The following is a 72,089-nucleotide window of genomic DNA, read 5'->3' on the forward strand; positions in this document are numbered from 1 at the left end:
AAACCTTAGAGAATCAATTGATATTTAGCAATCCATTCGTAAATTAAATCTAATTTTAGGGACAGTTTGCAACAAAGATTAAAATTAAAAATGATTTTGCTGCTTGTAAAATTCTCGAGATCAAGCAAGAATATTAAGCAATGTCCATCTCATTTGAAAAATGAATATATCAACTTTTACAACCAAAATTACTTGATTCCCATATCAGGGCAGTACAATTTTTAAGAAAATTATATAATATAATATAATTGATTTTTTAAAATTTAAAAACAAACCGAAATAATTTTATTACAAAAATTAGTATAAATATACTGAACTGACCGTTTTCAGTTCCCTAATTCAAACTTTTGAAACACTGCAAAAGTATGAACATTTTATTTGAAGAATGCAATGCATTTTGCATGGTTACAGAGTATGATGATAATTAATACAACCTATAACTCATTACATAAAAGTGTCCTTACCATAACTGTTGCCAATACTGAAATACAAATCTTTGCCATCATGCTTAAAATACTTGATGCAGCAGCTGTAGCATGAAATATCAGCAACAGACGTCCGTGGGTCCAGAAGCAGCATTGATATAGAGAGGATCCGATTTCTTTCCCTCGGTACCACAGTGCACACCTCCATGACTATCGAACTGGGTCGCACTATATCCTGAAACTGCCGCTGCAATTGCTGTCTGTGCTGCTACCTTATTTCTATCAGCTACTGCTTTCAGGCGGTGCCTCTCAGCCCTAGAACCAATCATCTGACCCAGGATGGAAGCTCCAATAGTCAGCGCCATAGCAGTTTTCGGCATCAAAACCGATTTCCGAAGCATAGCTATGAAGGGCACAGCTGCATGGACTGCTGCAAACCATGATACAGAAAATTTCTTAGTATGTTCCCTCCAGACACCCAACGGTACATTTACTGCCATGCCCAGGAGAGCAATCGCAAGCATCTTTTCTGGCAGTGGCTGAGGTCGCAAGTTTTTAACCAGGGCAGTCCGGGCAAGAGCCGCCCTTGCAGCAACTATAGCAGGTGGACATCTAAACTTCATACCAGATGGTGGCTGAAGAGCTGATGCCACAAGTGGCAGCACGCCACTCACAGCTCTATAAGACTTTGCAATCGGGCAATTGCCAGTTTCTAACCACTCATTTCCCAGAGCCTCGTGCTTCGAAGTGTTTCCTTTCTGGATGATCATAGAGAAAGTAATACTTAATTAATTATTCAATTGCGGAACAATCTTTTGAAGAAAAAAATGTGAGCAGTACGAATTTATAGTCTCTATGAGCAGTTAATCTTTCAGTTATGGACTTATAGCTAATGGAGCATAATACTGAACATGACATCCTCTCAATAATTGGGATCTTCTACCGAATCAAACAATTCATAATAATATAAAAGCAAAATTTCCACTCAGTTACAGACTACGTGGCACAGAAACATCTCGAATTCTACGTTTTGGAGTTCCATTTTTCTTTCCAAATACTCTTTTAAAACGGGAAAACTCTATATATATAACCTTTTCTTGTAAAAAATGTTGTTTCAATGTTTTCTCTTTCGGCATTTCCCATTTCAACAATTTCATTTCTGTGCTACATGGGTTACAAATGCAAACTTATGCAGCAGTAAGGTAACATAAATGCAAAAGGTTGTTACATGTACCTGAGATGATTGTTCACCCTTGTTGGTTGATTCAGATTTCTTCTTCTGATTCTTCCACTTATCATTGAAGGAACCAAAACTAAATGGTCCACCTGGACCAAACGCAGACAGGCTAATAGTGGCAGCTCTTCCTGCTAATGGGTTGAATTGGGGAGTAAAGTCAGGTTCAGAAACATCACTGTGAAAATTAGAGCTGTTCGATAAAGGAACAACCCCGTCTTTCCCGTGAAACAGCTTAAATGCCATATCGAAATTCGAACCATCTTCAAATATTGGACCTTTGGCAGCTCCCCTCACCTGGAGAAAACAATAGAGCACATCAATCAACTCAAATGGCATAAGCCAAAAGTTCCGTTAATAACAAGAATTTTCTATTGCGCAAGAATTAGGAAACTACAACATAATGTAACTGCAACAAGGCAACAATTGGCTACACTCAGAATTTATATGCAAGACTTATTTCAAAGACTACGAAATCTGAACAATCAAGCAAGCTATCCAAATGGTAATGATAAAGAAGGAAGGAACAACTTACGGCACTGGAGAAATTAAGCAAAGAGAATGACAGGTTTGTTGGCTTGTTGATGTTCCTCAAAAAAGGGCATTTCTGAATGGTCTTCTCATCAAATTGGCAATCAGATGTGTCCTCATTTATTCCTCTAAAGAAAAAATCCATTGCCCGTCTTCTATAACATACAAAAAGAAGAAAAATTAACCATATTGAGAAATTTATTAAATAAAACCTTGCGCCTCAGGCTTTTTGACCCTTGTCGCCTCGGGTCGCCTTTCGCATTTAATAACTATGATTTTAGCTAATTGTTGCAGCAAAATGCAAATTGAAATCACAGGAGGTTAGCAATAACATGATCACCAACAACTAAGCTACATAATATCATCGAAAAAACAACGAAAACGTCATGCAAGCTGCATAAACAGAACCGACCAACTTACGAATTAATCCATCCAACTCTCCATTTTCAATCACAGAACAATGCAAAATGCAATTTGAAATCACAGGAGGTTAGCAAAAACATTATCACCAACAATTAAGCTACACAATAACATCGAAAACAATGAAAATCGTCATGTAAGCTACATAAACAGAACCGACCAACTTACGAATTAATCCATCCAACTCTCCATTTTCAATCACAGAATTAATACATTTGCATAATAAATAATAACCCAAATCAAATAATTCCATGTAAATCAGAAATTTATTATCAAACGGAGGGAATAGAACAGATAAAAAAAACATACAAAGCTAAAAATCATCCAGAAATAGAATTGAAAATGAAGATCAAATTATTTCCAAAGTGAGTGAAAATCAAAATGAAAGAACAGCAATAAATATATATGGAGAAGAGGGAAAATTACCACCAAAAAAAATTCAGATGCTGCTGAACAAGTGGAAAAAAAGGAGACGTGTGGTGAACACAGACAAACTTTTTGGAGATTTTTGGAATTAGAAGGAAAAAAGATAACCAGTTTCTTTTAAGCTATGGTTCACTGTTAATGGTCCCACTTGAATCGGCCTCAAAATTGCTGCTCTGTCTACACTTTACATATGCTGCAATTTCATCCGTAATTTATATTGACAAAAAGGAGAAATTCTCAGGTAGATTGTAGGGGTGAGCAAAGTTTTGAAAAAACCGACCAAACCGACCGAACCGGTGAATTTCGGTTGGTTTGGTTCGGTGATAAATTTTCATTCGGTCGGTTCGGTTAAAAAAATATAAATTTTCGGTTATCGGTTAACGGTTAACGGTTCGGTTAACAATTTAAAATTTACACTTTAACCGAACCGACCGAAAACTTAAAATTTAAAATGCTTATTATGAAAAGTAGATTGATATTTTTTTTAATTTAATTCTTGCAATGGTATATTGTTTGGGTTTGTGAGAAAATGCTTGATTTCTTTCTAATTTTCATAAGATTCAATTATTTGAATTTGTGAAAAAAATTAATTGATTTTTAAAGCATATGTAATCGAAAAAGCCCATAAAAGCCCATAAATAGCCCATTTAACCGAACTGACCGAACCGACCGAAAAATATTCGGTCGAAACAGATTCGGTTAATGTTCTTTGTTCGGTCGGTTCGGTCAAAAATATTACAACATTCGGTTTGGTCGGTTTGGCCATTTTTGGATCGGTTTTGACCGAACCGACCGAATGCTCACCCCTAGTAGACTCAGTCCACCACGTACTAAACCTATTATATTATGACACGTCATTAAAATAATGGCATTATCATAATATTGCTATTTAAAAGTGTAAATAAGTAATAAACAAAATTACAATAGTGCCACTGTTTTAATGAAGTGTCATAATGTGATACATTAGTTCACGGATGACGTGGTAGATTTAGTCTACCTAATAATCTCTCAGACAAAAGGCCTCGTTACTTAAAAACCGATCATCTTATAACTTTTTTATTTATACCAGAAAAATTTTCAATCGTATCATATTTTTAATCTTTATGTCTCATTTCTATTCTAATGAATTGAATTGACCTATTTTCTTTTAAAAAAATAATTTAAATTAGTCTTTCATTTATATTTTTCCGAGTAGAAATAATTCTTTTATTTAATTGTTTTTAATATTTTCATCGTTAAAATAATTAAATTGTCAAAAAATTTAATTTTAAGTACAGATGAAACATAAAAATTGAAAATTTTCTTAGATTATGGTATAAATGAAAACAAGTTACAAGATGGGTGGTTTTTAAGTAAAACAAAAGGATTATATTGCGCTAATAATCATCTATGGACCTTGACTTTTAGTCTTCGATTACTAAACCCTTTGATGTTTAAAAACGATCATTAAACCCTCTGATTTTTATGGCGATGCTCGCTAAACTCCCTGAATACGAAAATACTCTTGATGCCGTCTTAAAAAGATAGTGACGCCACCTCATTAAAATACCCTAAAAAATTAAAACACCCAAAATACCACTAAATTTTATTTAAAATTAAAAATTAACCCAACCCAACCCAACTCAATCTAATCCAAACTATCCGGTCAACCCATCCACCACCGATCTAACCACCGTCGGAAATTTCTCCGCCAATTTTATTTTTTTTATGAGTATCAGTTGACAAAAAAAGATGGCGCCAGGGGTATTTTCCTCCTCAGGGGGTTTAGCGAGCGTCTCCATAAAGATCAGGGGGTTTAGTGATCGTTTTTAAACATCAAAGGGTTTAGTGATCGAAGACCCAAAAGTCAGAGTCTGTGAGTAGTATTAGCCGTTATATTGCCCTAACATTTGCGTTCAGGATCATTGATGCCCTTATGGTTTGAAAAAGCGCATATATACCCTAATATTTTTAAATGGATTTATTTAGGCAGCTAACATATTTCGGTAAATGATCATATATGCCTGTGAGCGGAGCGGGTTTCGGGGGCACTCACCTAGCATTATGGCGTAACTTGGTCTAGTTGGTTTTGAAATAATAGAGTCGCCACCTAACTCAGATAGGAAATATCTTTTATATCAACTGGATAACTGCATCCGCTTATAGATAAAATTATCGTGCATCAAACCGAAAGATCGGGTTCGTGGACACTATCAAAATTCTCGTACTTGGCTTATTGACTTTATTGATTTAAAAGACATATTCCAAATAAACATCTCATCAAAGTAAGAATTCCAAATAATCAGCATACTAGCAAATAAAGGACTGGAAATGTAAATAACTGAAAAATAAAGGACTGGAATAAAAGACAAAAATGTAAATATCCATTACATTAAGACACGCATATGACTCGATCTGAACTGAAATGTGGACAAGTAACAAATACTGCTAAACAAACATCTAATCCCGAGGTTTCTAGCATATAATAGACAGAAGTGGATTTTATTTTAATTACATGCATAAAGATTAAACCGGATGTATAAATGAGATTGATTTTAGATTTGGCATCTCGAATTCCTATACAACCACTAATTAAAGTTTCATGAAAATCCTAAGAATTCTATGTGATTTGTTAGTTTTGAACTAAGTAAACGTGATTACCTTAACTAATCCTGTTAATAATGGTGGATATGGACATGCATGGAAAGCAATAAACAATATAAACATCATCCAATTGCAGGTGATATACATATAAGGTTAGAAATAATTTAAAATCTCTTTATAGAGTGTCTAACGGTTATCTGTCGTTTGTCTATCGATACAGCCGGATTCAGGATCCAATCAGAACAAGGAAGTTGTTCCTCTGATGGATACAAATCCACTGGTTCAAGCCGAAGTCAATTCCAGGTCTGAACAAAGCGGGAAAAGGTTCTGGAGGTTGCTTGTCAAGCGATTTGCGGCCTCGAAGTCCATGATGACATGGAAGATCCACTATTACTGACGTATCAGGAGGATTCTAACTAGGATAGGTCCGGGAAATTAAAGAAATAAACCCTACAACTAATTCCAAATCTGTGGGCTCACACGGGGCCTGATTCCGAGCTCAAACGAGCCTGGAAACACAAAAATAATAACTCAATTCTCATCAAAAGATTTGGAAGGGTTTGGAGACGAAGAACGACGGCGCCCGAAGGACTAGCAGCGCCACCAGATGGACTGGCGGCAGCACTATAACAGAGTGGTGGCGGCGCCACAACATAGGTCGTACTGGGTTCGGGATTCGTCCGAAAAACATACAAAAATAGTGAAAATGCAATTAAAGGTCTGTAAGTAGAAAATAATTGAACTAAATGCATGAAAACAGTTAAAATTATGGTATCATGGAAATTTACACATTCATGGCAATTTAACAGCAAGAACAATAAATAACCGCTAAACATGCGTCCTAATTATCAAAATTAAAATAACGTTTATGAATGATAGTAAATATGACATACAAGTGATATGAATGATTTTTGGTCCTCAAAAGTACCGTTATGAGTCCTAGGGTCGTTTTTTGGCGATCCAGATGCAGAATCCAACTTTGGATCGAAGTGCAGTAGTGTTCTTGATTGATTGAAGCGTTTAAGCTTGATTCAGTGGACTAAAATTGATTAGAGATTGATGTTTTACGGCATGTATAGTTCTTCCTAGTTGTGCTTTTTAAATATTTTTGTTCTTTGATTGTATGTATTTTTTGTAGTCAATTTTTCTCCCCTTTTCCTGGGTTTCATAATGTGGTTTATATAGTAGTTTAGGGTTAGGGTTTAGGGTTAGGTATTATGAGTTATAATTAGCTTATAACTCTATTTTTGGTTATTTATTTATTAAATTCGGAATAATTAATGTATGTCCTGAAAAGGGTGGCAATAATACTGTTTCGGTCCCTGAAAGTATCAAAAAGGCCATTAAGGTTTGGTTTTGGTCAATTTAACCCATCAAATCTACAAATTGGACCATAAACTTCTAAGGCATTGTAATTAGTCCAATTTCTTAGACTTCAACCACAATCCATTTAGATTTTATAGGCTATTTGCGGCAAATTATGTTTTAATCCTTCAAGTTTTCTGTTGCGAATCGATCTAGTCCGCTTGGATTCTAACATGCGGATCGCTAGCTCGTCACTCGTACGAGTCTCTCTGGAAATCATCACTGGACGCTTCAGTCCCTTATCACCATTCTACTTGTTCAGAAAACAAGTGTCTACAGTTTGCCCCCTCTTTGATAGGAATTGATTAAATATGTCAATTCTTGTCAAAGTACGAGACTCGTTGTTCGACAAGCGATAATGATATTGTCCACCTTTAAAGGTACTCGCTTGTCGGTCGTTTGGTAATGCCTTAGCATGAGAATTACTGGCGGAGGTGCATGATTCTGATTCCATGCCCCATGTTTCTAGTCTATTCTGCGTCTGTTCGAGAGTAATACTTATCAGTGGCCCTGAAGGTCGTCGGTTGGATCCAAACTGCATGTTGTTTGCCTTATGGAATGAAGTTATACCCTTCAGTTATCTAGAGGATGGTTCAATATCTTGAACCCCTGGCAATACCTGCTGGTATCTCTTAGGTTTGTGGAGGGGACATCATCCCCTCGGCCGTCCAAAGGGCCATCCTATTGCATGGATGCCTGGTAATTATCTTGTCTGGTGTCTCCTAGGTTTGTAGAGAGGACAACATCCCTTGGCCGTCCCAAGGGTCATCTTGTTGCTTGGATTCCTGGATTCCATAATTATTCCACAATTATTAAAAGGACAAATGACTAAAAAAGGCCAAACCTTTCAATTTTATCCAATTTGTCCTGAAACACATAATTTCGTTTTAATTATGTCCAACTATACAATTTTTCTTATGTGGCGCTGATATGTGACATTGCCACATCATCGCCACTTAGGCGCCACATGAGCAAAATTACAAAGTTGGACATTATTGAAACAGAATCATGTGTTTCAGGACAAATTGGGTAAAATTGAAAGGTTTGGACTTTTGTGAAATTTTTATGAAAGGTTTGGCCTTTTTTGGTTATATGGCCTTATTAAAAATGTTAGAAGTTTATTTGAACTGTTACAGACAAGATCAGTGACATCATCTTGACAATAAAATTACACTCTGTCCGAAGTCTTGCATGTAGGGTTAGATCGTTGTTATGCTATTTTCTGTCCCGCATTCTGCAAATACTGGATATCATGGTGTCTTTATACCATTGGCTGTTTGAAGTTGATTTTTTCCTCTAGGAATAACTGTCTGGTCTTTTGAATGGCTGTCTGGATATAAGAGGATCTGATTTGGAGATCTGATAATTTGTCTGGTGTCTGATAATATGAAGTTTGTCTGCTGTATGAGAATATGAAATCTATCTAGTGTTTTGAGAATTTGAAGTCTGTCTAGTGATCTGAGAATCTGAAATCTATCTGGTGTTTGAGAATCTGATATCTGGAGTTTTATCTCTTTCAGGCAAAAATTATATCTCCAGAAAATTTTGTCTTTTGAAGGCTTGGTGTCACAAATACCTTGAAAAGGTGAATTCCTTATTCACTTTCTACTTTTACTTTCTGTTTCTTACTTGTATTCTCTTCCTTGTTTGCTTTGTTTTCTCGCTATTTTGAAAGCATTTTCCATTAATCTTCATCATGCCGCGACAATTGATGTTTAGAGAGCCGTGTTCGGATCTTGACAGACATGTTGTGTAGGATACTTTGTCTCTCGAGATGGGCCAGGATGTCCTTTTTCTCCATTTGGACCGTCATATTTGCACCGGATTTTGGTCCGAGGTAAATTTTTCCCAATTTTCCTCTTGTGTAAATGTTTTAATTGCTTGAACGTTCGAAATACCGCTTGAAATTGTTCGAAAATAAGTCTGGGGTTTGACAAACGGTAGTCCGAGGGGACAACCTGAACTGGCACTGGCTCTAGTTTGATGTGGCGCTGCTGCCATAAAGAACTGGTGATGTCGCCAGCTGGATCAGCGCCATGAACATGGTGCCGATCCTTTTGGACGGTGCGATTTTTCATCGAAAAAATGAACTCAGGACCTACTTTTGGGCTGTTCCTCTACTGGTATTAACGAACTTGGCGTTCTTATAATTTCAGGACAGAGACACATTCCATACGTTAGGTAACTTTCACCAGGCTCGGCTGTGATTCGATTCTTTTCCTCTTCCGATTCAGAGGCAAATAGACGATGCTGGTTTTAGTCGCTTTGCCCATGCCTTGTTTCCTAGAGCTAGAAAGTGCGAGGATCCCTCATTGCATGCTTTGATGGAGAGATAGATGGACACCACCCACACATTTCACTTACCGGTTAGAGAGATGACAATCACTCCTCTAGATTTCTCACTTATCACCGGACTGGAGTTTTGTGGGCAGCATATGCCCTTTGATATCGGTGTTATGAACTTCCTTTGTCGGGATGACTACATCTTTGAGATGTTGGGAGTGTTGTCGGATGCCAAGGGTCGTACCCTACAGTATATTGATTTGTACTCTCACTATTATGGGCTTATCACAAGGAGCGATTATGACGGTTATCAAATTACCCAGGCCTTTCTGGTTTATCTTCTGGGACCACCTTATTTGGCAATTCAGGGTCTACTATGCCCTTTAATGTTCTGCCGGCACTAGAGGACTTGGACGAGGTCCCGACTTATGACTGGGGATTTTATTCCCTTGCCTATCTGTATACTAGTATGGACCAGTTCGTCCGAGGAGGGTCCTTATTTTCAGTACATTCTGTATTTGATGATTTTCTAATTCGATTATGTATTCCCTTTTTAGATTTGTTCCATTCATATTGGCATCTTTTTCAGATACAGCTGTATTCCTCTACCGACTATTCCCTTATTGAGGAATTGGGGTCGTTCTCTTATATTATCTTGAGGTTAGGGATCTGCTTGTAGGAGTCAGCTAGGTGACATAGCCTGGATTGATGTAAACAAGATACGCGAAAGTTTTGTTAGTGTATCAACTATATTTGACACACATATTGACTTGGAGTAATTTTGAAGGTGAAATCGTCATTGAATACCCCTCGGGAGAGGCATCAGCCCGGCTGGCTTCAGGGAGCTATTGACGATCCGGTATGTGCTACTTGATGCATGGCCCCAATTGTAGGGCTTGGTTCTTAGGTGAGCAAGTGCTCCGCTAGTGGATCTGGCCTCATGAGCGTTTAATTCCTAAAGTGTCGCCCTCTTCTATGTTGTGTGGCCAAAATGTACAACCTTTTGGTGTTCTTCGTGATCTGCGGAGCTATAAGGACGATCTAGTGAGATCCCACCTTCTAGGGAGATTTCCTCTGTTACCTTCTAACTTCTCCTTTCTGTTAGGTGCCTACTCCGGGTTGGATTAGGAGAGGACTCATGCTATCCGCGTTCAAATGGCGGTTCATGGATACCCAGGGCGTGCTCCGGTTGATGAGCCCATAGCTGCTAGTTCCTTAGGGCTTGTGCCGGGTTCCGTGTGTCAAATTTTGAAGGGCCATTCCCGTTACTGTAACGCTTATGGGAGTGTACAGAGTTATGACCTTATTGGATATGTAGAGCTTTGTTTCTCGCCTCTGGGTTGTATTCATGTGAGTCTGCTTTATATGCTTACATTTTTGTCTCTTTTGGCAACTATTTGCCCCCTTGCCGAATTGCTTAATTTTGGTTCGTAGGTAGCTATATCCAAGGCTGCTCAGATGGCTGATATGACCTAATTCTGGCGGGAATAATCGTGCGAAGTATCAGCATAGATGAGGGTAAATATGCAACATGCTTATGCTTTAGTCTAATATGTATGCATGTATGCGTGTATGTAACTATAATTTTGACTGCTCTTTAGGCTTTTATAGCTTTATATTGAAGGTCTGGAGGGCCAATTGCGGCGAGCTGGTCTTGAACCCTCTGGTGGCGGAGCTGGTCCTGAGCCATCCAGTGGCGGAGCTGGTCTTGGGTCATCTAGTGGCGGAGCTGGTGACCTTTCAGTGGACAGGCGAGGATTTAGCATTCTGACTGGTCGTGGAGTCCTTGGATATGCCTCTAGTATCATGCAGGCTGAGTACATTGATGTTGTGGATGTAGATCTAGATGAGGACATGCTCTTAGAGAGCGATGGTGGAGATACAGAGTTATTGGTTCAAGATTGGGACTCAGAACGTATAGTTAGGACTCCTTTTGTGCTTGTATGCCTCTTGTATTGTATTCTGGATACTCTATTCTTATTGTTGAAATATGTATGTCTAGATGTAGTGATTACTGCATTCTATAATTGTTTTGCATTTTGGATGCCTTGTCTGTGTTTCTGATTTTGTAAAAATTGGCCAGACTTTCCCTTTTTCGGTGTAATCAGCCTTGTTGCCTCTAGATTCTGATCTGCAGTGGCCTAACACCTGGTTCTTATAGTGGAGGCTTAACGCTTCTGCAACACCCTACATTTTTTAATGTTAATATAGGCCACGTGTAGTGATATTTAGAATCAGGAGTACGTAAATTAAATTCAAGTGTAAATTTATTATCTTGGGGCACTTATAAATTAAATTTACACTTCAATTTAATTTACGTACTCCCGATTAGAAAAATCTTGACACGTGACCTATATTAACACTTAAAAAATGTGGGGGGTTACAGTCCGCAACGATGGACTTTGGACTTTGATCCTTTTAAGAAAAAAACCGCATCAATAAATTTGGATTCAGCTTTATAGGTTGTCGTGGGGGGTTTGGGATGCTCAGGAACTAGCTGAGATTGCTTACAATATTAGAGTTCCATCGTTCTACTTCGGACGACGATTTTGGACATTTTGCAAGAATTCTAGTACATATGTATTTTGGCAAATACTTAATAATACCAAGTTATGCTAGGTTGTGAAGGTAGTGTTTTTGGATATTGATGTTGTTTATGATAATTTTATTTTATTTTAAAACACTTATTGAACTATTGGTCATAATTTTACAGGTTGGCGAATGCTCAAGCCTGAATTATGAAATTCTATTCCCCCCTCATAAAGACTCCCTCGGGAACACTTTTAAAACTAGAAAAAAATGAGAGCTTAAGAAGTCAATAAAAAATAATTCAAAAGATAAAGTGCATTCCCTTTTTTTAGTGTCATTTGTCCAGTTAAGGATTTGGTTGACTTCCTTAAAGAAAAGAAAGCAAAAGTGATTCTCGTAGTAGGTTGAGCCAAAATAACCCGATTCAAGATAAATTCATGAAACTGTAAAATCAGATTTTGATCAAATCACACATCGCAATATATTAGACCTTTTAATTCTTTAAGAGTAGTTGTTGAATTCTTTTTTGATTGATCAATGTGTGATATTCTAATCTAATTGGTTACTTCAAATTACGTAAATCAATAGTTCAAACCACAACAAAAGACTATCTAAATGGATTCTTTTCAGCAGATAAGCGAGGTAGACATTTTCTATGGGATGTAGGCCTTCCAAAACATAACGCATGCGTGCAAAAGTTTTCTCAGGCCGGACGGAGATTGTTATATTTTATTCTTCTTTTTGTATTTTAAAAGATCTTTTCTTATAAGAAATATAAAATTAAATTTTAAAAATGCTAGAATAATGACACTAGAATTTTAAATCTATGCAGAACTTCGAATAATTTTTCTCAAGCCGTTCTCATTCAGAATTTGATGATGTTAGTGAGTATAATAATTACCATTTACAGCAAAATAGTTTCAATGCATCTCATAATTTGACAAATATGAAAGGAGATATTGATATATATTAGAAACCTGTTAAGAAGAAATCGACAAAAAAAAGGGTCAAGACGGTCATTTTTCTATGGTTCGAGTTTAATTGCAGGTTTTTCTTTTGCATCTCCTTGAGTCGTTTTTTCGATTTTGAAGGATCCTTGATTTTCTCGAGTAGCTCAAGTTGCTTGTCGAGACATTTATTTCATCTAGATAGTTTATTGTTTTTGTGCAAAAAAAATTATTATAGCAATATCTTTGATTTTCAGGATATTTGCAATTGATTTTTTTTTTATTTTAATAAAATTTGACTTCAAGAAATTCCAATTTTTCAAATCCAGCTTATACTTGAAAATATATAGCATGGAAATTTTAAAATATAAAATTTCAACATATATCATTCAAGGATTTATAAAGCTACATGTATTTTTTGTTTTGTTTTTTGCTTAATAAAAAGAAGTTTGTAAAGTAGGGAGTTCTCCATAACTATCCAGGAAAAAAATTGTATAAGAAATTATAATTTTCCAGACTAAACAAATTACAATAATACTGGATTAAAAAAGGTTTAAATGCACGAAAAATCACTAACTTTTGCATGTTTTTAGTACTTAATATGAACTTTTAATTTTGACATACAAATACATGAACTTTCAAAATTTTGCAATAATGACACCAACACCGTTTCGGGTGTAAAACGGCACCGTTTTGAATAAAAAAACGCAAACGTGATATATAATTGAAAATTGAAAAATTCATGTTAACTATACTAAAATTAAAAATTCATGTTAAATACAAAAAAAACACGAAAATTGGTGATTTTTGATGCATCAAAGCCATTAACAAATACACCAAAACCCCACAAAAAAACATCCAATAAACACCAAAACAAAAAATAATATATAAAATGTGAACTACTATTTACCGCCCCAAATTACTACCCATCGCCCAACTTTTTACCAAAATACCCCTAAGCCATTTTCAGTTTTTTTTTTTAAAATATTCAATTCTCTCAATTCAATTAAAAACCCAACGAATATCCGAGTGAATTTTCAATAAAAATGTCAAAATCGACTAAAAATAAAAGACGGAACTTCCGGTAAATAATCGGTTTTTATTTATTTAATTTTTTAATTTTTTTAATTTTTTTTTATTTTTTTAAAGATCATCGTCCGGCGATGGCGATGGACCTGTGCACCATCGTCTGGCGATGGCGATGGTGCACTGGGACAATCGTCACTCGGGGACGATTGTCCCAGTTGACCATTGTCCTCGGGGGACGATTGTCCTCGGGGGACAATCGTCCCAGGAAGACGATGGTCCCAGTGGACCATCGCCAGATGATGACGATGGTCCACTGGGACCATCGTCCCTCATGGACAATGGTCCACTGGGACAATCGTCCCTCGGGGACGATTGTCCCTGTGCACCATCGCCATCGCCAGACGATCGTGCACAGGGTCATCGCTATCGCCGGGCGATGGCCCTTTAAAAAAAAATTCTTTTTTATTAAAACAGTTAAAAGCGAAAAAAATTAATTACTGGAGGTTCCCGTCTTTTATTTTCCGTTGATTGCGACATAAATCGGCTCCGGTTATCGTCGGGATTTTAGGTTGACTTTGAGAGATTTTTGAGTTGAGAGGATTTTTGTTTTTTTGTTTTTGAATTGAAATTATGTTAGGGGCATTTCAGTCAAAACTTGGGCGGTGGGTAGTAATTTGGGGCGGCGAATAGTAAACCCCTATAAAATTCCTAATTGCTTGAGAAGTCATGGCTAGGTAACGTGTACATTGCAAACAGTAATGGTAAAAGCACAGAACTTGAATGTAGACAAAAAATAGAAAAGAAAAAGAAGCCAAAGATCTGAATGAAAGCATTATAATTTATAAGACAAAGCAACTTCTTCTAATTCAGGCGAAGTATCTGAGACAGAACTTACCATTGACACCGAAATTAATTAGTTTGTGATTATCAAGAAAACCCAATTTTCGACCTCGTTTAGATCATCTAATGAAGCAGATCCAGAACCAGAGATCCGGAACTAGAGATGGATCCAAGACTTCATCTTCGCATGCCGGCTGTGGCAGCGTGGAGCCCCATGGAGCCACGACTTCAGATGGTTCCGTAATGAGAGGCAGCTCTGTAGGTGGAGGATAAGCCATTGGAAGCGGGACGGAGAGATGATGATTAGTGGGAGCAAGATGGATAGTGTTTTTTCTTTGAACCCGTATTTTTGTAAAATAAAAACTAAAAGTTAAAAATGTTAAATCGGTCAAGTAGTAAGAGTTTACGATACTTTTGTATATAATTCTTGAATGATGTACCTTCCTCTATAAACTAATAACAAAATAGAAAGTAATAAGAGCAACCTTGCAAACACAGGAGGGGAAAAATGCTAGTTAATATGAAAGTTGAACATAAACAGCACAAACATGAAGTCCTTGGAATGGGAGACGATGCAATTAGAGAGTTTTATACTTGTAGTAATTACGAGATTCCTCTAACCTCGTACTCATGGGAAATTCTGAGAGGCGAATCCCTTGAAACAGGCCGGTCTTCCGACCACAGCTCGAGGTTCAATGTTCCAGTTCCCCAATGAATGTAACATTTGTACACTTCTTCAGTGTTAAATCTATTAACTAATACAACGCCCGCAGATTTATCAACAAGCATCCATTCTCCTGAAATTGTGAAACCATAATTAGCTTAAAAATAGAAAACCAACTGCAACGAAATAAACTCTTTGGATTATCAAGATACTGTAAACAGGATGTGTACTGTTCAATTTAGTAAAAACTAAAACTAAACGACTCTATAAAAGCTAAAATTAAAAATCAAACCACACCAAATATATATAAATTTTCAGTTCCGTAAATTTAATAGAATGATGTCGTTTGATTAATCAGTGGCAGAAACCAAATCAAAACTGAAAATCAAACTTCCTGCACATTCATATCCAAATCAATAATTTTAGACAATTTTAACCGTATGAAAATGAATTTCAGGCTGGTGTGGTTTGAAAATACAGTCGTTCGTTTTTACTAAATACTAACTGGAAACACTTTGGTGCAATGGTAAGATGCTTTTTGAACAAACAACATGCGACTGTTAAAGAAATCATTAAATTATAAAAGCAAACAGACAGAAAATTGAAGAAGCAAAAGTACCATTAGGCAGAAGATTTCCTTCATAAAACATATCCCCAGACTCGGGCCAAATTTCATGCTTTAAACCGTCGATAGAAGTGAATGAGATGAAACTTTCTGTTGGGTGCAAAAGAGTAAAAGTTGGATGTATTCTAAGGCAGACCAGCCTACACATCACAGTAACATACAGGCAGGCACCATTAGTATCTTCTTCACATAAAAAAGACTGTTCAAATGAGCAAAAATGTTGGAAGAGGATTTTCAATTATATTTCTTTTCCAAGAGCTATGGGCTTCTTATAAAGACAACTTAATAACTACACTTCAAATAATTTGGAATGCAATTGCACTATTCTTCCCAATTAAGCATACTTTAGTCTGAAGGATGCTTCCACATATGTCAAATTAGCCAGATTTATTACAAAATGCTAAGTTTATGATAACGAGAATAACATTAAGAACATTGTATAAATGTGAAAAGAAAAGAAAAATTTTGGTTCTTCAATTATCTTGAATACAATGCTAAATTTTATTATCCATCTATTTTTGTACACAAATGATCATGAAAACAAAAGAAAAAAAGATCTAACCGAAAGATAGTAGCAACCAGTGTCTTAAAAGTCCGGTTCGGTCGAACCGGTTAAACTGGAACCGGCCAATGGTCCGGTCTAAAGCTGTAAAAAACTGGAATTTACAGTTGGACCAGGTTGGACCGAATCAAACTAGATTAAACTAGTTAGAAACCGGGGGTTGAACCGGTAAACCAGAATCCTTTTAATTTTTTCCAAATTTATTAAACCAGTTGAACCGGTTAAACTGGGAACCGGTGGCCTCACCGGTTTGGCCACCGGTTCGGTTTTAAAACACTGGTTGCAACAGAAAGTTAGTAATTTATAAATTAATTAAATAATTACATGTAATAATTCCAAATTTCATATCAAATCAGGATGTTAGTTGATAACTCAAGACTGGCGTAATTCACTAGCAATGATCTTAGATTGATAACATAATGACATGTTGCCTTCTGGGAAAAAAAGTAGAAAAACAAAACAGGAGGAGCAAAACCAAATGGAGTTCAATAATTTGTGGACTGATGCCAAATATGAAGTGCTATCGGAAATCTTTGACAGCAGCAGAAGTGAAATAAATATCTTTTAATCTAACCTGGAAAATCCACCAGAACCAGCTCCAACATTTTGGGCTACAATGGTAGAGTCAATTCGGAGTATCTTTGGATTATCATTTGGAATGACTATATTTCTCCGAAGAACCAATCCTCCACCAATATCACCTTCTAAAGCAAGCAATTCCTCCTCTCCTGCATGCTCAAGATCCCGCCTACAAGAAAATATGTCTATGTGTAAGTTTGACTATACAAGTGTAAAAATAAAACAATTATGGCTCTAACTTTATTTGCTTATACCAACTATTAATATATCCCCAAAATTTTGAACATTTGTGACTAAGGCTGTGTTAGTTTAATTAATCACTAACCATTTGGGTATAATTCCTTTGATAAGTGCAATGAATCTTTAATTTCAGCCTCAAAGTGTTGCAAACAGAGAATGATGGATTGCATATAGCAATTACAGGACTCATGCTACAAAACTTGATGGAATCAGAAAAATGGTCTTATTCTTTCACGTGTGGAGTAAATAAAATTTAAAGGGGTACCAGTCCTAATAGATAGGCTATATTTCTCTGTTGTGGGCCATTTTTATGGTGGGGCTCGTATTCAATATGATCATTGGTCAGCTTAACCATATATGTAAGTAGCCAAATTGGAGTTGTCAAGACTCAAACTCTAGAACTTTCAATCATTGCAAGTCTAATACCATAGTATAAGAGAACATAAAGATCTAGAGTTTGATGATTGACAACTCCAATTTGGTTATTAAATATTTGAGCACAAGGGAAGGTAGGGGTGCGGTCGATTGGTTATTTAGCATCTGTTGACATTACAGATATACACATCTAACCCATATTGCCATACAAGTATAAGCGATAGCTTGGTTTCTATAAGTTGGCTGCTCTAAAATCCCTCCTCCACTAACTGCATTCCACAAGTTGCACGACTTGATATTGTAAATCATTTTTGTACCATGAAAAATATATGGTTAGAAGCAAATCAGGATCCTTACTCAAGAACATTGTATTCCTCTGTGCATCCTGCAGACCGATACTCCGTACCACTGTATTCTTCATATCCATCGATATCAATTCTGCTATGAAGCCATTGGGTTCCTGCAATCATCAGCAACAAAATAATTCATGAAGCCAGTATAAATCTCTAGATCATGTAGTTTAGTCATTCTCAAAATTCATGAGACCCTTCAAATATAGCTATAGTTGAATGCTATACATTGTAGTTTCGCAATGAAGACATGAGGGAAGGGTGTGTATTTCTGCAAATTTTACTTCCCAAGGCTCTTCAGTTTGGTTAAAAGTGACAGTTGCATAAAAAAATTGTGTAACTAGAGAATTTTCCAAGGTATCTGATATGCAAAACTTATCTTATCTTCTCTGCATGCAGGGAAGAACTGATTACTATCGAACCGAACCGAAACTGTTTGCACACTGCTACTCCTAAGTACTACTACATAACAGAATGTCCCCATGAACCACATTATCATTACCTGAAGGAAGGTGCTCCATGGAAATAATTCTACCGCCGATCCAGGGGACTATTTTAACAGCCCAATCACCACTTTTTAAATCAACAGGGGTTCTTGAAAGTTCGGCTCCCTTAGTTCCAGAAGCCACTTCAACATCAGGAATTTTCTTAGAACCTTCTGCATCCAGAAATTTTACCAAATGAATAAACAACATGACGTTTGCCTTCAAAAGTTCACCATATGCAAATGCAATTTACAGCTCATCAGAAAATTTAAACGAAAAGGAAATAAAATTTGACGAAGAGAGAAAAAAGATCAAGGAAAAATTTAAGAGGAACAGAAGAAGCTCTAAACTATAAATTCAAATCAATCATGCTCATTGTAATATAGTACAATTGGAATAAAAAAAGATAGACTAATTCAGGAAAAAACATGAAAGTAAGTAACTTCTGGGCTTTGACCAAATTATTTTTAATGTAAGCATGCAACAAAAAGAATGAAAACTTCATACCACATATTTAATGCACAGCCATCAACCTAATAGATTAAAGCAGTTTCCATGAAGAAATTCATATTTAAACCAATGCAGATATTGATGAGCGAGCAAATGGTTCTTATTGAAAAATATCTACCTATACGACTCTTATATTGCTTCTCGCTAGTGGATACCAACATAGAAACATCATGATCTGAAGGTACCGCGATTGTCACATCATCTCCATCCATGCACCATGCATCAACCTGCTTATGAACAAATTAGAAAGCTTTGCACAAAAATAGTTTTCAGCGGTAGATAGAAAACATTGTTATTTCTGAGCCATTTTCTACCAAGTGTTAAGTTAAAGATTTTACCATTGCACCCCCGCCGAGCAATAATTGCACATGCAGACGTCTTTTGGGCCTCTTCCAAGACCCTTCTATTTCTGAAACTCTAACAGTAACAACAGAAGATTGAAGTTCAGCAACATAGTGTGTCAACAAATATCCACCTTTGGTAAACTCATACCCATCACCATCATCTTCGAAAAGTACACCTTTAGCTTTCCCTGTAGACGGGAAGAGTAAATCAAACAGTCTTTGTAGATTTATCAACAAACTGTTGGACAATTGTGAAAGGGACCAAAAGTAGAAAGGTTATGTTGCTTGTTAAGATAATAGAACTACTGTCAAATCCTCACCCAAGAATTTGAACTATTTGGCGAATGGGTTATTTAAATTGCATTAGAGTTTCTATGATCGAAAGATCTAGAGTTTGATCATTGTCTTGGTTACAAGGTGAGGTGGGTCTTTGTGCTTGTTTGTTCACGCATCAGAGGTGTGCTAACTGCTAAAGATAATAAAACTATTGTTGAAGCCTCACGAAACACCCACAGCTTGAGCTATTGGATGATTGGTTATCTAACATTGCTGAAGCTTTTGCTTTAATTATCAGCAACAGTAGGCAGCCCCAAGAAATATAATTTGCATCTAGATAACTTGAAGGCATAGTAAAATCACATCATCATTCATCACCAGTTCTAGCACATAGCTCAATTGCGCATTTATTGCAACTGTTTTTTGTCAAACCCTTAGCCTGTTCCTTGTTCGTTGTTTTATCATTACCTTACATGAAGCATGCACATTGAAGGTATGATAAAGCACACCCTCTAGCAATAAATCATCTGATAAAGCACACCCTATGGATCAAATTACCATATTCATCTAACGCTATTAGGAGAGTTAAATCATCTGACAAGCTAGCTTCACCAATGTGCTGATGGGGCGGACCCAAAGGAATTATTGATCCACCTTGCAAGTATAAAGTTGGCAAATCCTGTAATCCATAGAAAACATTTAGGAAAAATGACACAACTTTACAAGGAAAGCACCATAAGGGGTTCTATGCATACCGGATGAGAGTCATCAAAATCAAATCTTAACCAAATTCCTTTAGGCAGGGCATGCTGCAACTTGTCGGTTCCCTGATCAGCATTTGTACTACAACAGAAGAAAAGAGTGTCAGTACAATTTGTTAGGCCCGTCACAAGATGTAGATCCCAAACAAACAGTAAAACATCCGCAGAGGATATGTATATTAAACGTGTTTGCTCAACAATACATGCAATTTATATTTTCTCTATGAAATAAACTTATTCAAGAAATCAGATCATGAAAATTAAATAGGAGTGCTTAGAACAAGCCTAACAGGACGGAGTAAAATTCTAGTGAAACAGTCGCTAAAAGCGAGTCTATTTTATCAACAAACAAAAATCGTGAGCCTAGAAATGCACTATCTACAAAGAAGAGGTTATTAAGATGGTCATTTTTACATCAAGCTCCATAAAATGAAGCATGGATTAATAACCATCTCTTGAAAAACGCATCCCTATTACTTGCTCTAGTAGAGCAGTTGAGGTGGGTTTCAATCTAGGTGCAATCTTTGTCAAGTCTTTCCACAATATTGAGCTTTCCAGAAAAGGGCTTCTAGTGTCTACATACACTTGGTTCTGTTTAAATACTTACCTTCGCGGCTAACTATATGTCCAACAGCGACAATATTGTAGCTTGGGTAAATTTCTTTCAATACACATCCTAAACCATATGCATGTGACAAACTAATCATCTTCGAATTTTGAACAAGGATGAAGTCCAATAGCTACACGCAGAAAAAGCTGCTGGTGTACTAAATACTGTCTTCTCTTAGAATGAACAAGTGGCTTACGAATATGATGCGTGTAAAATTATAAGTAGAAGAATAACAGAGATAGAAGAAGATTCATAGAGAGGAAGTGAGCATAGAAGAAGAAACTTAGATTCATAGAGAGGAAGTGAGCATAGAACAAGAAACTTAGAGAGGAAAATTCATATTCATTCTTATTCTGCATATTGTTTACAGTAGAAAGTTGCTCTATTTATAGTTGCAGCACATATTCAACCTAAATGACAGCTAATGTAACAGAATCCTAAAATAACGGCAGCATGCCTTTTGCTCATTTTTACACATAACAGAATATCCATTACTTTTAGGAAGGTCGTCGGAAATAACCAGATGTTTTTTTAGTCAGAAATGGCATGGGAATTTCAAATAAGTAGCAAACTTGAACCCATCAGACAGTTCTATAGTAAGCACACTGTTTTAAATTAAGTTGCTACTCCTGGTTCTCCACTTCATTAATTGAAAAGTTAAACTCTAATTATTGGACAACATAAGAATTTCTATGTATTATAAATATAAACAATAATACGAAAAAATAGTTAATACACTGCAGTCAGTTCACAATATATATAAGTTTATAGAGGAACCTAGTCAATCATCTAAGTGTAATGAAGAGAACCTTGCGTATACTAGAAGTGGACCCAGCAAGAAGGAAGTCTCAATCTTCCTCAAACTTGGATCTTTTAAATCTGCACAAGCAATTTTAAAACTTCTCAACATACACTAAAAGACAGCTTCCTTACACATACAAACTAGCATAAAGAATGTAAGTCTTTCTGAAATGGCATTAGACTAATCAAGATCAGAAACTTTACCAGCAAAAAAAGTAGGAGTTGCCACTGGTGTGCCCACTGTGTGAGCGACATAAAACAGAGTATATATGTGTGGTATGAGCCGATAGCGTCTCTTCAATGCCAAACGGCAAACTTCTTCGCACTAAAAAAAACAGAAATCATAAAAAATCCCAGCAGTAAGGGAAAAATTTCCAGCAGGCAACGAAGCACATGCAAAATTAAAAGAAAGATAATTTATAGATAAGGAAGCTATGGTATTAATAATGTTATGTAAGCATGTGGTATTAATAATGTTATGTAATCTACAGGTTAGACGTAGCAGTTGCAGGTTCCGGTCTAAACAAAAATGCTATTTCATTCGATTACCTCTGTGCTTTACTCAGTATAGAAAGTTATCACATTGACATCATTAGGAAGTAACAATGCCAGATTGCAAGCGCATACATGTGAGGGGACAAACCTCTTCCCCAAAAGACCATGGCTCGTGATCAGAAGTACCCATTTCAGAATGTCCACGGCAGAACGGAAACATTGCCCCTACACCCATCCACCGTCCAAAGAGCTTGGGTGTTGCATTACCAGCAAATCCACCAATATCAGGTCCAGAAAGAGGCTGACCACTGAGTCCCTGATCATAAAGTAAATTGAAAATTGAGCATATAAACTTTGTAGGAACGCACTCAAAATGTATTTTTATTAGTGATTTTCTGAAAGTTTTCTCTATAGAAGAAAGAAAACATGACGCAGAAGTAAAAGGACCAACATAAAAAGAGATGAAGAAAGTAGGTTAAGGTTGCTAAATGGATAACAAAAGTAGATGCAACATCAAAGTTGATCGATGTTGTAGAATCAGTCTGCAGAAACTCCATTCGATAAATTCTGTTTATTATAATTCACGTTGTCTAGAGAATTTTGCTGCCAGGAACTTTTAGAGTTTCTATGAGTTTGGCTCTTACTTTCCAAACTTCACTTTGAAATCAAATTCTGTTAAAAGGTAATGCTGCTCTTATGGGAAACATCAACAAACATTGCAGATTGCCCAACTCTGATTTCAATACAAATTTAAAGCTTCAGTACAATCAATTTTATATTACATAACTACAAAATCCTATCAGAAGACATGGAACTCAAGACCTTTGAAAAATGTAAAAAATGTAGTTGGATACACCAAAGAAAAAGTGGGTCATTTTCTTACTCACTAGCTCATGTAACTTTTGTTAACTAATGATGTCCTTACAATTCATACCACTAGAGTACTTGGTTATCAACTTTCACCATGCAAGCAACAAACTTCAAAATTACTTACCAATTGAAGTACCATAGAAATGGACATGTGCATATGCTCCCAATTTGAAAGGTTATCTCCTGTCCATGTTGCAGCATACCTTTGACTACCAATAAATCCAGCTCTAGTAAGAACAAAGGGACGCTTATTTTCATCAGCTGATTTCATGCCCTCAAATGTTGATCTTGCCATCAGCATGCCATAAACCTAAAATAAGGACTCCAGTTACATAAATTGGTTGGTCATAAACAGTATAATACAAATAAGATAATCACAATGGCCCTCTTTTTTGTTTCCATTCAAATAATTCATTTTCTTGTTAATCAAAGCAAGAGAAAGGCTGAAGAAGAATACATTGTGATAGTATGAATGATCCTGACAACCTCCAAGTTCTCCATCTCCTCTATGAATATTGCTCTGAGGCATTGTCTTTGTTACGCTCTGAAAAGTAAATAATAAGTGACTGTGCCTTTGCACAAGTTGTAAATAATAAGAATTTTTTTAGCAATACCTTGAAAACAGCTGGCTCATTCATGTCATTCCATATGCCATCAACACCATTAGAAATGAAATCTTTAACCAGGCTAGCCCACCAAGAACGAACTTTCAATTGTGTGAAGTCAGGGAAAACACAAGGCCCAGGCCACACCTCCCCTGTAAATCAGTATCAAAACTATCAAAAGACAATTATTTCTTTTAATCATTTTCCCTTTGAACTTTTTAATTCATGCAAAGAATGAGATACAGAAGAAGATAACTTTTTTTATTACAACGGGGGAGGAAAAGGTTCGAACAATACGTCCCTGCCACTAGGCTATGCCTATAGGGACGAGGAGAGAAGATGACCTAGTAGTTACTAATACAAACAGAAAACACACCAATAAATGGTCTTCCATCTGCTCCTTGAATCCAAACATCACTCTTGGAACCACTATCATAGACATGATAACCCTCTTCAAATTTAATCCCAGGGTCGAGCATCCAAATTGCTTTAAAACCAATATCATGGAGATCTTTCACCAAAGATTGTGGATCAGGAAAGCGTTCCTGAAAGAGTTCATTCAAATGTACTCCTATTAACTTCAATAATTTCAAGTTTATCATAAAGAAATACATGCTACTTCCATATGCAGCACCTTTCACTCAAAAGGTCATTCTTCAAGCTCAGTGAATTTGGCTAGGGACAAAGACTAAAAATTTAGCAGAAGAACTTAAGTCATGTTGTTTTAAAAGAATGAATAATGACCAAGCATGACTTGCATCTAATTGTTGCATTTATGTTAGAAGAAGTGAAAATGCAGTAAGGAGCAAAAAATGGGAGGTTAGAATAAGCTTATTGAGCTGATTCAGGGAGAAATGTAAGATGCGAAAATTCCCCACAAAAATTACAAAAACAGCAATGAATTTCTCATCGAAAGTTTGTAGAGAAATGTACCTTGTCAAATGTAAAACAGCGAAAACCATCCATGTAATCAATATCCATCCATATGACATCACACGGTATGCCCTTCTCCCTAAATGTTTTGGCCACCTACAGATACAAGATGTTTAACACAACCTGAGAAAGACATATATATTGAATTTGGATCATAAAAGGGCCAGCAGTGAAAGTGAAGACAAACCCTGCATATGAAGGATAATATTATCGTTCAAGATTAAATAAAACAATCTAGCTTGAAATCCTATAGCTGTCAAGATATTGGCTGCATAAATGCATCAGAAACCTACCTCAGAAACCCTCTTAGCAGAATCATAGCTCCAACGGCATTGTTGATATCCTAAGGCCCACTTTGGAGGCATAAAAACAGTTCCTGATGGAAGGTATAGAACTTAAGTCACTATCAACAAAAAAGGAGAGATGAAAATGTTCTAAAAAAATATAGATGTTTGCTACAATCGAAGTTGTTTCAAATTATTTAATCCACATATATTTAGCATCCAAACACCTGTTCGGTGTCTCCTACAACTGCAAGCTAAGTAGCACGGAAACGGAAACGGGAAACGGAAACGATACGAAACGGACACGGGGAAACGAAAGTTTTTCAAAATGAAGGACACGAAACGTGGGGGAAACGTGTAAATAACAAAAATTTAGGGATATATTTATAAAAATATTATTTAAATATTTATGATAATTAACAAAATAATTCAATTTAATGTACTAAATATTTAAAATTTTATAAATATATAAAAAATATAATACAATTCAACACAAATAAGTATATTTGTTATATTGTGGGCAATGCGAATGTAAAATTTATGGGTAACTAGTTATATTTTTTTATTTGTGGGTAATAATTTTAAATTTTTTACAAATTTTAATTTTTATTATTTACAGAAACGGCCCGAAACGTTTCGTACGGGTGTCCAAGAGTTTCCGGTTTCCGAAACGGGAAACGCAACTTTATCGAAGTTTCCGTGCTTCTTAGACTGCAAGCAAATACTGCAAGAAATGTTTAAATTCAGGACTTCCAGAAGTGGAGATGAGAGCTTCGTGACATCACGAAGAAGGCTTGGGCCAATTACATAGCTTAATCTATATAAGGATGAGGTACTTTAACTTTCTTTTGTCCCCCTAATTTCCCATTTTTGTGTAGTGGGTTTTATAGCTCGTGTTGTCTGATGCATTGAACATACTGATTTCTGATGCAAAGATGACACGAACTGGTATATATACCTAGTGAAAAGGAGATTTTTTATGTATATTTCCTACACTATTACTCCAGATTACTACCATTCTTGTCTACCTAAAGTCCTAACACATGCTTTGACACCATATAAGACATCCCAATATCTCTTACTTTGTACTCTAGTTCCACAAATGATAAATGTTAACAAATTTTTTAAAACTAAATTCTGATAAATGATAAATTTTTGAGGTACTTTAGTTCACTAAAACATTGAGGAAAATGGAAATGAATATAATTTACATGGGAATGGGATTCCACCACCAATTAGAATCATCCATTCCCACTCCCCCATGAAAATCAATTTATTCCTAGTTTTCTTTGATTTCCATTCTTATTCCTTACTCAACCAAATAACGTATAAAAATTAAAATCAATTGTTCCTATTCCGGGTGTTGCAACAAATGGACCCTGAACCATTATAGAAGAAGTATGAAAACATGACCAAAGAAGACATAATAAAAAGAATGCAATAAACTGCCAAGTAAATTACCTACTGCACGAGATAAAAACTTTAGAACAACTGCAGGTGAAGCAAAAGGACCAAATGTAATGACAGGATATGAAGCTGGAGCAATGAATTTAATTCTTGATTCAGTCCTCAGATCAATCTGCATATGATTGATATGGCTAGCAGTAAATCAGGTGAAGGGCTTAGGTAAAGATTTTTGAAACATTTCGCTCACACAAAATATAACATCACCTCACAACGCTGTGTAGTATCCGCAAGAATCCCGAGTGCCTCTCCATTTGGAAGAACAACTAACACCCAAGGATGTGACTGGTACAAGGATGTAGTTCCAGGACCATAACCCCACGCATCTGTGTTCCATGTGAAAACCTACACTTTCACGACATATTATATATTGATGTCACTGTTAGAGATAATACTATTATTGCAGCTTCACTTAAAAACTTAAACTTTTAGAGGGATTGGTCATTTGACATGATATCAAAGCTGTGATCAAAAGGTCTAGAATTTGATCCTTATAAATCTCCTATTCGATTAATTTAATGCATAAGATAAAGTGGGAATATGCTTGTTCACGCTTCAAACCCAACGGACATTCACGTGCACGTGTGTTAAGAGATAAGACTATTGTTAAATAAAATACTAAAAGCATGAACTTCTTGATGGAATGGTCATTTGCCAGTCACGGACATAGACACCAGGTGACCCTAAAATATAATTAGGACCTAAAGAAGCTGATTTCACCGATGAGTCGAGGTTTAAAGACTTCTTTTTATAGTTCAAAATAGCAAGTAAACATAAAATAAACTTACCCTTTATTATCATGACAAATTCTACACAGCTTAAAAAATAGAGTTACTAGTGAATTTCTCAATGAACCAAACACAATTACATTCATTTTACAAATGGATTCCATCAAATTTTACATAATTCATTCGAACTAAACGCACCATAAGCCAACATAAATAGGGATATGGAATAAAATGACTTACTCTCTTTCCAGTGCGCTCAAGTGGTCCACTGACTTCACCAGTTCCATAGAAGGAGGTCCCATTTGGAAACTAAACCAAACACAAACACAAACACATAATGAATAACAAACTTAGAAACAAACATTGGTTAATGAATAACAAAGTAACCTCAAGTTTGACAATCTGCTGATCCAAATGAGATTCAAAAGTAGGAATATATGAAGGAACAGAATTATTCATGATAGGGGTGTCTCTATCCTTAGTATGAGTGAATGAAAGGCTGGGTTTTGCAGCAACTCTATCATTTGCTGAACAATCAAATCTGAAAATCCCATCCTCCTCCAGTATAGCCTCATAAATCATATGATCGCTCATTTTAGATGCCAAACTACACTTGTTATTGCTGCTTCGTTTCCTGCAAGCAATAATTGATCATCACTACCATAAATTAGAGAATCAATAAATTAAACAAATACCCAGAACAAAAAGTAAGTTAGTATGGTACCTGGGGAATACAAGTGAAGAAAATGGTGGAGTAGTGAAGAAGAAAGAGTGAGGCTTAAAATAATGGTTGCGTCTTGAGATTCTAAGCGTCTGTGTGCTGCTATTGCTGATACTAAATAGTGGGCGTTCCACTACCATTGCCATTGGCGTCATCAATACTTGTCATTCCACTTCCATTACCATTTAATAAATTACATTTTAATAGTTTTCATTTCATTGTGGATCATAAATGTCCGTATACAATTTGATAAGTACAATTTAACTGAATTTGCTCTGGCAAAAAAAAAATTAACTGAATTTAAAATTAAATTACAATTGTTTTATAGAATTAATATAGTACAGAATATGGGCAAGTGTATATTAAAATTAAAAAAATGATTTTTAAAAAATATTTATTTTTATCTCAAATTATGTTAAATGAAGTTGCATCAATTGTAACTCAACACTTGTTTGGTTGGACGGTTGTCCTATTTACGTGGCACAATGAACTTTAAACTTTTTAAGAATAATAATAATAATAATAATAACACCAAAACCCCAAATTTGTATGATGTTCATGGTTTACTTTAGGCCACCCACATATTTAGATCCATACACTATAACTTTTTCTAGAATTAATCCCTAAATTAAAAAAGTGTAAAATTTTCCCCTACACTATCAAGAACCTTTAAAGTAAGTCTCTATGTCACGGCGAGTTAACGGAATACAAACAGACATTAAATATGAACCCGATTATCGAAATAGAGAATTTAGGAAGAATTGTTACACGTCATTGAAATTGAAAAATATGTCATTTAATTGCTTATGTGTCATTGACACCTAATTAATCTTAAAAAAAAAACATTCTCTTTCTTCTCCACCTTCACCGTCACCTCCCATTCACGACCACCCAGTACCCAGAACCACCACTCTTTTTATTCTCATTTTGATTTACTTCAGCAACAGAGACAACAAAATAATATAACAAATAAAATGTAATAATTAAAAAAAAAAAAACTTCACCACTTCGTCTCCTCTTCCGCCTTCTCCATTTCCTCATTAATAAAGAATCATCGATCCCCATTTCCAAATATATAACGAAATGATAAATAATAAATAATTCAGTTCACATTGTTCTATTATGATCAAAACCCATATCTCAATTTTTCAATTTCACATATAAACACCATAAGAAAATATAACAAACCAAATTTAATAGTAGATGATAACATAAAAAATTAAAAATAAATAATTGAATTACTTTAACTCTCTGCTTGAATTTGCTTCTTAAGCTTATTCATCTTATCTATACCTATAAGGTTTTCAATTTTCTCAGTTGACTGTTCATCATCATAATACTGTCAATCATGTAACAGATTAAAATTAAGATCAATCGTAATAACCTATACAATTGATCAAGAACAAAAAGAAATGTCAGAAAAACATAATTGATCATGAATCAATTTAAATTTTTAATTTTGTATACACCAAAATTGTCAATAAAAACACAAACTGTTAAATAATTCAGCAAATATACGTTAATTTTGATAGGTAAAATAGTTAAATAGTGATAATTCAGGTAAACGACTCCATTTTTTTTTACTGAGAAAACTGTTCAGGTACAAAGAGATATGAAACTAACTACTCCCTCCGTCCCAAATTGATAGGCACTATTTGCATTTTCTTTATCCCAAATTATAGGCAGTAATTTATTGCTTGAATGTTTAATTGTCATATATACTCTCATTAATTATAGTTGAATGCTGAAAGTAACACAAAAGATGTTAAAAGACAAAATTACTACTATAATAAATAAGGGTAAATGTGGTATTTGTTTATAAATTTACTCATTTTATCTTGATAAGTACAATTTCTTAACACTTGTGTTTATCCTAAACTGTCTATTAATTTGGGACGGAGGGAGTATGAGATTGGAGGGAGAGTTGGTTGATTTCGACTCCATAGCTTGCACTAAAATTAAAGAGAAAATCACATTTTTACCACATTAATTAATCAGTATTTCACAAATTACCACCTAACTCTCCTATTTTACAGTACTACCAAAAACAATCAAAACTTTTCACCACCACCATCCCTATCATATGATGCCACGTGTAATAGATAGCTCATTACTGTTAGTGAGAATCTACCACGGGATCCGCGCCTTATTTGTTGTTGCATTCTCTTAAAACACGGATTTCTTTCCTAGCTGATTCAAATAACACTTGATTTTTTCCTTTTTAAAAGATATCAAATCAAAAACACATCACAAATACACAAAATATACCATCGTCTTCTTCCTCAAAAATAGCATCGTCTTCTTCCTCAAATCTTTTATCTCAAATATTGTATCATCATGGAATCTATTCCAGTGATGATACAACACAAAGGCAATTGGATTGAAGCAAATCAATATGCAGATTTTGAAGTTATTGGTGTCATGATTCCTCAAAATTCTACATATTTGGATCTTCTACATATAATAGCACAAGAAATACAAGTAAATTTGGAAAAACAGAATATTGAGATAAAATATCAAGTAAAGATTCAGTATCCAGCACTCAAAATCAGTGATGATTCAAGCTTCAGATTTTACTTAGAAATCAAGAAAAAGGAAATCGACTTCACTATGTATCCTCTCTGCATAGTAGTTATCAGTGATACTAGCCAGATACAGACAATTCTTCCAGATGCATCAGCAAGTATTTCAACAGCTATTTCAGAATCAAACAGAGACCAAGATACCATATCGATACACGATAGATACATGTCTGATACATTCGACGAAATAGGTCAGTATACAAAACTACTTGCAATTGATACAATAGACTGTAACGATGATCAAAATCAAGAATCAGTATCAGATCCACTACAAGATATAGATCTGGCATTTGGAAAAACTTTCAAAGATAAAGCTACTCTTCAAGCATGCTTACGACTTCATGCAATCAATAATCACTACCAACAAAAGACAGTTAAATCATGCCAAAAGAACATTTTTGTAAAATGTATCGATGATACATGTCAATGGTATCTGAAAGCGTCAATTAATGTTCACACAAAACAGTTCATCATTCGTAAACAAGACATGAACCACACATGCCCGATAGAGACCAGATTCAGCAATCAAAAACAAGCATCAGTATCACACATAGCGGCATCCATCAAAATGAAGTATCTCAATGTCAAAGCAACATACACACCAGTAGATATAAGGAATGATATGCAGACTTTACATGGAGTCAAGATCAGTTATATGATGGCTTGGAGATCAAGAGAATTGGCATTTGAAATGTTAAGAGGAAAGCCTTGTGAATCTTACAAATCGCTGCCTACTTTTTTATATATGCTTGGAACTAGAAACCCGGGATCTAGCATAGACATACAATTGAGAGATGACAGCACATTTTTGTATGTATTTACAGCATTAAAAGCTTCAATTACAGGATGGCAGTATTGCAAACCAGTAATTGTAGTTGATGCTACATTCTTGAAGGAAACATTTGGTGGCACACTTCTTGTTGCAACAGCTCAAGATGCAGCTGGAAAGCTGTTTCCTCTAGCATTTTCTGCTGTGGATTCAGAAAATGATGACTCATGGCATTATTTCTTCACTAAAATAAAACAGGCCTTTGGAACAAGAGAAGGTATATGCATTGTATCAGATAGACATCTCAGCATAGAGTCAGCTATTAAAAGGATTTATCCTGAAGCTACTCATGGCGTATGCATGTTTCACCTTCTCAATAACCTCAAGACAAATTTCAAGAGAAATGTCAAGAAACTTAAAGAACCTTTCTTTGCAGCAGCAAGATCATACACTGAGGTTGAATTTGACTACCACATGAAAGTGTTGGATAGCTTAGATGCTCGAGTAAGACCATTTCTTCAGCAAATCAAATATGAAAGGTGGTCAAGGGTACATTCTCTCAAAAACAGGTATAAAACTATGACATCTAATTTAGCTGAATCATTAAACGCAGCAATATTACATGCAAGAGAACTGCCGTCACAGCCTTATTTATGCACCTACATGACCTCCAACAAGAGTACTCATACAAACACAGAAAAATTGCTATCGATACAGTCACAACACTTTCAACCATCCATGAAGATATACTTCTGTAAAATTACATTAATTCACTGAAACTACAGGTATGTAAAACTCATATTAGATAGTACAGCACTATTTTATGTTGTATATATTATATATCTGCTTTTCTGTGAAGTTCATAAATTTCTGTCTTTTTCAATGTATCAAATATGTATATAAACGGTATCTTGCTATTGTTTTTATTATACTAGGTGAAACCATCTTCAGATGATATCATAACAGTTCTCGAGAATGGTAAAAAGTACACAGTCAACATGGTCGAGAGAACATGTACATGCAAAAAGTTTGATATCGATGAAATTCCTTGTAAACATGCCATAGCATTTCTAGCCGACAAGAAGATTGAACCTTATGCGTACTGCTCAAGATACTATACAAATGCAGCTATGTTAGCGACATATTCTGATACTGTATATCCATTTGAGAAGGAAGAAGAATGGATTATTCCAGAACATATCAAGAACATGATTGTCAAACCACCCCAACATAGAACACGAACTGGAAGGCCTAAAAAGGGTATGTACCAGTCAAAGTGGGGAAATCCGAAAAACGATCCGAATCAAGGGCAATGTGGAAAATGCGGACACGCTGGACATAATAGGAAGACATGCCGAAACAAGCCAAAAGATACCTAGATTATTCATTTCTTTCAGTGTTTTTTATTATATTTTAAACTTCCAAGTATTATATACAATTCTGATACATTAAAGAGTGATGTATGTCAATTTCTAATTGCGTAGAACATACATATCTGATATTATATTAAATGTCAGATACATATATTATACAGGTTTGATACATACATGATACACAAAATAATACATACAGCATCATAAAAACAATTACATATGTATATCTGGTAACATGTTAAATTCAGATACATATATTATACCTGTAAGATACATAAATGATACATTCAACTTAAAGAAAAGTGCAAGTGTGAATAAAAAGGAATATTAAAGTAAAAGATTACTTCATTAATTCAAACAAAAAACATTGTTTACTTCATTAATTCAAACAAAAAACAGTGTTCAAACAAACCTAAAAAATAAAACACACAAAAAGCATAAAAAAACATTTTTCATTCAAAATAACAACTACAGTTTCAGTTTTCCAGCTCGAATCTTGTATCCTTTTGCTTTCACATTCCCATCCTTCTGGTCCTTGTCCTGATAACTCTCTGATTCACTGACAACATTAAACATATTCTTCCATTTTCCATACTTATAAAGACCAAAAGCCAAACGCTTTCGATGGGAATTCACATCAAATTCTTTTGTAAGCTCATGCTCTCTCCCATGCACAATATATTCAGCAAAAGAGAATGCAAAAACTCCACAATCACTGCATAAAAAAAACACAAAATACATGTCAGATACAATATATATGTAAGATAAATAAAATTACAAAAACTATACTTACTTGAACTGTTGTTCTGGCAGGTCATATTTAACAATCAACTGAAAAGAATCTTCTAATCCTTGACTTGTATAGAACGGTGAACGCAAATCAGAAAAGGGATTATCTTTGAACACATCTAACTTGGAAAGAAATAAAGAAAGATAAGAGGCATAATTATTCCCAATCAGTCTAGTTGACGAAGCACTCAAAGTTGAACGCATGGAATTATAGATTGTGATCGTCCTGAGCTTAAAATCCAGTACTGCAAGGGCCCAATGATTATTTGAAGACACATGGAAAGGGATCAGCACAAATTCACACTCAGCCCATGGAGTATTCGCAATCATTCGTTTGCCACGTATATACTGAGAAATTGGATGATCTTCATAAATCAGGTCTCGGTCTCCGGTATCCTTGAAAAGCCTCACAAAAGATTGAAAAGTTTGATCGAAATAATTGTCAGTTGTTGTGAACTTCATTTGTATGCTACTGTTATATTTTCCTTTCTTCCTCAGATAGTAAAATAAGATATCCATGTGCTGCATTTACAAAATGTATTATAAGTGTACTAAAATTATCTTTAAGTAAAATACATGTATCAAATGTGTATCAAATGTGTATCATATGTGTATCACAACTAAATAATAAACAACAATTACCCGTGTATTCAATGACTGTCCACCATACTCCAGAACGAAAAAGAAATCTTTCGCATCAATGACATCAACACCAAAATTGAAAGGAGGATTGATAGAATTTTCTGTTTCCTTAATAAATCTTCCTTTGCAAACAAAAGATATCAAAAACTATAAAATATCAATAAAAAAAGCTTAAATCTAAACAAAAAAGAGCTTACTCTTTGGCTTTGGGATATCTCAAATGTCCTTTACCAATCCAGTCATGATACTCCGGATAATCATCGCACATTAAAACATCTTCTAAATTATTGTCCAATGGACACAATTTAGGAACAACAAAAGTAGCATTCTCTATGCGGTATTCGTTGTTTCCAGAACTGAATTCAGCCAAGTATGGAGATTTCAATAATATACTCGGTTCGATATTCCGTTTGTTATCCATAGGAGTAGTAAAATTCTTCTTCTCAGAAAATAGAACCTCATCAGCAACCATTTTCACATCAGCTTCACTTACTCTCCCCATAGAAAACTAAAATTTAGAAAAAAACAATTATAATATAAATATACGTAACTGATACATATTTGATACCATATTGATACACAACATACCTCGCCAGCAGCCATTTTCACATCAGCCATTTCCAAACCAACCTGACTTACATTCTCAACAGCGGCCTAAAAATTAAAATACAAATAAAAAATAAAAAATTAAGCATGAAAAAATTAATTTCAGAAAAATAACAATTATAACATAAATATACTTAAATGATACATATTCAATACAGTATTGATACACAACATACCTCGCCAGCAGCCGTTTCTAAACCAACCTGATTTACATCCTCAACAGGGACCTAAAATTAAAATAAAATAAAATATAGATATAAAATGAAATTAAGCATGAAGAAATTAAATTATACCTCAACATGCATCGATCTACCATCACCGCCATCATCATCTTTCTTATTACCACCACCAACACCACCATCATCATCTTTCTTATTACCACCACCAACACCACCACCAACACCACCATCATCATTTCTATCATTATCCTTCTCATCTTTTACATTTTTTTGCTCATCCTCTTTGTCCTCCTCAGCCTCATCTTCTTTCTCCTCAGACTCATCTTTTTTATTCTCAGCCTCATCTTTGTCCTTCTCAGCCTCATCTTTGTCCTCTTCTTCATTTTTCTCATCCTCATCTTTGTTCTCTTCTTCATTTTTCTCATACTCATCATCACCGTCCTCGCCATTATCAGCATCATCTTTATATCCAGTTTGAAAAATGTAATCAGAAACCTGAAATACAGTTTAAATACACAAAATGATATACAGTTTGTATGATACATAAAATATACAGTTTTGATACACACCATGATACATTAAAATATAAAAATAAAAACCTCTTACCCCCATATTATCATCATTATTGGGAACTTCATTTACAGCAACAGACTTAGAAAACTATAAAAAATAGATAAATTAGCTTAAACAAAAACATTAAAGATATTCAAAAAACTATAATTAAAAATAAACGATACCTTAGGCATGCTTAAGCCAAAATGATCGTCAATCACCGTCATACAGTCATAAATGACTCTCACCTCCGTCTTCAAAGAAGAAAATTCAGATTGTATTTTCAGTTGACTTGATTCGATACCATTAAGTCGACTCTTCAACAGATTAAATGTTTTTCTTCGTCTCGAAGACTCAACTTGTTTACATTTGAGGTAATCAGCAAGAATAGCGTCATCATCAGTTGAAAAATCCAAATCTTCAACTATTTTCTTCTTTCCAGTTTGGAAAAAACCAGATATATCAAGAGACATTTTTTCTTGAGCTGTAGGAACAATATTCTTCAGCATCAACTGACAAAAAGAAAACAAAAATACAGTTAAGATACATGAATTATACATAAATGATTCATAAAAGTAACAGAAATTAAATTTCTGTTAAAAAAACAGCATACCTGCTCACGCGTCTGATCAAAAAATGCCTCATTCAGATATTTGATTGTTAGTTTGTCCTGACTCTTGAGCCATTTTAGCATTCGAGGAACTAACATTGGTTTAGTAACAGGAAAACATATCTTATTAGTAGCAAAAGGACAGACTTCATAGAACCAGATTTGCAAAGCCAAAGGGAAACTGTTAAGCCTGTAAAACTTGAGTCGTCTTCTTGTAGCAAACCTCTTCTTCATATCAGCAATGGTAGATCGAAAAACCATTATCCCCCAAGGATATGAGTTGTAGTCCCCACTATCAACCATATCCATAAAAAAGCGACTTACATTTTGAAATTTAATCTCATTTGAGCACAAATAGCACTCAAACAAGTAAATTACGGCCAATTTAACCGCATCTTCATCCGACTTGAAAACCTTGTTCAGAAATATGACACCCAATCCATCTCGAGTAACTTCACTATTTGGGAAATAGGTATCAATCAACTGATTCTGTAATGGAGCATAAGAAACAGGATTGAAATCACTAACACAATTTAACCCCGTAATCACAGCAAATTCATCAATACTAAACCGCAGTTTATGTCCAGAAACTTTAAACCACAATTCCCTATTATTTGGATGCTTCACTTCTCGCAGCAACAAAGAATGTATAAGCTGAGGCTGATTACACAACGGCGACAAGTCTAAAAAATGACCAAGAAATGTCTTCTTGAAAAGTTCCAGCTGAGTATCAGAAAGAGTTTTCTTGATGTCCTCAATATATTTGAAATTTAAAGGCATAGTCACTCTACAAGTGTAACGATCTTCCGCATCTAACAAGTAGTCCCAGTTCTACAAATATACACAAATGATACACAAAAAATACATAATTAGTAAATCTAAAATACAATATTTATATACAAAATAATTTTACATGAAAAAAAAACATATAAGATGCATATATAACATTTACAAAAACAAAGATCTTAGAGCCTACTAATGTAAACTTAAAATGAAAAACACAAATCTTAGAGCCTAAAAAAACACAGATCTAAGATACATATAATATACATAAATGATACAAGGATTAATAAACTTATTTTATAAACTAATCTTAAAATGGAACATGACATTACATATCAAAATACATCTCTTATACATGAAAAATACAGATATAAAAAAAATTACCTGAACCAAACGAGTTGGTTCTTCAATATGCAAGGATTTCTGAACTTTCTGATGATCAGGTACAGCATCAAAAGCCAAACGCCTTTTTTTCAAACCAGTTTCATCCACCTTTTTTCCCTTTGCTTTGACATTCTGAGAGTCAGAAGCAACACCACTTCCTTCAACATCTTTTTTAGCTTTTTTTACTAATTTTCGCTTCATTTTTACAGGAACAACAGAATCCTTCTTCTTTTTTGTAGGAGTTGATCTTGTAGAAACCATGTTGCTATTTATAGAGAAAATGCAGTTAATAGCAAATGTGGAGCCTAAAACCTAAATGCACGTTACACACTACACTGATAATGGCTAAAAAATAGGAAGTAAAAAGAAAACTGTAAATGAAGAAGGATAAACGATTGAAATCATGAGAGATCGTGTGCGAGAGGGAAGAAGAAAAGAGAGGAATCAACATAAGTTTGAAAAAACGGTAAAAAGAGCAATAAAGAAGAGAAGAAGTTGAAAATTAACAGAGCACGATACATGTGTGTTTTGCTAGACACGTGTAGGCTTGGGATGAAGGGAGGAAGGTGGTGCTGGCTGAAAACTATTAAAGGGAGCTGCTAATTTGTGAAAATAATGTGGTAAGAAAGAAAATATATTAATTAACATTGTATTGTCCGAAAATAGAAGGCTTTTTCTTGGTTTTTCTGTTATTTTCTCAAAATTAAAATCTTTTTAACTGAATCATGTGAAAAAGGTTGAAGAAGAAAGCTTTTAATTGAATTTTTGAAATGGCTTTAGACCATTTATTTATAAAAGACACATAAAAAAAACTCTCTTTTAGCTATGTTTTGATTACCAGAAAAGATAATGGATTTCCTGAAAAAAAAAACCAAAGAACGAACCTGATAATGAAGAGAGGGAAAAGCTTAAAATAAAAAGAGTAGCCATGAATAGCTTTTGAAGAGAATGAATCAACCTCAATTTGTCAAACCGGTGCTTCTGAAGAACAAAAGGGCGGCCATGAATCCAATTAAATATAACATTGAAGAGGATGACCAGAAAGAGGGAGATGAACGGCAAGTGAGGGATGACTGGAAAGAGGGGAATGCGCGGCGAGAGGGGGATGACCATCAAGAGGACGTTGATCGGCAGAAGGAGGATGTTCATCTAGAAAAACCTACGCTTCACTTGGTTGGGGGTAAGTTCGGGTTATTGATTTTGGGAGTCATTGTACTTTCCCAAAGTTATAAAATGGTCACCGAACAATTTTTTATTCCAAAATGGTCATTGTACTTTGTGATTAGTAACTTCCGGCGATCACCAAATAAAATCCAGTGACTTTTGTCCTACGTGGCTTGCCGGAAGTTTACTCACACCTTTCTCTTTGCCATGTCATTGCCGATATCACTCTTATTTTTCTACATCATCATCTTCTTCCATAATTTTTTAAACATTTTCCGACAAAAAAAATGGTGTGAGTCAACTTCCGGCAAGACACATAGGACAAAAGTCACTGGATTTCATTTAGTGATCGCCAGAAGTTACTAATCACAAAGTACAGTGACCTTTTGGAACAAAAAATTGTTCAGTGACCATTTTGCAACTTTGGGAAAGTACAATGACTCCTAGAATCAATAACTCGGTAAGTTCACTAAGAAAGTTTAACTTCCTGAGAAATAACAGTTTTTTCTCATTGGTTCACTTTTGCTAATCTACTTCCCGGGAAGTTGAGGAGTTGACTTCCCTTTAATTACGGAAATGACTTCCTTAGCAAAATCTAGGTAAGTTCATCTTTTCTAGTTAAATTAATCAAAATACTATTATATCCTTATATTTAATTAGCCAATTTAGTTATTGAGGGTAATATTGTCTTTAATTTTAATTAATTAAAAATAAAATGTAACTTCCCGGGAAGTTATTAAGTGAACCAAGTAATGAAAATATTAATGTCCTTCATATTAACTTCCTCAGCAATTAACTTCCCGGGAAGTATACTCCCCAGAAATTGTATATTTTTAAACCAAGTGAGGCCTAGCAAAGAACTTGATATTAGAGTGGAAAAGACATTAAAGCCCTTCATTATTTTCTTAGGTAGCAATATCGTCCACATCATCATCTATTTTAAATATCTCATTCTCAACACCATACACGTGTATCACACGACCAAACGGAACGTGACAGAGGGATTTAAAATAGATGTTTCTAATAGTGTAGGGAAAAATCTTACACTTTTTTAATATAGGGATCCATTCTGAAAAAAATTATAATGCAAGGACCTAAATATACGTTTGGCTTTTACTTTATGACTCATAAATTGCAAGATATTGTCAATGCCGATTGTTATTTTAAAAGTTTTATAATAAATCTTTTGACGTGATATTAATTCTAAAAATATTTAAACAATTGATTTTTTTTATTCTGATGATTCAATTTTAATTTTTTTAATTTTGTTTATTAATTTTATTTTAATTTTTTTCGGTTAAAGTGTTTAGATGGCAGCTGGATTTTTCTACTTTAAAAACTCATCATATATATATAATTTCATTTCAGAGTGGAGTGGAGTGTTTAAGCCAATTATGCATAAATTGTAAGTTTTCAAGTAAAAATTAACAAATTCTGGCGCCATTTAAGCATTGTTTGTCTGAAATAAAGTAAAATTTAGTAATCAAAATGACATAAAACAAAGTTTAGTCACTAAAATAAAGAGAAAAAAAACACTAATTTAGATACCTTCAGAATCAATTATCCATCTTTTAACCCTTAAATTTGTATTTATCAATATTACTCCTCAGCCATGTTTGTTTCATGAAATAGGTGCAGAATAGAATATCTATTCGGTATAGAATGAATATTTTTTACTTTGGTTTTTGAAATAGTTACTTCGTGAAATTTGGCCCCATTATTTCCTCCAAATTTTCAGGAAAACCAAAATTTATTTGAAGGAAGCTTCTGAAGTTTTATTTTCTCAAAAATTTTGTTTTATATAAAAATGTAATGAAAGTTTTAAATTCTAGATATTTGCACTAACCTAGTATGAAATGTTTTGTAAATAAAAATGTTAAGTGCTTTTAAAATATTGATGTTTTGTATAAAAAGGGTTATTACATGTTTCAAGTATAATGTTTAATCGAGCAAGAGGAAAAAAACACATTATAGTGGTCTTTCAGGCTTGTTACTGTTGAAACAATTGCTGAAAAAGAACTGGAATACGATGAGGCTGAGTCGCGGGTTAGGTCGCTCTCTTTTAAGCGCTTCGAGACACAGTTCGGTGATGCAAAGCTGACTAGTAACCGCGGCGTCCCTAGGATAAAACAGCCGGAAATACTGGTTTCAGTGCATTGTGAAAACAGCTCTAAAACACTTTTCTGATAGTGCTCTGTATTTCTGTATATTGCAAATGAACAAGGGACCTCTATTTATAGGCTGAAAAATAGAGTTGTTGTCACGACCCAAAATCTTGAGTCGCAACCGGCGCTAGGGAATGGGAGTGGTAGCTCCAAAACCCGTAGCAAGCCTAAAACTACTATAAATTTTTCGCAAATTAAATCATATTTTATATATCACAATAATATCAAAATACGCACGACCCCTGTTTGAAATATACATCAGAGTTAAAGCGTTTTACAAAATAGAGTCTGTCTACTCTAAACTACTGCGGACTTGCTAGAATGAGAACCTGGTCTCATGACTCGTACTACTTCCGAGAATTAAAACTTCGGAAGCTTCATTCTCCAAATCGTACCTAACTCAACCTGTAAAAATTGGAGTAACAACTGGGTCAGTATAAAACTGAGTGAATACACATAATTACAAGTAATGTTACATAAAGGGTGAAAACGTTTGAAAACTTCTTTATGTAGAAAATATTCTTTTTGGATCATACTTCATATAATATTACTTCCAAACATACTTCGTATGTTCATTCATGTTTCCATGATCACGTACGTGTCATAAACTAAACGTTTATGTTATAGACGTACTTGATACCTTTGCCTCATTCCTATATCTCATGTACGTTTATACTACGTACATACTTGTCATATTTTGTTTATTGTTATGATTTTCGATTATCTTTGTTCTTCTCATTAAGTTTCTCTGACTTTATCTTTCTGACATCGATAGCAAAGCCAACCGATGTGTTCATCTATCTGACATCGATAGCAAAGCCAACCGATGTGTTTCATCTATCTGACATCGATAGCAAAGCCAACCGATGTGTTTTACATACCTGACATCGATAGCAAAGCCAACCGATGTATTCCTGATCACCTGACATCGATAGCCACGCCAACCGATGTGTCTTATATCATATCTTAATTATTGCTCTTATCTCAAATTGATTCTCGATATATTATGATTAATTTTATCTTCTTATGAGTCCCAAGGACTATTATCGAGAATGGGTGAGATACAGGTCTCGGGATAATTCATTCAAGTTCAACCTTGCATCTCAGTTCTTATATTTGGCTGTACCATAGTACAATTCTCGTTCTGTTATATTGATCCTTTATGGACCATGACATGCACATTACAATCTACAAACATACATCTATAACACACGCACGTATGGGTATTCATTATATTTAAAAGTACGTATGGGAACGTATTATGTTTCTTTATAAATATATGAATAATAGTACATATAGGAATGTACTATACTTTTCTCGTGCATATTTGGTTCGATACTCGTATATTATTCGATATTTGTGTATATAGTACATATAGGGATGCAATATATGCTCTTATACGTATCTTATTTGATACATGTATATTACCAAACCCTTGAGTTCATAACACATTGCTTTTACCCTTCCCCAGTTCTTTAAGCATTCGTATTCATTTCATATAATTATGTTATTTTAATACAAATATTTCAAATATACACACATATATATACTTTTTCAAACATACTTTTAAACATATAAGTATTCATATAGTCGTCCGTATATGAAAATAAAATTAGGTTTTTGGAATCATTCCCCTTTAAAAGAAGGGTGGTGCACGTCGTGCACCCCCCTAGTGCACGTCGTGCACCTTCAAATTTGGGAGGTGCACGTCGTGCACCTCCTTAGGGCACGTCGTGCCCCTGCACGACGTGCTCTAACCTTGAGCACGTCGTGCACCCTCGTGGGCACAACCCCAGCCGATGAAAACGGCCATTTCGACGTGCTAAATCAATCCCGAACTCATCCAACATCCATATAGCATCCTAATCTATCCAAAAACACAATAAAAACGTATAAAACGAATCGAATACGTAATCGCGATACAGTTTCGCCGTAACCTAATTTTCAAATCAAAAACCCATCCAATAAACTCAAATAAACGGCGAAACAACGTGCTTACCGTGATTACCCGTTGAAATACGATCGATTCGAGCTATAGAACGTCGAAAACGGACGAGAAACAGAGATCGAGCGACGAACCGTAGTTTAGCGTCGAGAGAAATGGAAATGAAGCTGAGAATGAGTTCTGGATCATTCTCTTCCTATTTCTTTCCTTATATATAATTGGCTAATTGTCCCTTTGTCACGACCCATTTTCATGAATCGCGACCGGCGCTAGGGTATGGGTAATGTAGTACCGAAACCCGTAGCTAGCCTTTCATTTAACATATAAACACATAAACCTGCAGAAAACCAATGCTCGGGGGCAACCGAGACTTCAGCCTAAAACTAGCAGTTATAATATTCAACAGTTAATATAACATGCTTATTCAATTCCGAGTCTAAAAATAGGCATAACATAAATAATCCGAAATAACTACATAACATGCCAGAGCAATATAACTAGTCAGACCAATCCGACAAACAACTGTAATAATAATAAAGACGTCTAGTCAACTACTGCGGTCTAAGAATAAAATAGTTTGACAGTTTATCAAAATAAATGGAACCTCCGAGGAAAAGTAAATGCGGAGATCACCAGACTCTCTCAGATCATAACCCTGGGAAAATTTGGGAAAACAACGGGGTCAGATATACTGAGATGAGTTCATACCACTATTTACATTTATTAAGTGGAAAATCTTTAAAACGTTTAAAACATTTAATAACGATATTATAGATAATAGTTGGAACCCTAATTCACAATTCTAAACAATAATCATAATCCAATAGGTCTGGTCCCGAGAGCTGAGCTACACCGAGTTACCACTGACCACACTTATACCAGAGTCCCGAGAGCTGAGCTACACCGAGTTACTCTACCTGGTCCCGAGAGCTATGCTCACACCGAGTTACCAAATTCCCATATATACCTTACCCAGATCAATACCGGTGCGCACGCAGTCCTAATGATGCCCATTAGGTAGCATGTTCCAACTAAGAGCCATAATATAAAAACAGTGCGAAATATACGTACAATATATATATATTTAATATTAAAATAACAATTTACTTAATAAAGCGGTAAATAGTAAATATAAACTCACTGCTTGCTAATCCACGTGAAAACCGGCAAGCAACTAATCCTGGTTCGCCTCTGAAGCACGAACAGTAGACGGGTCTAGAAAAATAAAATAATTATTAAAAGCAGACCCTAACTCTAGAGAGTACTAGACACCACATAGGACTAGCACATATAACATGTCGGAATAAACAATTCAAAGCACACACAAATATAACCAATAGGTAATAAAGCCCAGTTAAAACAAGTCTATTGAGTTCTCGCTTAAAAATCCGATTTATAAATATTATTTAATAACTTTAAATAATAAATAATTTCCAAATAGTGGGTTAGCCGAGTTACCAATAACTACCAAGCTAACCTCACTGGTCGGGTGACCCAAGTCTAACCCGACTCAAAACAATTATCAAATATAAACCCAAGTTTATATTTATAAAATAAATTAGCAAAATAATAATCCATTTTAAAAGCGGAACTCAATAACTTCAATTCTAAGTAACCCAAGTTACAAATCAAAAACTTAATCATTTTAAGTTAATAAAAATTCAGGGACTAAATTGTACTTTAACCAATTAGGGCTAAACTGTACTTTTGCCAAATAGGGACTAAATTGCACTTTAGTCAATTTGATATTTAAAATCAAATTAATTACTTTTGTTTATAATTAATACCAAATATAACTTTACAAATCAAAACTTAAGTTAAATAAGTTTTAAAATGTTTAGGGGCTAAATTGTAATTTAACCAATTACATGACAAATTAATATTCTCATTTAACTATAATTACCCGAGTAATTATATTAACTAAATTATGATTAACTATTGCTTTCTATATTTAATTTGTGAATCAAATAAAATCCAAGTATTTGTAAAGTTTAACTCTAAGGATTTATTTGATTTGAACAAAATATTTTGGTGATTAACCTAGGTAATTAACCATCTTCTCTATTTGAAACAAACACAAACCCCGCCCCACATGAATCTCCAACAATAACCCCATCTCAAAACCAAAACAGTAGGCACAATCATCAAAACCAAACTTGTATCTAACCATTTTATTCAAACAAAAGCATGGGATTAAGGTTTGCAAAGCACATGGATCAAGCCAAAGCAAAAGCAAGAACTAATCTTAATCACTTAATAAACCCATCAACAGAAACACCAAGAATAAGAACACGGCAGTGAAAGAAATCGAGCAACGATAACCATACGACAACAACTGAACTCCGATCTTAATTAATCAATCTAAACAATTATTGACGTTAAATACATCAAGGAAATCCAAGCTATAGCTCAAGAATTTACAAAAGACTCGGCAGCAACAATATACATTAGAAACAGGTTATACAATGTTCAAAACGGTAAACCGTACGGCGATTGAAACAGAATTGATTACGTACCGTTTAGCGAAAACTGAAATAGGGAAACGTAGGGAATTGAGTCTAGAACGTCTGAGATCAAGCGGAATCAATTTCGATCTAGAAACGAAAGAGAACGAACCAAATTACCTAATGTCGTTCATAAGTAAAATCTGAAACAATGGGAATTATGAACACTTACTGAACAGCAAACTTTGGAGGATGATAACAGATTCAATACTCAGCGAATGAACAAACGAAAAGTGGCTAGGGTTAGTTTGCCGTGTGATCTAGGTTTTCTGTTTAGAAGTCGACTTAAAATAACGAGTGGAAACGGGCCGAAAACGAGATCGAAAAGGGCTAGGCGAAGGGTACCATGGGCTGTCATGTTCTCGAACGAGAACAGCCCATTTGGGCATGGTTCTCGTTCGAGAACCCCTGGTCTCGAACGAGACCAGGCCTGGAAGGGTGGATTCTCGTTCGAGAATCCACATTCTCGAACGGGAATCCACCAAAACATATTTTTTTTTCTTTTTAATTAATTTAAAAAAACAAATGGTTGAACCAAAAATCAACTCCAAACCAACTCAATCGAATCAAACCGCTATCATCGAAGTTAATTCAAAACGACCGGAAAAATTGTCGGAAATTATCAAAAAATAAATTAAAATTTTACGGGATATTACACCCTTTTAATCCTTCAGTTCTTTAACTTAAACCAATTCTCTTTTAATCTTTCTATTTTAACCAAATGGTTAATTATTCACTTTAACTCAATTACTTACGTATTATTTATATCCAATAAATAATACTAACCCAATTATAATTACTTTCCAACAATAATCTTTTAATTGCTATTCTCAATGATTAATTGGATAATTTACATTTTGGCCCTTGAAACTTCTCAAAAGTTGCAATTTAGTCAAAAATGTATCCGCGTCCAAATTTTAAAAGGTCTCCGATTGACACGAGACTTTTACCATAGATACTACAAAACATTTCGCGGACCTTATTTTCATTACGGGATTTATAATTTATTTTATATTAATTTCCGAAGTTATTTCCTTTAATCCCGCTAATTAGCTTAATAAAATTATTCCAATTTCCTGATATAATTAAATTAAATTCTTCTTAACTTAATTTATCGGAATTCCTGACACGTGGCACGACTTAATTATTTGGGGTATTACATTCTTCCCCCCTTATAAAAATTCGTCCTCGAATTTTCATATACCTTTCTAACATATCTTGTTTTCCAATATTGTCTAACCCTATGATCATTCCCTATTGAGTGATATGGTCACTCAATTAATACGTGTTTCACTACTTACGTAGTCTTTTCGTATTACTGTTGTCATCATTCAATTCTAGTTGTCGTGATCTTAGGGGTTCAGTTTCATTATCCGCCATCTTCTCTTGTCTCGTTATTCCATTTATTGTAGAGAAGTTCTTTTACTACTTAGTACTTGATTCATATTTATTATGAATCAATTCTCTTTTGTCGATCGTTTATGATAACATCTTATTTATATTACTTAACCAATCCTTATTCATATCTTATCATTCTTTTCCTTCCACACTTCCGCTGCGATACTCTGATTAATTATTCATTAACTGTTGACTTTACAGTTAGGTTCATACGGTCTCTTATCTATTACTATTTCTAGGCGAAAGTATCTCGATATACTTATCGAGTAACTTCCTATGCTAACAATCCTAATCATCTTATTACGGCTTGATTCATAATTATTATGAATCGATTCTCTTTATTCGACCTTTTTGAACAAGGTTTATTTGTTCGTAGGGTTCATATCCCCTGACGTATTTAACTTCTATGTTCGATTTCCTCGTCTTAGAGGTAAACATACTTCGAGTTTAAACGGGGCCGCTACCACTATACATATTTGTAAAGTAGCGTAGTTGTTCTTGTATTTAATACACAAGGCCGCCTTAGAGATTTGCAATTCAAATCTCAATACATTTCGTTATTTTATTCACGTATGTCCTTAGGTAGGCCTAACAAGATGATCAGTCTTGTTCTACGCCTCTAAGTACAGAGTCATTGTCTGAGCTTACTTACGTTTGAAAACTCATCCGTTTAAAATCACGATACTTTTCATTTTCAAATCATGTCATAATTGTGCGCCGGTGTGATGACTTCTCTCATCACAAGAGTTGCAAAGACACTTTTCTTTTCTTTCAGACACACAATGTATATGATGCATGTCCTACTAGTGAATGCAATATTAATATAGTGATGCATTTCTATTCGTGTCAATGCGATGTGTTTATGATTCGTGTCCGGGCGCAATTATGTCTTTTCAAAACATTTCATTTCATCAAATACATTTCTTTTCACAAAACAAAATTTACGTAAGTTTCTATCGACATAAGACTCTGTACAAACTTTTTATTTATAGCGATTAACGCTCTATCATTCACAAACTAAACATACATATTACATACGAAAAGATGTAACCCTATTCGTCTGTTTCAGGCATCGTGCTAAACTCACGTTCTAAACGTTCTTCTCTGTACTAGATTAGCTCAAGAGGTCCAATCATTAGTGAGCTTCTTGTGTTTGGATTCCATAACTTCCATAGCTACTATGTGGTCTATCTTGTAATGTTTAACCAAACATCATTGTAGAGACAAAACTGTTGGGCATTTCACATGATTCGTTGTACTCTGTTATATGGAAAGTGGGCATTCACTATCGTAGTGACCTTGTTGTCCACACTTAAAGCATACATCCCTTGCAGCCTGACAGACACCTAAGTGTCTTCTGCCACATTATGGACATATGGGGTTTGTAAAGCTTGAACTTCCTTGCTCAGACTTTAGATTAATGGTTCTAGCCCTTTTGGCTGCTTTTCCTTGCCTGCCCTTCTTATGAGTCCGGCCATGTCGTCGCTCAATTTCTTCTCTCACTTGACTAGACGTTTGATGTCCGCAATTCAAATGTTCACTTCTTGTCTGATTTGAACGTGAAGGATCAGGAATTTCATCGAAATGGATGAGTGCTCGTTCCATTTGTTTCGCACTATCCACAAGCTGAACAAACTCTTTATCAGTATGACTCAATAATCCTATAAATTGAGATCCTAATCCATTCACGAATCTTGTATTAACTTGGACCCTATCTATCATTAAATCTGGAGCAAATCTGCTCAGTCGATTAAACTCAGTGACATAATCGTGAACTGATCCATCACCTCGAGATAATGATAATAACTTATCTCTATTACCTTCAACCACAGCGAATGGTAGGAAGAATTCTTTAAATCGGGTCACAAACTCTGCCCATGTTATTTGACCCATTATCGGTCTGATTACTTGTCGAAACCAATCCATGGCTGAACCTTTCATTGACATCTCGGTCAACATTACTGTTTGTCTTTCGTCTGCTTGGAGTCTACGAGCATTCTGCTCAACTTCTTCTAGGAAATCAAGTGCATCGCTTGATCCGTCAAACTTCTTTGAGTTTAACTTCGTATAAGCCAATAACAAATCTCTATCTGTGTTTCTCTCTTCGCGTTGATATTGTCGTTGTATCAACTGCCCCATCATTAACATACAATTCCGCATATCAGTTACCTCTGATGCCAGTTGATTAACATCGACATTGGGTGGTTGCGGCACTCCTGGTGCCTGCACGTTCCCGACTTGGCCTACTCCAGGTTCCTCTTGGTCTCTTCCCCATCCACGGCCTCTACCTGCCAATTGGACCGGGTCATATTCGCCCGTATTACCTCTGGCCTCCTCGCGGGCCTCGTTTACGAGTTGTGCGACTGCACGCGCTTGTGTAGTTCTTTGCTCAGCCATTCTATTCGTATAGAATTCTCGATGTGTCCCTTAAAACATAGCATAATAAACCATCTCAAACAAGTTCCTTTTGGCTTAACTTGGCCACGTCACAAACTTGATAGTTTCTAGAGTATTCCGTTCCTTATAGACTTAGCGGAACATTAAGAACATATAGTCATACGTACATGTTTCATTCCTATGCTACGCATGTCTATAAACATTCTATGTCGATCAAATCCAAAGAAAATCAGTATTCCCTAGATTTTCCTCGGTGACGTCGCGTATTTTAAGTCTTGCGAGCATTCCGCTCACTATAGACTTAGCAAAATTAAGCAGCATCTAATCAATAAGCGCAAGTTCTATTCATAACAACCAATCACAAACACACATTTCATATATCGTATATATTATCACAAGCGTACATACCTGTGAGCATATCACTCTCCTGAGTGATCGCGCTACAAATCAATACATATCTTATCTTATCAATCATATAACAGCTAATCATTTCAATCTCATCATCATTATTGATGATATTCTTATATAATATGAATCTCGAGAGTATATAACTCTTTACAGACTATAGATACTCGAAAGCGTACTGCTTATTCGAGTAAACACAAACATGTATTGTGCTCACGCACACATCTAACTCAACTCCTATTAGCACATATAGGAGAGGACGTTTTTGGAAAATGTTTAAAAAATCAATGAAAACGATGATAACGTTCAAAAGACATGACTGGAAATCCCTATAATCCGCAGTAGTGCCTAGGTACTGACTGACTCTTCCCTAAACTCCAATCACAAAAGAACAATGGCCTAGGAATACTAAACCATTGCTCTGATACCAACATTGTCACGACCCAAAATCATGAGTCGCAACCGGCGCCAGGGAATGGGAGTGGTAGCTCCAAAACCCGTAGCAAGCCTAAAACTACTATAAATTTTTCGCAAATTAAATCATATTTTATATATCACAATAATATCAAAATACGCACGACCCCTGTTTGAAATATACATCAGAGTTAAAGCGTTTTACAAAATAGAGTCTGTCTACTCTAAACTACTGCGGACTTGCTAGAATGAGAACCTGGTCTCATGACTCGTACTACTTCCGAGAATTAAAACTTCGGAAGCTTCATTCTCCAAATCGTACCTAACTCAACCTGTAAAAATTGGAGTAACAACTGGGTCAGTATAAAACTGAGTGAATACACATAATTACAAGTAATGTTACATAAAGGGTGAAAACGTTTGAAAACTTCTTTATGTAGAAAATATTCTTTTTGGATCATACTTCATATAATATTACTTCCAAACATACTTCGTATGTTCATTCATGTTTCCATGATCACGTACGTGTCATAAACTAAACGTTTATGTTATAGACGTACTTGATACCTTTGCCTCATTCCTATATCTCATGTACGTTTATACTACGTACATACTTGTCATATTTTGTTTATTGTTATGATTTTTGATTATCTTTGTTCTTCTCATTAAGTTTCTCTGACTTTATCTTTCTGACATCGATAGCAAAGCCAACCGATGTGTTCATCTATCTGACATCGATAGCAAAGCCAACCGATGTGTTTCATCTATCTGACATCGATAGCAAAGCCAACCGATGTGTTTCATCTATCTGACATCGATAGCAAAGCCAACCGATGTGTTTTACATACCTGACATCGATAGCAAAGCCAACCGATGTATTCCTGATCACCTGACATCGATAGCCACGCCAACCGATGTGTCTTATATCATATCTTAATCATTGCTCTTATCTCAAATTGATTCTCGATATATTATGATTAAGTTTATCTTCTTATGAGTCCCAAGGACTATTATCGAGAATGGGTGAGATACAGGTCTCGGGATAATTCATTCAAGTTCAACCTTGCATCTCAGTTCTTATATTTGGCTGTACCATAGTACAATTCTCGTTCTGTTATATTGATCCTTTATGGACCATGACATGCACATTACAATCTACAAACATACATCTATAACACACGCACGTATGGGTATTCATTATATTTAAAAGTACGTATGGGAACGTATTATGTTTCTTTATAAATATATGGATAATAGTACATATAGGAATGTACTATACTTTTCTCGTGCATATTTGGTTCGATACTCGTATATTATTCGATATTTGTGTATATAGTACATATAGGGATGTACTATATGCTCTTATACGTATCTTATTTGATACATGTATATTACCAAACCCTTGAGTTCATAACACATTGCTTTTACCCTTCCCCAGTTCTTTAAGCATTCGTATTCATTTCATATAATTATGTTATTTTAATACAAATATTTCAAATATACATACATATATATACTTTTTCAAACATACTTTTAAACATATAAGTATTCATATAGTCGTCTGTATATGAAAATACGCGACTTTATGAATATTAGCAAGTAATTAAAGTGTACTCACAGAACACGCTTATCCAAAAACACTTCGGGGCTTAGACACGTCAAGCTTCCCGAGCTTTTTGTCCCGCTGCCTCCTGCCTCGCCGGATCTAAAACAATTTCAAGTCATTTAACTCATATCAGAATCCTATTCGAGGATTGATTCTAGACTCGAGACACGACACGCCACACTCTTTAACCGTCGTGCTTCAAACGCAATCTTTTCCGATAAACGAATCATACTTCTTTCGTTTCTTAATACTGCTTGGTTCAATCCTCAATAGAGAATATAGGTTTTCTTAATAAAACCAATTGATATCCATGAACTATCTCATTCCAAACAACTAGTCATATTTTACTCGTTTAACGTCCGAATCTTGCATTTTTGGAGTCCGGAAGTCGATATCGGGTTAGGGGATCATAAAATTAGGTTTTTGGAATCATTCCCCTTTAAAAGAAGGGTGGTGCACGTCGTGCACCCCCCTAGTGCACGTCGTGCACCTTCAAATTTGGGAGGTGCACGTCGTGCACCTCCTTAGGGCACGTCGTGCCCCTGCACGACGTGCTCTAACCTTGAGCACGTCGTGCACCCTCGTGGGCACGACTCCGGCCGATGAAAACGGCCATTTCGACGTGCTAAATCAATCCCGAACTCATCCAACATCCATATAGCATCCTAATCTATCCAAAAACACAATAAAAACGTATAAAACGAATCGAATACGTAATCGCGATACGGTTTCGCCGTAACCTAATTTTCAAATCAAAAACCCATCCAATAAACTCAAATAAACGGCAAAACAACGTGCTTACCGTGATTACCCGTTGAAATACGATCGATTCGAGCTATAAAACGTCGAAAACGGACGAGAAACGGAGATCGAGCGACGAACCGTAGTTTAGCGTCGAGAGAAATGGAAATGAAGCTGAGAATGAGTTCTGGATCATTCTCTTCCTATTTCTTTCCTTATATATAATTGGCTAATTGTCCCTTTTATTCCTTCAGTTCTTTAACTTAAACCAATTCTCTTTTAATCTTTCTATTTTAACCAAATGGTTAATTATTCACTTTAACTCAATTACTTACGTATTATTTATATCCAATAAATAATACTAACCCAATTATAATTACTTTCCAACAATAATCTTTTAATTTCTATTCTCGAAGCTTAATTGGATAATTTACATTTTGGCCCTTGAAACTTCTCAAAAGTTGCAATTTAGTCCAAAATGTATCCGCGTCCAAATTTTAAAAGGTCTCCGATTGACACGAGACTTTTACCATAGATACTATAAAACATTTCGCGGACCTTGGCGAAATAATTTTCATTACGGGATTTATAATTTATTTTATATTAATTTCCGAAGTTATTTCCTTTAATCCCGCTAATTAGCTTAATAAAATTATTCCAATTTCCTGATATAATTAAATTAAATTCTTCTTAACTTAATTTATCGGAATTCCTGACACGTGGCACGACTTAATTATTTGGGGTATTACAGTTGTTGAGGAAGAAATGAATATGAAAATAAATATAGAAAACGTTTTGATAATAAATGTTTTACAACAGTAAAAAACGTATGGAGCAGTTCAAATGTTTTTATCTGAAGATAAAAAACTGTTACGTAATAAAAATAAAATAATAAATTACGTATTAGAAAAAAGATAGTGCCGACCGAACCAAACCACCCACCCACCCAACCCAGACGAGGCCAGGCTGATTAACCGGACAGACGGCGCGCGCCTGTATGGTAAATACGTTAGGATGTAACTCCTAACCCGTTCAAAAAATTAGGTACCCCTTTGCGTAGTGTGTTTAATTCTGATTCAACAAGAGTGACTCTCAGTCTTGAACTATATCTCGGACATCAAACCACGCATAATCTTCTCATAAGTGTTTTTCTAATGCCCGTGCATTTATGACCCTGCACGTCTATCCCAGTTTAGTGAACGTTCTAAAAATGTTTGCCTCTAATTTCATAGGAAGCGGCCCCACTTCCATATTCACAAAGGTGAAGCTATCAAGAGTACTCTTATAGCCAGGTACTCCACTCCATATGGAGTATAGACTTCATTAAAAGATTCTATTAACTCATCCTCTACTCGCTTCAAGAATCATGCATCAACTTGCATGTTCTGGCTCATACCATTCGTAACTTGTTATTACCCATTGAACCTATTTCTTGGGATCTCCAGTCAGTTAGGTCGGGTTACCATTGTGAATGATCCATTCTATAGGAAATAGTCTCATTCCTTTTGAAGTTTTATGGACTTTCTCTGTAGCTAATCCCTTCATCAAAGGATCTTCTAAGTTATCATCAGTGCGTGCATGATCTACTTTAACAGCTCCTGTTGAGATGAATTCTCTAACAATGATGTGCTTACGACGTATCTGCCGTTTCTTACGGTAGTAATAACAGTTCTCAATTTTTTGCAATAGTCGCGGTACTATCGCAATGGATCAACACAGCTGTAATAACCCGAAATTTCAAAATATTATATTAAGCTAAATGTCGTAATTTGGACGATCTGAATTATAAGAAGTGATATTTAAATTCAAATGGAGAATTTAAACGCTTAGGGAAACCCATAAAAATATTGGAATCATAAGAAATTATTTTGGAAATTTTTGGATAAGTATAATAATATGACAATTTTGAAACGACGAACTTCCAAAATTCATATCTTCCTATTCCAACATTGATATTCGATAATCCATATGTCAAATCGAAGCTATCGACGTCCTATTCAATTTTTTTAATTTTATTTCATAAAATCTGAATGAGAAACGGTGCAGAAATTTAAAGAACAGTACAGTTCAAATCAAACCGCTGGGTTCGTCAAGATTTGGGTAACCGGGACTAAGAAAATGTATTATTTAAATTCAAATTGAGAATTTAAATACTCGAGTAAGTTTATAAAAATATTTGTAGTCCAAGGAATAAATTTGGAAATTTTTGGACGAAAAAATATATTTTAGCCGGACTACAATTGGACTGCAAAATTAATAAAGAAAATTCACTATAAAATAAAATAGACGTTCCGAGATAATAATTTGGTGGTTATTATTCATGAAATAATATCCGGAAATTATTGAGAAAGTTTAATTTCGAAAACCGCAAAAATTAATTTATTTACGAACCCGCTAATTACTAATCTACAATTACATGTAGCATCAAGGTATAACTGCTAGCTCAAAACCCTGTATTTATTTTCTGATTTTTATTAAGCTTAAAGTATGTGTTTTAATTGTTAAAATTTGTGGTTTAATTGTGTTTAATTTGGTTTGTGTATAGTTTTGATATATTCGGTTTTAATTAATTTTTATATATGAAAAACTAAATTAATTTTAATTTATGATCTGATGTTAAGTATTATTTTTATATATGTTTTAAAATGTGATTTTCATGGATTAAAAGTGTTAAAAATGGTAGGTAATTAGTTTAAAGAGATGGGTTTCGGTTTTTGATAGTTTTAAAACTCAATAATTGTTAAAATATGGGTATTTAAGTTAAATTTAATTTCTGGGCTGATTTATGTTTTTGATAAATTAAATATATTTATTGTTTAAATATTCATGAGATTAAAGTGTTAAAATGATGAGATTTGGTGGTTTAATAATCGGTTTTGATTATTAATTGTTTAATCGGTTTTAAATTATTAAACCATGAAAAATAAATTACTTTAAAAAGATGGGCTGCTGTTTTAGTATGTTAATTAAAATAAATATGTTTTGATTAATTTGATAGGATTATCCTAAATTGATGAATAGTTAAAAATTAAAAATTACGATTTTGATCTAAATTGTGTTGCATGTCTATGAATTAAATGTTAGATCATAAAATTTAGTTGATGAGTAAGCTTTGATTATGTAAAGGATTGATCGGTGTGATTTTCAATTGATTTGGAGTTGATTATCAAAATTGAAAGTTTTGGGGTTAAAGTGTAATTTTTGTAAAAGTGAAGGACTAATCAACATTTTAACTAAAATTCCAGATTATTGATGTATATAATCTGATGTGAAATAATTTTAAGAATTTTAAATGTTCTTGATGATTTTTGGAAAGATTTGAATGTTTTTGCCGAAAACTAGAGTTTTGGGGTTAAATTATATTTTTCCAAAATTGAAGAGTTACATGGTATATTAGCTAAATTTTCCAGATTATGTAAGTTAATAATCTGAGATATAATTATTTTAGGTATTTTAAATAATTTTGTCGATTTTAAAACTAATTGATTTACGAAAGGATCTAAATGGTCAATTTTGAAAAGTTTGAGGGTATTTCAGTATTTTGACCGAAAGTGGAATTTGAGCCAATATGGAATTGTTTTAATAGATTAAAATAAATAATTTTTAAGCAGAAAATATTATTTAGGCATAAAGGAATATATTTTATATATTAAGGTATATTTATGGAAAATGGTTTATTGGTTAAAAAGATTTAAGTAAAGAAACTGTTAAATGAATAAAATACTTTATGAACTTATTAAATAAGAAATTATTTGGAGGTTAGAATTAATTAATTAAATTAAATTAAGATGGTATAGAGCCAGAGTAGGATTTTATTAATTAAGAGAATTAATATTTTGATCCTAACTAGATTCGACAAGTTGTCGAGCTACCGGGTCGGAGGACCAAGGGAATTAACGAAATTTTACTAAGGAGCATTGACGGAGTAATACCGTGATTAAACGGTTTCTTTGAGTACATATTTTTATATTCGGTATTCGTAAAGTCTCATATTTCAATATACTATATGTTATATATGCAGTGCACTGTTATTTGTTTACATGTCTTGTATGAATATATATATACAAAAGTATTACATATAGTTATGAAAATTGTTATGCAATTTCTTTATGTTTGGATATGTTGATTGTTAATATAGATAAATCCATAATATTGGTAGATTTAAAGGTATTATGTGTAGCAATTATTAGAACGCGTAGAGCAACGAGTAAGATATATCGGTTGGCTTTGCTATTCGATATCAGATGGTTAGAAAAGATCGGTTGGATGTGCTATCGGTCTCAGACGATTAGGAAAGATCGGTTGGCTGTGCTATCGATCTCAGACGATTAGGAAAGATCGGTTGGCTGTGCTATCGGTCTCATGCGATTAGGAAAGATCGGTTGGCTATGCTATCGGTCTTAGGCGATTAGGAAATATCGATTGGTTGTGCTATCGGTCTCAGGTGAATATGGTTGATCGGTTGACTGTGCTATCGGTCCCATAATATTGTGTGTATATTAGATCGGTTGGCTGTGCTATCGGTATCAGGTGAATATGGTTGATCGGTTGGCTGTGCTATCGACCCCATAGTATTAAATGTGTGTGTGTGTTGGTGAATATTGTTGATCGGTTGGTTGTGCTATCGCTTCCATAATATTGTGTCTATGTTAGATTGGTTGGTTGTGCTATTGGTCTCAGGTGAATATGGTTGATCGATTGACTGTGCAATCGATCCCATAATATTAAATGTGTATGTTGGTGAATATGGTTGATCGATTGGCTGTGCTATCGAACCCATAGTATTAAATGTGTGTGTGTTGGTGAATATGCTTGATCGGTTGGCTAAGTTATCGATCCCATAGATATATATATATATATATATAGGGTGGACCTATTAGTTATACTATCGGTCCTAGATGTATTGAATATATTGGTTAGTTTTTCCATCAATGTTAGATGGATAAAAGTGAGAAATTTGTGCTCATTTTAAAAGTCAGAGTGAATGATTGACTTTTATCGATATGGAATGTCCTACTTAAATATATTATGTGCAAATTCAAGCTTCAATGGTTTTTAAAATGTTTTCAAAGGTTCTCGAAAATATATTATGTGCGAGTTCCCCTATTTCCTTTAAGGGTGAACTTAGGTGTATTCTCATTTGATGTCTTTCAATTGAGCTTTTGGTTGTTTTTCTACAAAATATATATATATATATATATATATATATATATATATATATATATATAATGTTTTAACTTTATGTAATATTTATTTGTAATAACATGAGCTTACTAGTATATCTGACCCACGTTGTGGAATTATTTCTCAAGAAAGCTGGTTCGATTTTGAAGAAGGTTTCCGAACGTTTATTTCTCGGAAGTCTACTTTGATAAAAGACTGTAAAGAAGGTTTTAAATTCTAGTAGACTAGTATAGTCTTATTGTATTCAAATATTTTAAAGCGCATTTAAACTTTGATGTTTTGTCCCATCGGTTATTTAATAAACGTTTCATACATATCTATTTTCAAAGCGAAAAATTTATAGTTTTTTTCAGGCTTGCTACGGGTTTCGGAGCAACCACTCCCATTCCCTAGCGCCGGTCTCGACTCGAGATTTTGGATCGTGACAACAGCTGGTATCGGTCTTTCCCATTTAGGAATCGCAAATAGCAGGCTTCTTAGCCATCCTGCTTCTTATCATTTCTGACTCCATCGTAGATTGAGCTAGAATCGTCTGTTTCTTTGATTTCCAAGAAACAACTCCTCTAGCTATACTAAAAATATAGTTGCTCGTAGCTTTGAAATCATCAGATAAAATATTCCAATCTGCATCACTATATCCTTCATGTACAACATGATGCTTCTGATAATGTAAACCAAGATTTATGGTTCTTTTAAGGTATCTCATAACACTTTCAATAGCATGCCAATGCTCAATGCTTGGTCTACTAGTAAACTTGCACAGTAATCCAACGACATATGCAATATTAGGTCTAGTGCAATCAGTGGCATACCGAAGGCTGCCAATGATGCTCGCATATTCATACTGTAGTACACTATCACTAGTGTTCTTGAATAATTTTACACTTAGATCATATGGTTTACAAGTAGGTTTACAGTCAAAGTAATTATATTTCTTAAGAATCTTCTCAACATAGTGATATTGATCTAAAGAAATTGCCTTTACAGATCTAGTAATCCTTATGCCAAGAATGATATTCGCTTCTCCTAGATCTTTCATATCAAAGTTGGCACTCAATATTGATTTCACAGCATTCACAACATAAATATTTGATCCAAAGATCAACAAGTCATCTACATACAAACATTTGAAAGTACAAAGTTCTTTTTTATGTTTGTAATAAATTCACTTGTCACTTTCATTCACTTTAAATCTATTTGAGATGACAAGGTTATCCATTTTTTCATGCCACTGCTTAGGTTCTTATTTTAGACCATACAGAGATTTGTCTAATTTACACACCTTCTCTTCCTCCAATTCACCGTACAGAAAGGCAGTCTTAACATCAATTTGGTATACAACTAAATCATATAGAGCAGCGATCGAGATCAACACTGCAATGGATGTTATTCTAGTAACTAGTGAATTAGTATCAAAGAAATCAAGTTTTCACGTTGTCTATAACCCTTGGCTACAAGTCGAGCTTTATATTTGTCAATTGTGCCATCAAGTTTCGATTTCTTTTTCAAGATCCATTACAACCTATGGTTTTGTAACCGAGAGGTAGATAAGTCAAATGTCATGTCTTCTTGGACTATGGTGCATCCATCTCATCATTTATGGCTTCTTGCCACAGATCAGCATCTAAAGAAGTCAGAGCTTCTTAGAAGTTCGCAGGATCCTCCTCAAAATAATAAACATGGAAATCAATTCCAAAGTCTTTCAAAATTCTAGCTCTTTTACTTCTTCTAATCTCTGGTTCTGTATCACTAGTAATATTATTCCTGACCACAGGAATATTGCTTAATGATTTGCCACTACTATTTCCTAATTTAAAAGGAAATTTATGTTCATAAAATCAGCATTTACAGATTCAATAATCATACGTGCAGTCAAGTCATAAAATCTATATGATTTGCTATTGACTACATACCCAATGAAAACACATTCATAGGCTCTACTTGCTAATTTTATTCGTTTTGGACCAGGAATCCATGCATAGGCTAAACAACCCCAAATTCTCAAATAAGACAAATTTGGTTGTCTTTTCTTTAAGATCTCATAAGGTGAATCTTATTGTTTGATTTCGGAACTCTGTTGAGTAAATAACAAACAGTCAACAAGATTTCACCCCACCAATAAGAAGTAGCACCAGAATTCAATAAAATAGACACTACAACTTCAGTAAATGTTTTATTTTTTCTTTTGGCTTTATCGTTCATTTCAGGAGAATAAGGTGTTGTTCTTTCATGCACAATGCCATGTGAGTTATAGAATTCTATAAACAAGCTAGATTCATATTCAGTACCTTTGTCACTGTGAATTTTTTTTGATTTTCTTATTGAATTGATTTTCAATTTCTTTAACAAATAACTTTAACATGTCAAGTGCATCCCTTTTATTTTTCATCTAATACTCATATGTAAAATCAGAACAATCATCAATAAAAGTGATAAAATATCTTTTACCATTTCTGGTCAATGTACCATCAAGTTCGCATATATCACAATGTATTAAATCTAAAGGTTCAGATTCTCTAGTTACTGATTTATGTGAGTTTTTTTTGTTATCTTAGGTTAACTACAAAATTCACATTTTTCAAACTCAGTTTGGTTCATTTTAGAAATTAATCCTATGGTACTCATATTGTTAACTATCCGTTTATTTACATGACACAGTCTAGCATGCCAAATATTAAAATCGCAAACTATGTAAACAGAAGCAACATCTTTATTGATAATTTCAACATTCAATTTAAGCATACTCTCACAAGCATAACTCTTTCCACAAAAATACCATTTCTAGTAATGGTGTATGGATCTCCCGCAATAGTCTGAAAAATCCCAGCCTTGTTGAGAAGATATCCAAACACCAAGTTCTTTCTCATCATAGGAGTGTGCATCACATCCTTCAAGATTAGTGTTTTCCCTGAAGTAAACTTCAGTTCAACTCTTCCAATTCCAGCAACAGTAGTGGTGTGACTATCACCTAGTAACACTTTCTTATCATCCACAACAGTGTATGTTTTGAACATAGCACGATCGTGGCAGACATGGCGATTAGCGCCCGTGTAAACCTACCAACCACTTGATCCACCAATAAGATTGATCTCAGCCATCATTTCACTTATCATAGCCGTAAAAAGCTCTTCGGTCAAGTTTTCATGTGGAGCAGTACCTGGCCTGTTCCGACACTTGCGTGCCATATGTATAATACCTGAAAATTAGACGTTTTGAAAGTAAGCGGCGTGTCTCATTTTGAATTGTTAAAATGAGAGAAATAAGGAATTTAGCGGTTTAATTACATGAAAGAGGACCCGGGTAGGTCGATATTGAAATTTTAATATTAAAATTCCATAAAAAAATGGAATTGGAATGAAAAGGAATTTATGAAGAAATGGTAAAAGTGCATTTAAGCCCAAAATTGGAAAATAAGGCTTTAATTTCCGGAAAATATAAATTAAATGTATTATTGACGGGAATTGATATTTATTAAAATAATATCGATTAATTGGATATCGATATTTGTTAAAGCGAAATATGAACAGAAAAAGTAAGAAAATAAGTGTTTTAACTTAATTAGAAAAGGAGCGTTTTTGGCCGAAATTTATTAAAATAAATTATCGGAAAATAAAATAATAAGATATTGGAATGACATTATTTATTTGAAAATAAATAATACTCCCTCCATTCCTAAAACATTATCGTTCTAGAGTGTCTAAAATACTTCACTTATATGACGCTTTGAGTCAAAAAAATTCTTTTTATCTAAAATGACCCTATCTAACCTAATCATTAATTCATCTGTATTCCTTCTTCCAGAGTAGACAAATTAATAAAAACTTTCTATTCTCTTAGTTTTCTAATGCCTTTCATAAATCTTCTTCTCTTCCCAACGATTTCAGTTTATATAAACATGTTCATTCATTCTTTTTTTAATTTTTCTTATATCAATAATCATCAAAAATGGAGATTAACAATGAAGAAGAGATTAAGATTGCTGCTGGTCAAGAAAAGAAGAAGGTGGAGCACGATTTTGATTTAAACTTACTTCCAGATAGAAACTTTGATTTGAACAAGTTTCCCGAAGAAGCCTATACGGTTTATGAAAACGAAGAATTTCAAAAAGTATTTAAGTTTATGTTGAAGAATTATCTTCCGAAATTCTTTTGGACGGAATAGAGGTAAAACAATAGGTTTATGTTCATAAATTCGAGAAATGTTATTGTGGGTTGTTTAGTTTGTTCCTTAATTTTAAGTTAATTAGATCGAAAAAAAGAGAAAGTTTGAGATCAATGAGTTCAATTTCGATCTCAGATTTTAGTATCGAATCAGTTTCCATCAATTCATGGTTCTTAATTTTTGTTATAATTTCTATTGTCTCAATGTTTGCTTGTTTCATTGTTAGGAATAAATGAGTTTTCAGTATACTCGTCAAGTGTTCGATTAAATTCCTCAATGATTTTTTTATAAAAAATGTCTATTTTCGTTGAAAACAGTTTTCTGGTATGCTTGTTCCTTTGAAAATTATAAAGCACTAAGTGAAAATTAACTAAACTCTTTATTAAGGGTAATTTAGGAAGTTTATTAGATATTAATGACACCCTTAATCTGTGTGATTTTTTTAGAATGACAATGTTTTAGGAATGGAGGGAGTATAAAATTTTTTGGACCTAAAAGATTTGGTGTTCGATGAGTGAAATTGGGCAAATTAAAAGTTATAAATGCAAGCGGTTTGAGTCGATTTTTTTGAGGACCAAAGAGGGCTCTTTGCCATAAATATATATAGCAAAAGGATTTGATATTTTAAATCATTAAAGGGCATTATTCCAGCAGCCAAAATTCAGATAAAGAAGTGATCATCTTCTTCATAAGACCTCACATGCAACTCAAACTTCAAACCATCATATCTCACTCATTCTTGATCTGATTAAGGCGATTCTTATGGCCACGAAACGAGGGAAACATTAGCTATTCATTAAGCCTAGAAAATCAAGGTAATAAACTCAACTCAAAGTTAGGTTTTCTGATATAATTTTCTGGCTTAGTTGAGTTAATGGAAATGATGAATTCTAAGGTTAGAAATGATGTTTAGGATGTGTAATTAGTTGGTTTAGCCTAAGTTTAATGATTAGTTTGGTGAGGAATGAGAGTTGTGAATTGAAATATGAACAAAGGATCAATTCACCCCCTCAACTTGGCACGAAATATCAAATAAGTCATTTTCGCCGCTTTTGGTACAAACAGACCCAAAAGTTGCGTTTTTAGCTCAAAAAACCCCTCCCCCACTCTCACTCATGCAAGTGAGATGCACCCTCAATATTTTACTCATCTCTTAAATTAATTTTTAATAATTTTAATTTTCTAATTATCTTTTAATTTTAAAAAGTTAATAATTAATTTATTTTTTAATAAAAAAAGAAGGAATCTTTTTTTCCTTTTTTCCCTCCTTCTTCTTCCTCCCTTTTCTTCCCTTCTTCTCTCCTCCTCTTTCTTCCATTTTCCGACCACCATCCGCCGCCGCCAACTACCCCCCTCACCTTCTTCCTCCTCAGGCGAGGAGCTGCTGCTCCTCGCCTGAGGAGCGGCCCGTATCTCAGGCGAGGAGCTGTGCTCCTCGCCTGAATCGAGGAGCAGTAGCTCCTCGTTGCTCCTCCAACGTGGAGGAGCAGATCTGCTCCTCAGGAGCAGATCGGTTCCTCCAAACATGGAGGAGCAGATCTGCTCCTCAGGAGCAGATCTGCTGCTCCTCAGGCGAGGAGCAGCGGCTCCTCGCCTGAGGAGCGGTTTGCGGTGGAATGGGATTGGGGCGGCGGGTTTCGGGCGCGGTTTCCGGCGGGTTGTTGGGGTGGTTTCCGGCGGGTTAGATTTGAGTGTTTAATTAAAATAATTATGCTAATTAGATTTAGTTAAGATTTTAATTGTGTCTAATTAAAATTTTAGTTGTGATTAATTAAGATTAATTAATATAATTAGTAATCTCACTCTCTTTTTAGAGAATGTTTGTGTCAGAGGGGCTGAATTGAGCTAAAAACGCAACTTTTGGGTTGATTTGTACCAAAAACGACGAAAATGACTCTTTTGATATTTCGTGCCAAGTTGAGGGGGTGAATTGATCCTTTGTTCATTGAAATATTATGTGAGGGTTTCATGGATGGTGGCTGGCGGGAGGCGTTATCGCCGGACCTGCTAGACCGGCTGTCCAGCAGGTGCACCACTGTGTCGAAGCACGGTGGAGCTGCAACTGCAGCAGCTCTAGTGCGACGCACCAGTGCCGATGCAGCCCCTCCCCTTGCCAAAACAGTAGAGGGCAGAGAAGGTGGTAAGAGACCGAGAAATCCTTTTTCTGAGGTCCAAACGCGAACGATATATACGAAAACGTCAAGCTATACGAACTAAAATCGATTTGGACGTAAAATAATTTTGAAAACGAACTTTGAGCTAAGGTTTTATCAAATAAAAGTTAATGAAAAGTGAATGTAAACGATATTTTAAATGTTTAAAATGCAAAGGAATTGAAGTTAAGGATTGAGCGTTTTAAGTTTAAAACATAAACTATAATATTGACAATGTGATCGAGTTTAATTTGAATAGTTTAGTAGCTTTTGGTTATTATAACCATTGATATATAATAAAGGTTTTGATATCGGGACTAGAGTTGTACGTATTTAAAATGATTAAATACGTTATCGGTTTTAAAATAAAGCCGTCGAATTTGAAAAGTAACGACGATATTCAAAGAATATCAAATTAAGGAATTATATCGAGATTAAAAGAAACATGTCAGGTTAAGTAAGTTGACGTAAAGTTATAACTTAAGTTCATAATTATTGCTTATACGTTTATGATTTAAACGTATTTATATTGTGATTGTGATAAACGTATCGACGAGCTACAGATTTGACGGTATCGGCTTAGAGGTATTTGGCCGAGGCATTAGAATTGTGATAAATTAGATAGCAAGACGTGAGTATATTTTACTTACGCATATTATCCTCTAAAAATTATTTATATATGCTATATTATTAGTATTTAAATGCATCGCATAAATGTACGTTTTGATTGTATTATATCGTATTGAATTGATTGTATTGGATTGATTGCATTAGATTGAATTGTTTGTATTGAATTGGATTGTTGGATATAACATGTTGATTATTTGCAAATGTGAATTTGTATTCGATCCAAATTAGTTATGTGATCACAGAGTCAAGTCAACCTTAGACGATAGAAATATATCGAAATAGACTAACTTATATCGCTACAGACACGAGATTGAACTCGGTGGAACTATCTCGGGACTTGTGTCTAGGGAGTTAAACTCAGTGGAACTATCCCGGGACTCACCTTGATTCGAATAGATTTGAGTGTGATACGAGTTGAACTCGGTGGAATTATCCCAGGACTGTATCACTTGGTATAGGTTGAACTCGGTCGAACTATCCTGGGACCTTGCCTAAAAGAACACGAGAAAGCAGTACTCTTGATAAGTCTAGGAAGATACTTAGGTTAAGAATTGACCATGATTAAGATTGTGATCGGATCAAATACTTGTTTTAAATGAAATGTTTGTAATTGATGTGATTGTATATGTGTAAAATGTTTTAAAATGCGATGCTTATTTTGATAATATGTTAAGTAATATATATCTCACTCATCTTAAAGTTGACCCGTTGTTAAAAATATTTTTCTGGTACCTAGACTCTGGAATTGGTTAAAAGTCCATCTTTTGACCAGAAGTCAAATATACAGTCCTGACTTCCATGTTTACTGCAGTAGTATAATATTCTGACCAATGTCGTGGCCTGGTACAACAATATGATCTTATGATGTCTATAGTCGCTGTCATTGTATATAAGTTTTGTTTGCTATGATTATCGTATTTTGTACCACGAAGGTAGATACCCGTGAATCTTTACACTAATAATATATGCCTAGTATGTATGGGATACATAAATGATAAGCCCGAAGTAAGTTGTAATGTTTTACTAGTGTAATATGTAAGGCATAAGCAAGAAATTTTCTCAAGTGCTTAGAAATTTGATAATAGAGACTTCTCCCCCTTTGTCAATCACAAAAAGAATAAAAACATGTTTAAAACATGGACAAAGGATCTAATTGAAAGAGATTTTGAATTTTTTTTTTATTTTCTCATTCAATTGAGGCACAAAGCACTAATTTGATATGCATATCAAGTATAAAACTCAATTAATTGAACTAATTTGATTTGAAAGATCAAAAATAGGCATTAATTCATCAAATTGAATTATACAAAAAACAAAGTCCAATCATTAAAAATAGTTTTAAAGCATATCAAAATATTTTAGGAGAATAAGATTTGAAAAATTGATTCTCCCTCTCAAAACAACAATTTTGGAAAACCTGGCATAAAAATTAATCTATATTTAAAGAGTTTAAAATCAAATTTAAACACACATATATTTTGATAAAAAATTTACCTATCTTGCCATTTTCCAAAAACTTCCTTTGATGCTCATAGAATGCATCCTTCCTCCTTGATTATCCACCATATGATTTTGAATTTGATTTAATGGACATCAAGTGTACCTACAAAGCAAAACACTTAGGTACCCAAGCAACTTTAGGTCCTTGAAAGTTAATGCTTGAATAGTTCAAAGGAATTAACCGTAATTGAACTTTTCTCACATAGCAATGAATGTTTGTGTGACCATTTTTCATACAATAAAAGCATTGAATTCTATGGTTCACATGTGATTGCATTTGAGGTGGTTTGGCTCTAATGGCTTAATGGGAACAAGCACAAGCATGGGAATAAGATTTGACATTTGAAAGATGCATGAACATGTGATTTCTTTCTAGTCTTCTTGTTCCACTTGTGACTATATTGAGAAGCATAACCATGTCTAAAGGGTTTCGTACCCTTGTTACTCTTAGCCTTTTGAGCCAAGAATGGCCTGGGCCTAGGAGTTTGAGCATGCACCTTCTTTGCCTCAATTGGTTTGACCAATTTAGGAAGAACTTATATGGAAGAAGTTTGAGGCAAAGTGGACTTCACAAATTTAGTCCCATTGGAACTAGAAGCATTTTGATTATATCCAAGTCCAAATTTTATGGTTGGGCATCTTTGAGATACAAGAATTGTATCCAAAGTCTTCTTTCCCTTTTGAAATCTTAAAAATGAATCTTTTAATTCAAGAATTTCATTCTTTAGTTAATCATTTTCCTTAAGCAAGTTATCAACATATAAACCTTGCTTAGGGATAGATTCTAAAGATGACTTGAAAGCTTCATTAAACAGTTTGAGCTCGTGAAATTCTTTTGTTAAAATAAGCATTTCATTTTGGATTGGGATTCCCTCATGTTCATTTGAACATGAGAGGTCATGTTCATTAAATCTGCACCATTCATTATAAAATGAATGGTGTAGATAAAAAAAATGATATTTTAGTTAAATTAATCTACACCATACATTTTGTAATGAATAGTGTAGATCAATGAACATGAACCCTCATGTTCAAATGAACATGAGGGAATCTCTATCCTTTCATTTTTAGCTTTAGAAGCTTCATTTTTAAAAGATAGCATCTTGGCAATATAATCACCACATTTAATTACTAGTCCATCAAGCATGCTATAAACATCATCATCATGTGCATTATAATTAACAACATTATCATCTACAATAATATCATTTTTAACATTTGACATGCATCATGTGATCCAACACCAATATCATCCCAAGATAGAAAAGATTGGGGTTTACCTCTAATTTTGGTTCCTCCTCAAATGCCATGAAGCACTAGTTGGCATCATGATGGCTTTCACATTCTGATTGAGAACCATCATCCCAAGAAGCCATTGACCCCCTCTTTGGAACTCTTCCTTGAAAGGAGGTTCTTCCATGATTGCTCTTTCCATTGCTCTTGAGCTCCTTCACTCTCTTTGTGAGACTCAAGATTTCTTTCTCATTGTTTTCCTTCTTGTTTTCTTTAAGGTGACTAGCACTTTTTAAAGCCTTGAAAGAAACATTTTTCTCCCTTTCCATCTCCACTTGGATGCTCTTAACGTAAGACATTCCATGGAGGATTAGCTAGCCAATCAACTCATCCGTCCTCAAGATAGACAAATCATGAGTCTCTTCAATGGCGGTCACCTTAGGTTGCCATAGAAGAATAGGAAATGATCTTAGGATTTTACCATTAATTTCCTTTATCTTGAAGGACTTTTCAAGTGACTCAAGATTAATAACAATCCTAAGAAACCTTGAAGTCATCAAAGAAACATCTTCATTTGGCAAGCCATTGAAGGCTTCATGCTCTCAAAGAAGCAACTCTAGCTTCTTAGCCTTCACTTGATTTGTACCTTCATAGTAGCTCTCTAGAGTTTCCCACATTTTCTTGGCACAATTCAAATGTTGAATTCTACCTTGTTCTTCTCTAGAAATTGAGGAGAGGAGAGTAGTGATGACTTTTCTATTCATGCCATTTTCCTTCTCTTGCTCTTTAGACCATTCTACTCTCTTCAAAAGGACTCCATCCTTGTCACATGGAGGTGTCCATTCCGTTAGGAATACACTCTATAGATCAACCCCTTGCATATCAAGATAATTTTCCATCATATATTTCCAAATTTTGTAATTTGAACCATCAAGAAAAGGTTTGAGAGTGATGAAAAAAATTTTGGTTGCCATTTTTGATCGAAAACTCTAGCAATTAAGCCAAAAAGAAGAGCACCTCGCTCTGATACCAATTGAAAGACCCTACGGGGTAAGGCAAACCGGATTTTGAGTTGTGAATCGGAAGATTTAAATTCTTTAAAGCAAAAATAAGAATTTAAAAGAGGTTAAGAGTTTAGAGGATTTGACACAAGAGATTTAGAGTGGTTCGGATCACAAATTGATCCTACTCCACTACTCAAACAAAGTTTGAGATTTGGAATCCACTAAATAAGATTCACAAAGAGTTTTCTAAGCTAACTCCAAAATTAGTGCTCTATAGCTAAACACCAACTATGAGATTTTCCAAAGCTAATCTCTAACTTACAAGGGTTAAGTTTTTCCAAAGCTAAACTCTAACTCATACATGATTTTCTAAGACTAATCAAGAACCCACAATGATTTAGGAGTTTACAAGCTTACTCCAAAACTACAACAAAATAAATGTAATTTAAAGATATGTGTTTGTTGTTTCAAGGTTTGTAAATCATTAACCTTTGAACATTGCAAATGGGTTTATATTTATACCCAAAGCAATCTACAGTAAAAGCAAAAACAAATAAAACAACTTTTGCTGTCAGCCTCTGGGTCGCGCCCGCTACCAAGAGGAGTCGCGCCCGCTACCCAGTTTGAAGACAAATTCTTCCAACGGCTCTTGTCACATGTCAACGCTTCATTGGGCCATTCAGAATATATCCGTTGAGCCTGCAACGGATCTCTTGGTTGCGCCCGCGAAGACTTTTCTTCGCGCCGATAAAACCCGGGTCGCGCTCGAGATGAGACTTTTTCGCGCCCGCTATGATTTGTCGCGCCTGCAACCAAGACTAGGTAGCGCCTGCAAAAACCTCCTGGACAGCCTTAAGCTCCAAAACTCAATTCTTGCTAGAAGGCTCCAAATACTCCCGATGGTTCCTATGAGTTCCTATTCACTAATAAATAAGATTAGAACACTCATAGTTGATTGTCAAAGTCAAAACAAAGGAGTATGAAAAGGACAAAGGTCCAACAACTTTCATTTGTAAGGTCAGTGTATGATTGATAGTTGCAAAAACATTTTAATGAGTTTTAGGGTTGCTACGAGTTTCGGAACTACCATTCCTATTCTCTAGTGCAGGTCTTGGTTCAATAATTTGGTTCGTGACAAAATGACCCGGTTTTCCACAGTTAAAGCATAGAAACGGTGGAAAATCATTCTTGACAGGTGGTTCCTGTCTCACAATATGGTTCTTTGAAGGATTACCATTCTGGTTCGCTTTGTTGCGATTCATATTTTGGTTCGAGTTCGAATTGCGATTCTGATTCTTAAATTTTTTGCCATTAGGCTTCAGATTCACCGAACTGAACTTTCTTGTGTTGTTAGAAACAACAAGAACTTCATCTTTTTGATCATATTTTCTCACCTCTTCCTCAATTTGAAGGCGAGTGATCAAACTTTCCAATGAGAAGTCCTTGATTTTGTGCCTGAGAGAATTCTTAGAATCTCTCCACGAAGGAGGTAACTAGTAAATCAGAACAACAAATTGAAATTGTTCATTGATAGGAGTAGAAATACTCCTATATTTAGGTGTGCTTTTAATACAGTATTTGCATATTTGTATTGGTTTTTGAGGTTTATTCGGGCACTTATTACTATTTTGAGTGTTTCAGGAAAATGTGCAAGTATGGTGTAAATTGGAGCGATTTTGATGATATTCAGAGATTGCAAGATGTCGGAATGGTTCAGAGTGGAGTCGGGAAGCAAAAATAGAGGAATTCAGCTAAACTAGGTAGTGCACGAACGTGCATATTGAAATTACACAAACGTGCATTATTGCCGAAGGTGCTATTTTGAGAAGTGTAAAGAAACAAGAAATTTGGCTAAAGGAACTAGTACACGATAGTGCACTTCCATCTAGTGTTAAAGTGCACGGTCGTGCACCTTCGCCGAAGGGGACCAAAGGAGCTGAAAAAGAAGCCAAGAAAATTGGCTAAGTATCATAGTGCACGAACGTGCACTTCCCTGTAGTGTTAAAGTGCACGGTCGTGCACTTTTGCCGAAAGGCATGTCTTTGGAGAAGTTTGAAGATAGAAATATGGCTAAGTCACATATTACACATTCGTGTAAGAGGAAGCACGGCCGTGCACTTTTCAGAAGCCATGACTTAAAAAGACTAAAATGTCCGCTTTTAACTCCGAATTTCAAGAAACTCAAAGGGCATTTCTGGGTTTTCATCTAGCTCGACCTAATATAAGATTATGAAGTTAGGAGCCGTATAATTAGTGAGTTTTAACATCGCACAAAGGTTCGCGTAGTTTTGTAATCACATAAACCCTAGTTTTCTTAGTTTTCTATTCGTTTCGCAATTGGATTCATAGTTTATTATTGTTTTCTACTGCAATTATTATTAGATTACTTCGAACAAGCTACGATTGATTTCAATTTCATATTCAGTATTCAATTTAATCTTAGAATGAATTCTTTAATTATTGTTTTTAGTTTATCCATTATTATGTCTAGCTAAACTCTTCTTTGGGGATTATTATCAAAATTATGTTTGTTTAATTGAATTGGATTTATGGGTTTGTGTTCTTGATGGGTTTTAATTATTGTGCTTTATTCTTAGCCTAAACTGATCACTTAGTCTATGCCAGATGTTTTAGTTTTAACTCGAGAGAGTAAAATTAGAATAGAACAACATAATTAAGAACACAGGAGTTAATTGTGCGAGAGTGAATTAATGAGTGCGTGTTCTTTGAATTTGCTTTATAACCATTTAATTAATTTATACATAGGTTAATCATTGTGCGAGAGTGAATAATTAACCTACTATCAGTTCGTTTAATGCTTTTGCCTGTAATTGCTCGAGAGAGAATTGTAGGTGCTTAAGACTAGTTCGAACCTCATCAGAACATTACACTTATAACCCAAATCAAGTAAACAACATAATAACGATTAATAATCCCTGCTTTTCCCATTATTGTTAAACACCATTTGAATTACAGCTTTAGTTTACTTTAACTTACAATTATTAAATTTTGTCTTTTAAATACACAACAAATCAAAACTTTCTTTTCGGCTATTCGAATCGAGTCTTTTAACTGGTTGTCTTTAGAAGCTTTCTCTATGGGTACGATATCCGGACTTCGGAGTCTGTATTACAAGTTGGCTACATACGCTTGCGTATTTTTACCAACATTTTTTTGGCGCCGTTGCCGAGGAAAGCATATCTTTAGCAACTAAGTTGGGGTTGCTTGGCTTGTTTTAGTCTTTATTTTTCTTGTTTTACGCGTGTGGTTTGTTGATTGTGTTGTTTCAGGTACCCTTCTCTTAGTGTATGCATAATATACGACGCAAAGGACTACCGGTAGAACCGTTTCAACAAGACCTCACTAGCTTTGAGCGTAATGTCAGAAAATCAACACACTCAACTCAAAGGAACCTCGATATGGCTAACGAAGATGATGTTCCTCCAGGATTCAACAATGTGGGTGACAACAGAGTGATCCCGCAGGATCAGAATCAGCAGAATGCACAGGGACTGAACAATGAAGGGCCTAGAGTGAAAACAATGATGGAGTTATTTCAGCCAAATGTGGGGAATAATACTCATGGCTATTTCGCACATCCTGTGCTGACTCCGCACTATGAAATCAAAACCAGTGTCATCCAGCTGCTGAAGGATAACTTCCAGTTCTATGGGCTACCTAATGAAGATCCTAACGCACACCTCCCAAACTTTTTGGAAGTATGCAGCACATTCGAGATCAGTAATATGACTGAAGATGAGGTGTGGTTGCGCCTATTCCCATTTTCTCTGAGGGATAAGGCGAAACAATGGATCCATGCTTTACCTAGAGCAGGCGTGAACACTTGGGCATATTTGGCAAAGGCATTCATGAACAAATACTTCTCCATGTCAAAGACTGCAAAGCTGACAAGAGACATTATGCTCTATCAACAACTTGATGGAGAGACAGTTCAAGAAGCGTGGGAGCGGTATAAGGAGATGTAGAGACAAGTCCCACATCATCACATTATTCGAGAGAACCTGATCCAAACTTTCTATAATGGATCAACTGAACTGGGCAGAAGTACTATTGATGCAGCGACATGAGGGTCTCTGATGAGAAAAACGGCCGATGAAGCACTCGACCTTTTAGATGAGATGGCAGTGAATGGTTGTTTCTTGCCAAAGGAAAGAGCGAACACACCCACGCAGAGAGGGGTTATGGCAGTTAGTGTTGATCATACAATGGAAGCTTTGAAATTGAAGACTGCAACACTGCAAAATCAAGTGGATTTTCTCACAAGGCAAGCTGCAGGAACCAATATTAACAGTGTAGCTGCA

At 34.8% G+C, this 72,089-nt stretch overlaps 3 protein-coding genes across 6 annotated transcripts; 1 reads left to right on the forward strand and 2 right to left on the reverse strand.

The window, feature by feature from the left end:
• Positions 1 to 345: 345 nt before the first annotated feature.
• Positions 346 to 3,232, reverse strand: LOC126683070 (uncharacterized). 3 transcript variants are annotated; one of them, XM_050378897.2, is made up of 4 exons: positions 3,037 to 3,232; positions 2,195 to 2,342; positions 1,660 to 1,956; positions 346 to 1,183 (listed from the first exon to the last, which is right to left on the reverse strand). In XM_050378897.2, the coding sequence occupies exons 2-4, from the start codon at positions 2,333 to 2,335 to the stop codon at positions 545 to 547; spliced, it is 1,077 nt and encodes a 358-aa protein (XP_050234854.1). In that variant the 5' UTR covers positions 2,336 to 2,342; positions 3,037 to 3,232; the 3' UTR covers positions 346 to 544. The 3 variants fall into 3 exon arrangements, with proteins under 3 accessions (XP_050234854.1, XP_050234853.1, XP_050234855.1); XM_050378896.2 differs by having other exon boundaries at positions 2,195 to 2,345; XM_050378898.2 differs by lacking the exon at positions 3,037 to 3,232 and adding an exon at positions 2,920 to 2,940 and having other exon boundaries at positions 2,195 to 2,345.
• Positions 3,233 to 15,005: 11,773 nt separating this feature from the next.
• On the reverse strand, positions 15,006 to 28,112 carry LOC126680835 (uncharacterized). Of its 2 annotated transcripts, none has more exons than XM_050376062.2 (23): positions 27,898 to 28,112; positions 27,561 to 27,807; positions 27,414 to 27,482; positions 26,653 to 26,790; positions 26,443 to 26,560; positions 24,991 to 25,073; positions 24,698 to 24,793; positions 24,141 to 24,309; positions 23,774 to 23,916; positions 23,617 to 23,703; positions 23,284 to 23,469; positions 22,438 to 22,605; positions 21,999 to 22,119; positions 21,803 to 21,872; positions 20,378 to 20,465; positions 20,181 to 20,301; positions 19,341 to 19,534; positions 19,121 to 19,229; positions 18,510 to 18,662; positions 18,015 to 18,117; positions 17,038 to 17,211; positions 15,896 to 16,041; positions 15,006 to 15,409 (listed from the first exon to the last, which is right to left on the reverse strand). In XM_050376062.2, the coding sequence occupies exons 1-23, from the start codon at positions 28,047 to 28,049 to the stop codon at positions 15,216 to 15,218; spliced, it is 3,129 nt and encodes a 1,042-aa protein (XP_050232019.1). In that variant the 5' UTR covers positions 28,050 to 28,112; the 3' UTR covers positions 15,006 to 15,215. The 2 variants fall into 2 exon arrangements, with proteins under 2 accessions (XP_050232019.1, XP_050232018.1); XM_050376061.2 differs by having other exon boundaries at positions 18,510 to 18,665; positions 27,898 to 28,110.
• A 2,119-nt stretch (positions 28,113 to 30,231) lies between these two features.
• LOC126681878 (uncharacterized) lies at positions 30,232 to 32,624 on the forward strand. The gene is made up of 4 exons (XM_050377433.2): positions 30,232 to 31,814; positions 31,859 to 31,924; positions 32,031 to 32,073; positions 32,181 to 32,624. The coding sequence occupies exons 1-4, from the start codon at positions 30,232 to 30,234 to the stop codon at positions 32,622 to 32,624; spliced, it is 2,136 nt and encodes a 711-aa protein (XP_050233390.2).
• Positions 32,625 to 72,089: the final 39,465 nt, after the last annotated feature.

The sequence above is a fragment of the Mercurialis annua genome, linkage group LG5, assembly GCF_937616625.2.
Source record: "Mercurialis annua linkage group LG5, ddMerAnnu1.2, whole genome shotgun sequence".
Taxonomy (NCBI): Eukaryota; Viridiplantae; Streptophyta; class Magnoliopsida; order Malpighiales; family Euphorbiaceae; genus Mercurialis; species Mercurialis annua.

Coding starts and splice junctions, on each gene's coding strand:
- LOC126683070 (XM_050378897.2), bottom strand. CDS start 2,335: ATGGATTTTTTCTTTAGAGGAATAAATGAGGACACATCTGATTGCCAA. Junction 1,957..2,194: donor TGCTTAATTTCTCCAGTGCC/GTAAGTTGTTCC, acceptor TGTTTTCTCCAG/GTGAGGGGAGCTGCCAAAGG. Junction 1,184..1,659: donor AGGGTGAACAATCATCTCAG/GTACATGTAACA, acceptor ATGATCATCCAG/AAAGGAAACACTTCGAAGCA.
- LOC126680835 (XM_050376061.2), bottom strand. CDS start 28,049: ATGACGCCAATGGCAATGGTAGTGGAACGCCCACTATTTAGTATCAGC. Junction 24,310..24,697: donor GCTGTTTTACATTTGACAAG/GTACATTTCTCT, acceptor GAACTCTTTCAG/GAACGCTTTCCTGATCCACA. Junction 20,466..21,802: donor CCACTTCTAGTATACGCAAG/GTTCTCTTCATT, acceptor CTTCTGTTGTAG/TACAAATGCTGATCAGGGAA.
- LOC126681878 (XM_050377433.2), top strand. CDS start 30,232: ATGGAATCTATTCCAGTGATGATACAACACAAAGGCAATTGGATTGAA. Junction 31,815..31,858: donor GTACATTCTCTCAAAAACAG/GTATAAAACTAT, acceptor CATTAAACGCAG/CAATATTACATGCAAGAGAA. Junction 32,074..32,180: donor GTACAGCACTATTTTATGTT/GTATATATTATA, acceptor TTATTATACTAG/GTGAAACCATCTTCAGATGA.